General features: G+C 37.5%; 3 protein-coding genes and 2 pseudogenes across 6 annotated transcripts; 1 reads left to right on the forward strand and 4 right to left on the reverse strand.

Annotated features, from left to right (window-relative positions):
* The first annotated feature begins 16,507 nt into the window (after nucleotides 1-16,507).
* On the forward strand, nucleotides 16,508-16,956 carry LOC110744678 (PHD finger-like domain-containing protein 5A pseudogene; annotated as a pseudogene).
* A 109-nt stretch (nucleotides 16,957-17,065) lies between these two features.
* On the reverse strand, nucleotides 17,066-18,635 carry LOC110747540 (endochitinase EP3-like). The gene is made up of 2 exons (XM_088248987.1): nucleotides 18,177-18,635; nucleotides 17,066-17,596 (listed from the first exon to the last, which is right to left on the reverse strand). Exons 1-2 carry the CDS (start codon nucleotides 18,595-18,597, stop codon nucleotides 17,190-17,192), a joined length of 828 nt encoding a protein of 275 aa, XP_088105113.1. The 5' UTR covers nucleotides 18,598-18,635; the 3' UTR covers nucleotides 17,066-17,189.
* A 15,866-nt stretch (nucleotides 18,636-34,501) lies between these two features.
* Nucleotides 34,502-36,142, reverse strand: LOC110744677 (endochitinase EP3-like). Its single transcript, XM_021944662.2, has 2 exons — nucleotides 35,793-36,142; nucleotides 34,502-35,039 (listed from the first exon to the last, which is right to left on the reverse strand). The coding sequence occupies exons 1-2, from the start codon at nucleotides 36,100-36,102 to the stop codon at nucleotides 34,633-34,635; spliced, it is 717 nt and encodes a 238-aa protein (XP_021800354.2). The 5' UTR covers nucleotides 36,103-36,142; the 3' UTR covers nucleotides 34,502-34,632.
* Nucleotides 36,143-48,333: 12,191 nt separating this feature from the next.
* Nucleotides 48,334-49,577, reverse strand: LOC110744679 (protein DMP10 pseudogene; annotated as a pseudogene).
* Nucleotides 49,578-58,204: 8,627 nt separating this feature from the next.
* Nucleotides 58,205-63,774, reverse strand: LOC110744674 (cyclic nucleotide-gated ion channel 1-like). Of its 4 annotated transcripts, none has more exons than XM_088247693.1 (8): nucleotides 63,423-63,774; nucleotides 62,830-63,316; nucleotides 62,387-62,599; nucleotides 62,006-62,274; nucleotides 61,000-61,111; nucleotides 60,200-60,478; nucleotides 58,665-60,096; nucleotides 58,205-58,407 (listed from the first exon to the last, which is right to left on the reverse strand). In XM_088247693.1, exons 1-8 carry the CDS (start codon nucleotides 63,476-63,478, stop codon nucleotides 58,328-58,330), a joined length of 2,928 nt encoding a protein of 975 aa, XP_088103819.1. In that variant the 5' UTR covers nucleotides 63,479-63,774; the 3' UTR covers nucleotides 58,205-58,327. The 4 variants fall into 4 exon arrangements, with proteins under 4 accessions (XP_088103819.1, XP_021800350.2, XP_021800349.2 ...); XM_021944658.2 differs by having other exon boundaries at nucleotides 58,555-60,096; nucleotides 63,423-63,772; XM_021944657.2 differs by having other exon boundaries at nucleotides 58,205-60,096; nucleotides 63,423-63,772.
* Nucleotides 63,775-72,089: the final 8,315 nt, after the last annotated feature.

The following is a 72,089-nucleotide window of genomic DNA, read 5'->3' on the forward strand; positions in this document are numbered from 1 at the left end:
GGGCTGTAGCCAAAATGAGTTTGTCTTTAAGCTCTTCATCCATTCATCCAAATCAGGCCTAAACATGCTTGAATTGCATGAATTATGCTCTCTTGCTCTTTTAGCCTACAAAACACACAAAGGGAGGCAAATAACTTAGAAATCTAGGAAACTAAGCAAAAGTAGTAAGTAAATAGGGCATGTATATGTATGAAATTATGAGCTTAACACCGGGCCAGTGCAAATCACCAAAATAGCTGCTGGGCCAGTGTAAATCACCAATATAGCTGTCGGGCCAGTACAAATAACCAAAATAGCTGCCGGGCCAGTACAAATCTCCCAAATAGCCGCAGGCCAGTGCAAATCTCCCAAATAGTCGCAGGCAATAGCCGCAGGCCAGTGCAAATCTCCCAAATAGCCGCAGGCCAGTGCAAATCTTCCAAATAGCTGCAGGACTGGGGCACGGTGCCTAAATTGCTTCTTGGTGCCGTATGCAACACCTCAGCACCTCATCCGAGTACAAAGCACTTCCAAAACATGCAAGATACATGCAGGCCTACCAAACCAATTTAATCAAAGCTTCAAAGCAGATCACTTCCAAGCCATGCTAAGCCGAAGCTAGCATCAAGTGAACATGCCCATTCACTACGGCGTTGTAAACCAAGCAAAGAAATTGGAGTTGGACAAGCTAATTAGACAAGCCAAGCGTCATGTAAATTACAAGAAACCTCAAAAATTTCTCATGCCAGACCAAGCTATACCTTGATTCCAAGGAATTATGTGACTCAACTTCATGCCAGACCAAGCTATGTTCAACTTAGCCATTTTACATCCTCAGAGAAAGTCCAGGCTATATTCAAACAAAGCTACAATCTTCCACTACCTCTTCACGCACCTGCCTACTTTAAACATCCTTATGTACTTCATAACCTCCACAGCCTCCACAGTTTCTTATCACAGAGTGTTCTAGTGATGCAAACTCAAGCAAAGCTCAATCCATCCTTACAACAGCCCAACAAGCTCATTGCATCTCTAAAAACATTCAAAGCAACCTCAACAAACCATCTTGTTCTCTGTCTCAAACACCAGAATAGTTACAACATGCCTTGCCCGCATTGAAATTCAAGGCTTTTTGTTATCAGGAAACTAAAAAGTTGTCTCACCCCAAAGTCTCCCCTGGACAAGCAATTCAAATCCTTCATAAGCCTTCATAATTTTCCTACACAAGTTGCAACCAACACTCACCTTCATGCTATCAAATTCACATGGCATAATACCAATCCGCATGCCAAGCAATTATATTTCATTAAGGTATTCCAAGCAATTTATGTCTTTCAAGTGAATTGAAGAATTCATGCTCTTGCAACAATACCATTCAACTTCACGTTGTCACAACAATATTGCTCAAAATCATACTTCAGAAATATCCAGATCAGCACTCAATGCCAGGATAAAGGAAGTGCTCAATTCTCATAATTCAAAGCAACATACCAAGCAAAAACAAGCACAAGCTTTCCAACCATTCTAGCTGGAACATCCAAACTTTGGAAAATCACTAGAAATCAAGCTTACAACCAAAAAATCCCAAACTTTCCAAATCAAGACTAGACACATCAAGCTTCATTTCCCCCAAATTTCTTTGCATCTGGAGCTAGGGAAGCATGCCAAACAGATTCCCAAAACAGGCCATGCAGCAGAAACTGCACCAATTCAGCAGCTTAGTCCTTGCTTTGAAATTGCACCAAATATTCATTTTTGCTTCAAATGACACAAGGCCAATTCCAGCACTACCATCAAGAAGCCTATTTTCAGATGTCAAAAGCTTCAGTTCAGATTCAAATTTCGAGATTTCGAAAGTACAGAGAATAACCCGCAGACTATTTTCAGACATTTTCTAAAACACTTGGCATGCATTACCCAAATGAGCTTGTATGAGCTTTATTTATCACCAAGCTAAAACCTTAAATCAGAAGCTCAAACTCAGAGTTAATTGCCTAAGCTACAAGTTTTGAGAATACAAAGGAACTCAAGCATTCAAGCATGGAAAATAAGCATGCAACAGAGGAAGCAACATCAATTCATGAACATACTTCAAAAACAATGAAGGCAGAGGACACTACAATGGTTGGATGATCTTCAATTTCGGATATGTTATGAACAACACAATTTCGAGCAAATTTCCTGAAGCAAGCACCATCATCCGAGCATCAGATATTAAAATCAAGTGCAGAAACCGAATCTGCAGAAACTCACCAGCCATGGATGAACACAGAAGCTGCAGACCCGTTTTGAGGCATCAGGAAAATTCAGAAAATTCTCAAAATTTCACAGGCTTTAGTTCCCAAGCGGATGAACAACTTTCATGAAGGAAGTTTTCTGATCGGAGCTTCCTAAATGCGACTTCTGGATTGCTGAACAGTACCCACGAGTTTGGCTCTTGAAGAAAAAGAAGCAAAAGGAGAAGGAGAGAAAATCAGAAAATAAAAGCATGTGCCAAATGAAAGGAAAAGAAAGCGTCCACTTGCAAATAGTAAAAGAACTTCAGGCTGAAGGGGTAACGCAATTTTGCCCACTTGAGGGCCAAGCCGGTCAAGGAGACAATGCGCAACTCTCTTATGCTATCTCAAGCCCGTATCTCTCCTTCAACCCACCATGCATCAATACAAGCATTTGTGGATCAATCTGCATATCAACTCAAGCAAAATCACGCCGTGCACAAGAAAAGAAATTATTTTCTTTGCCAAGCTTCCAAGCCAACAACAAGCAACATGCCAAGCAAGCGCTACACAACATGCCAAACAAAGCTCTTGCTGATGAAACAGGCCCTTGCCAACTCTCACATTCTGTTCTCTTGGTTGTGATAAAAAGCAAGAATAAGAGAAAATAAACACTGAGGGCTAGCCATGAGTGACACCTTAGTCTCATGCTACCTGGATCCGCCGCAAGCACTGCTGACGATTCTTTGGACCTTGCTACACTACTCCGGGGAAAATCCAAGGAGAGTTTACAAACTCCCGAAATAGATAAGCCTCTGACCCATCTTTCCTAAGCCTTTCTATTATTATATACTCATAGCAGCATAAGGGCAGAGCTATGTTCTAACTTTTAAATAAACAAATGAAAAGGCACTCCACTTATGAGAAAGTTGTTCATTCTCCACCAACATGCTCACCTTCTTTTAAGTGAATTGTTGTCTTTGGAGATGAATAATTTCTAAGTGGGCATTTCCTTGCAGAAACATTGAGTCCGTATTTCCTCAAAGACCTTTTCTACTCCACTCTCCTACTTATTCGCACCAACCTGCTACATCATTGCACCACAATTATTCTAATCACTCTTGGTGTGTGAATCATCTAACAATCCCATGCTGCCACACCAGCCATCTTCATTAATGTCTTTGGGATGGGAAGCCATGCACTTAGAGCTATAACAACATGTTGTTAGTCACTCCTAGAGCCGTTACAATTCAGTTCCCCTTTTTCCCAAACTAATTCCTAACCCCTGAAATAACTCACAACCTTCCAAGCAAACTCAGTGGCATAATCATAAATTCAGACAAGATGGGGAAGCAATTCTTGGCGATCCGAAGCAATTTCTGCAAAACACCAAAAACAATCCAGATTGTGAAACTCAGAAAATCAAAAAAAAAATTATCAACAAAATGCAGAAGTAAAGAATCAGTGGCATGATCGTGAAGAAAAATCATGTTACCATCGCAACAAAGGTATAGCCCAAGCCACATCATGCAGTGATCAAAGCGAAAGTTTATATCATTTTCACAAAAATCACAAGCACAACATACCAGGCATACAAGCAAAAGCCAAGCGTACACACCAATGCCAAGCATACATTTCAATTCTAAACATGCAAGCCAATATCAAGCATACGAGTCATAGTCAAGAATGCAAGGCAATACAAAAGCCATAGCCATGCTAAATCAAGCATCCCTAGTCCCTCAAGCAAATGAATCATGCAAGCTAAGCTCATCAGAGAAAATTCAACCAAGCACTATCCTCTATGTCAGGCCAACTCTTGGTAACTCCAGTCAGTGATCTCCAAAATTACAGTGCCTAGGAAAGTTCTTCAAGGCGACACTTTCAGTGTCTAAGAAGATTGGGTTTTAAGCGGGACCATTGTGACCCCTCCAACCTTCTCGGAAAAGACCTGGCTGTGATTTCAGAAACTATTAACTGGAAAGAACCAACCATGCCATGCCACTGCCATTCATTTTGGGCTAGAAATTGATTATTCGGCCCATCTCGCTGCCACTTCATGGCCCCAATAATCAAGGGGGCTAATGTTAAGGCCTGAAAAAATCTCAAGAAAAGCCCATGCATATTTTAAAGCCCAATGCATTATCAGGTTATAAAAGCAGCATGCCATGCCATGCCAAGCAAGGCTACAATTTGACACGTGGGGGTGGTGGTACGAGTTTACCACTTTTTACATGCAAACTTGTAAGAATTACAAGGTTTCACAAGCCCAAGCCACTGCAATACGGCAAAGCCCAAAGCCACTGCAATACAACATAGCCCAAGCATAAGCATGCAATAACACGCGATGCCAAGCAACCCGTGTCAAATTACACAACAAGCTTAAGTGGGCCCAAGCCACATACATGCTTTGGGGCTTGCTGAGCGGGTTGTGGTGTGGATGGTTACAAGGATCCATGAGGCCCATTAAAGGTTCAAGAGAATGCAGGTTTTGGGCTGCTTGGGAGCCCCAAAATCCAAGCCCATTTTCTTGAGCCCACTAAATGGGTAAGCAGAGAGAAAGAAAAGCCCAGCACCAGCACGTTCTGTGCGACCGGTCGCCAGAACTGGGCGACCGGTCGCTTTTGCACAGAATCGAAAATCCAAAACAACACAGCTGCGGCGACCGGTCGCTTGCACCTTACGACCGGTCGCTGGTCTCGATTTCCAGCTTCTTCTAATCTGCTTCAAAACGACCGGTCGCTCATCCCTTGTGACCGGTCGCTTCCCCCAACACCTACCCATATGTGCAGCACCTCTCCCATACGACACTAAACTAACCATACGACACCTAAACCTTATCTTTTCTCCCAATAACCAACCACCCGGCACCTACATAGAATAAAGAAGCCTTGTCATCTCAACTGGGAGACAAGGGTGCATAGCCGGAGTAGCATGCGCGACCACCTCGATGCCGGAGTAGCATGCGCGACCACCTCGATGTCGGAGTAGCATGCGTGCATAGAGAAGTGAACTCCCAAGGCCTATAAGAGGGAGAGGAGACACAGCCGGAAGGGGCATCCATGGCGGGGGGCCAGGAGGAGACAACCGGGGGAACACTCAAAACGCCCAAGCTCTAGCCATTCTAAACCCAGAAACAACAACCATTCTTGCTGCCATACTCTTGCTACGGGCTCACTCCAAAATACTCCAAGGTTTAACCCAGAAACAACCTTCATTTTGCTGCCGTAACCTTTCTTTTGCTGCCGTACTCTAGCAAACCATGCTTCCATTTTGCTGCCGTATTCTAGCAAACTTCCATTTTGCTGCCGTACTCTAGCAAACAATGTTTGCTGCCGTAACCTCCATTTTGCTGCCGTACTCTAGCAAACCATGTTTGCTGCCGTAACCTTCATTTTGCTGCCGTAACCTTTCTTTTGCTGCCGTGCTCTAGCCATAGTAAACAACCCAGCAGACCATGCACTGTCGTGCTCTAGATAAACACACAAAACCCAGGCATTAACCTCCCCATTCTCATTTTCTTCCATAATATCACCTTAAGCATTGAACACCATCCAATCATTCCACAATACACTGCCATAATCATTCGTTCCTCAAGCAAAATACTCTCTCCTGCTAAACTTATGGATTCTTAGCTCCCACACCACAAGCCTCTCATGCCAAGCTCATTATCTTAACTCATCATAGGAAACTCCCATGCCAAACCTATCTCTGTGCAACACTAGCGCATCATCCTCAACTCTTTCCAGAGAATCCGTACACCATCCAGCAGCAGTGTACACCGTCTAGAGCTGCCGTCCATCTATTCCACGTATTAGCATCAAAAGCCAGTCAAATATGGAGCTGCTGTAAGAATAACAGAGTACCCCCTAGGGCTTGCCTTCCCTTCGGGATGCTTTGGGCCTAGTTCTCGCTAACTCAGAAACGGGGACTTGAAGGCTTCACTCAAGACTAGCGACCATCCGGCCCAGCTAAGCCTTCCAGCAGAAAAAGACCCCCACACTATGATATGCATCACCATGAATTGAGACCACATATCGTAGTTCTTCTCGGTGAGGGTAATTTCGGCATGGAACACTGCGTTATCAAATTGAACAACGATGGAAGCAGTATTAGGAGTGGCAACAAATTCGTCGTCCTTGGTCATCGCAAGAAACTAAGGGTTTCAAGAAGAATGAAGATGGGAGGTGATGTGGAGCGGCTATGTTCGGAGCCAAGGAGGCGAGTCGGCTGGGCAATACGGTGGTGCTACATGATTTGGTAGCGGCGGTGGCTTCCACTAGTAAAAAAAAACCTTTGTGTGACCAACTTTTGCGCGACGAAAAGAAATTCGTCGCGCAAGGTCACTTTGCGCGACGATAGATAAAAATTCGTCGCTAAAAGTATTGCACGACTAGATTTTGGGCAACGAAACACAATCGTCGCGCAAAAACCAAAAGTGGTTCATCGCGCAAAGTCTTTACAAAAATAAAAACAATAAAAAAAATATTTTTAAAAATCTTTGCATGGCTTTGCGCGACCAATTACTAACCTTCGTTGCACAAAGTATTGCGCTACCAAGTATTGTTCGTCGCGCAAAGTCTTTACAAAAATAAATAAAATATTTTTTAAAATCTTTGCATGACGTAATCCAAATATTTTGTCGCCTAAACCAATTTATTTTTGTTTTTTCATTTTGTATGCATAACACTTAAGAAATTAAACGGTATATATATTTATTAAGTAGCTTTAAATTTATTATTTTAGTTCGGATCGGATTTTTGTTAGAAAATTATATTATTGTAATTTGGATATTGAAGATCGAATTAGTTCATTGCATTCATATAGGGTCAAGGAGTGTAGCTGTAAAAAATCATCAAAATCGAAATTGAAATAACCGTTAAATCGTGATTTTTCGTTTATAACCGTCAAAATGTTTTGCCCTGTTACTTGATCTCTGAATGTTTATTTTTTCCGATTTAAGGCGTATATGATCTCGAAGTATAAACAAACCAGTTTGACGGTTGGATCGTTGAAACTAGTTTCGTAGAATGCGTATGCCATCAAAAAAATATATTCACTAACAATTAAGAGTTTATTTATACTTTTATTAAATATAACATAAGATTTTGTGGTATCCACTAGTGTAAATATTTTAAATTCACGATCGAATGCAGTCATTGTATTCATATAGGGTCAAGGAGTGTAGCTGTAAAAAATCATCAAAATCAGAGTTGAAATAACCGTTACATCTTGATTTTTTGTTTATAACCGTTGAAATGTTTTGACCTGTTACTTGATCTCTGAATGTTTATTTTTTCCGATTTTTGGCGTATATGATCTCGAAGTATAAACAAACAAGTTTGACGGTTGGATCGTTGAGTAGCTCTAAATTTGTTTTATTTTGTACGTATAACACTTAAGAAATTGAATAGTATATATATTTATTAGTAGTGGGGCATAGCGACGAATATATAGTGTTTCGTCGCGCAAAGTATACTCTAAAAATTTGGCGAGTACTAAAAATGGGAATTTAAAAAAAAAAAAAAAAATTATGACTTTGCGGGCCCAATATATAGTATTTCGTCGCACAAAGTAGACTCTAAAGTTTGGCGGGTACCAAAAATGGGAATTTTATATAATAAAAAAAATTACGACTTTGCAGGACCAATATATAGTATTTTCTCACGCAAAGTATACCCTAAAAATTTGGGCGGGTACCAAAAATGGGAATTTGATTATAAAAAAAAAAAAATATTAACGACTTTGCGGGACCAATATATAGTATTTCGTCGCGCAAAGCATACTCTAAAAATTTGGTGGGTATCAAAAATGGGAATTTAAAAAAAAAAAATTTACGACTTTGCGGGACCAATATCTAGTATTTCGTTGTGCAAAGTGTACCCTAAAAATTTGGGCGGGTACCAAAAATGGGAATTTTATAAAAAAAAAAAATTAATTACGACTTTGCGGGACCAATATATAGTATTTCGTCACGCAAAGTATACCCTAAAAATTTGGGCGGGTACCAAAATGGGAATTTTTTTATAATTTTTTTTAAGACTTTGCGCGACCAATATAATTTTTCGTCGCGCAAAGGATACTCTAAAAATTTTGGGTGGGTACCAAAAATGGGAATTCTTTTTAAAATAAATTTTTACGACTTTGCGGGACCAATATATAGTATTCGTCGCGCAAAGTATAGTCTAAAAATTTGGGTGGGTACCAAAAATGATACGCGGGAATATTTTGGTAGCGCAAAAGTTTGAGCGACCAAAAATTTGTCGCGCAAAACCCAAAAAATTTGGCGGGCACCAAAAATTGGAATTTTTTTTAATTTTTTTTTTTTTAACACTTTGCACAACCGATATATCTTTTCGTCGCGCAAAGTGATACGGTCTTTAAAAGCAAAAAACTCCTCCACCATTTTCTCAATGTCTTCTAAATCCTACCAAATCCCACCATTTCTCTCACACTCACTCCTCTCACTTAATCTCTCATCTCTCTCTTCACTATCTCTCTCTCTCTCTCTCTCTCTCTCTCTCACTCACTCTCTCATCTCTCTCTCACTATCTTCTCTAATTCTCTCACACTCACTTCTCCCTCTCATTCTCACTCACTCAAAATCTTGCCAAAAGGTATATTCTCTGTCAATTGTAAATTTTTTTCATTAATATGTGTTTTTGGAGTTAGTTTTGAGTTTATGCCAATTTTTTGTCATTATTTTATGTTATTGTTTTGTTATTTGACAATATTTTTTTTTTTTGTAGGGAATTGTCGAGGCTTTGACGGCTAAAGTTGAGGATTTGATATAAGAGGCTTGTAGATTTTATTATTGTACTTAGTTAATTTATGTTTACATTTTGAATATTATGTATATTGGATTATTTGACCACTATTTTTCATATGTAATTTTATTTTGAATATGTCAATTTAAATTAAAGTAATTAAGAAAAATAAAATCATACAATAAAATTAAATTTTAAAAAATTAATATAATGAAATTGATATAAGAGAAATAATAAAAAAAAATGTCAAAAACCTTGCGCGACAAAATATTTCGTCATGCAAACTATTAAACTAGTTTATTTTAGTTTAAAATTTTCAAAAAACAAAATTTTAAAAAATTGAATATTTCGTCGCCCAAAGTAGATAATATTTGTCGCGCAAAGGAGATATTATTCGTCGCGCAGAGTAGATAATATTCGTCGCGCAAAGTTGTTATTGTACGTCGCGCAAAGTTGTCAGGATTCGTCGTGCGAAGTAATTAATATTCGTCGCGCAAAGTTGTTATTGTCCGTCGCGCAAAGTCATTAGGATTCATCGTGCAAAGTCGCTTTGAGCGGCGAAGAATGTTTTTCGTCGTGCAAACCCTTTCTCCACGAGCTTTGCACGACAGAACTTGCACGACCAAAATTTCGTCGTACAAAGTTTGCGCGACGAAATTGTCCTTTGAGCGACCAAAAAAAATTCATCGTGCAAAGTGTTTTTTGTAGTAGTGTTCTTCGGGTTGACACTGCAAGATTCGGCAAGGGCGGGTTCGTGCGGCTGAGGCACTGTTGTGTAGATACAGCTGCACCAAAATGGATTCAGTTGCATCCTCAACTTGTGATACTCGCAAGTGCACGAGCCGTTTGGTAGTATAGCGTATGTAAGTGCGAGGTCGATCCCACGAGGATTGGTGATTGAATGATCCAATTCATTTCTCCTACACAAAACAGAAATGAAAAAGAAAGGAAATAAATAAAACAAGGAAGAAAGAAAATAACTAACTCAAGTAGATAAGTTCCCAAGTTCAATTAGATTAACGGATTGATTCTAGCTAATGTATGATTAAGCCATGGTGTTTGGTCATAACCTTGTGTTCCTAATTCCCTAATTTGATCATTTGTTGTCTAACCTAAAATTAAGCATTAGGAACCCATTAAGCATAGAAGAACAATTTAAACAACCAAGCATGTATCTAATCCCTGTTGTCGAATGTCCATACATACTCTTCCTATTCATAGTTCAATTCGAATTAAAGCATTGTGTCTACTCTTAATTCAAACCAAGATAGCTAACATGCAAGCCTAAATGGTGATCAATCATTCAAACTAGCACATTAACTTATAAGCATAATGAATAAGAACAAAAATCATAATTGAAACTTGGAAACTAATCAAACTTGAAACTAAAGAAAAGAATTTACATAACAATGAAAATTAAGTAGAACTTGGAAAAACTTAAGGAGAATTTCAGCACAAAGATCTCATTATAACAATTGAAAACTAGAAAATGAAACTAAGAGAATTTGAGGGAGAGAAGGGAAGGGAGCTCTAGAGAAGTGTTTGAGAGCTCCCCCCCTTGGGGTGTGTTTACAAGCTTGGGAAACCTCACTATATATAGGCCTAAGGAAGCTGAAAATCTGAATTAAGTATGGCTAATGCATACAACACTTGTTTTATAAAATCTGAAATGGTTGATGCGCTTCACTAATGCATACAACACTTCCATTATAAAATCTGAAATGGTTGATACACTTCACTAATAAATCCCACCAGCAGCCCTAGCTCATCTTCATGTCACCATGACCAAGCTTCCAACCAGAAATAATAGCTCATCCTGAGGTCAGCATGACCAGCAACTTCAAGGGCTTACGAATTGGGCTTCCCTTAAGCAAATTAAGACTTTAAGCACTCAAACTTGAAGTTCAGAATGTCTTCTTTCCAGCCATATATCATTTGGGCCAATCTAAGGTCTGAGGAGGAAGTTAAGGCCAAAACAAATTGCTAACTCATTTTGCGCGCTGATAAAATCCATCCTGAGCATGGCTTTGTGTTTGCTAGGTAACAGACTCCATATTTATCCAATGGGGCTGAATTTTGGATATGTTATATTACACACCCATTGGAACAACTTTCATGAAGAATGTGGCCTCATCTGAGCTATGTAGGTTGCTGAAACAAAGCTTGCAATATGACCTACGAAACTGGGCTGGCAGGGGACTGTAGCCAAAATTGAGTTTGTCTTTAAGCTCTTCATCCATTCATCCAAATTAGGCCCTAACATGCATGGATTGCATCATTTACTATCCAAAGCCCTCATTATTACCTAAAGCTCAATGAACTGAAAGATAAACACAAAAACGATTAAAAGCACAAGTTTAACTCAAAAACATAACCAAATCATAAGCTAGAAGGGTACAAAATGATATGTAAATATGCACCGATCAAATACCCCCAAACCTAGATTTTGCTAGTCCTCGAGCAAAACAAAAGGAAAACAAAGATAAAAACAAACAAGAAGTTAACTAGACCACTTTCGTAGGTAACTCGATTGCATTGAGCATATGCAACAAGCCTTTAAACCTCTAGGCATCCCTAGTAGGAGGAGTTGTGTCTCCTGAGGGTTTAACAGATACGATACCCACAAACGTTTTTCGAACTCTACAAAACAAAATGGTTAGAAAACTTAATAGATTTGTTAGTCCTTAAGCAAAACAAAACAAAACAAAATACAAAAACGTTAACCTTCCAACCAAACAGAAATTTTAACTTCGTAGACATGGCTCAACAAGGAACAAAACAAGCACTAAGGAAGTTCTAAACATTATTAAAGTGCTACCACAATCTCACAAAAAATCATGCTCAAGGTGTGTGTGTGAAATAGCCATGAAGATACAACTCATGCTTCTCAAACAACGATATGAATTCCTGCAAGAATGAACACAAGTTTGCCAAGCTAAACCAAAATCAATAGGACTTTACTCATGGATGTAATGTAATGGTTAGAAAAGGAATGGATATTGAAACACAAAGTCTAAGGAACAAAGTAGAGCATGTCATATAAACAAGATCATTGACATTTGAAATGTAAGGCACATAAATTGAAAAGCTCACAACACCAGATTTTGCAATTGAATCACTTCAAAATTTGATTTTGACATTTACACACTTTGTATAAAATTTGGCCCAATTTTGCGGCTCTTTACCCTAGATCACCTTGATTTCTCCTTATATCACCCTAGGGTCGTGACTACATTGGCCACACTTCTTTTCTCTTTTTCTTTTGATTTTTATAGCTCATTTATTGCCTTGAATACATTACAATCTCAAATACAATCATACTCTACATGTTCCCTAGATGGTAGGATATTTAATAGATGATAAGGTGATAGAAACAAATGGCTAAGTGTTTGGGCACAAAAGGGTTTACAATGGAATATGTATTGTATGGGTTGATGGAGGAAAAAGAAAGAGGCTTAACAAAGATGGCCTAAATCATATCTTAGTTATAAACTTGACATTCCAGTGAATCACACAAGCAAAAATGCATACAATTGGGTAAGACATGCAAGAGTTGTATAATCATGGCTAAAGTGCATAGAAAGCTCAAGCATAATTATGTGAGACTTAGCTAGCAAAAGAATAAGATTCAGACCTAACACAATGCTTATCAAATTCCTAAGAGCCATATTAGAAGTTAGACTCAAGATTTATCATTGGTGTGGGAAGGAAAACTGAAAATGACGAAAAGAAAAGAAACATAAAAGAAAAACGTGAGGTTTCAAATTGCTATTCTGCTCAATTTCAACATATAATCTGTTTTGACATGTAACTTTCAAACCACTTGGTCAAATTTAACGTTCTTTATGTCGTTGGATTCAGCATGAAAAAATGAAGAACACAGCGTGGACCAAACCTTCAAAACAGTAGCAGAAAAAAAAAATTGTAGCAATGAAGAAGCCTACGTTTTCAGACACAAACATAAAAACTAAAAAAAAACTTTCCAGCAACTAAAAAAAAAACTTTCCAGCACCCCCAAACTTAAATGATGCATTGTCCTCAATGTTAAAGCAAAGTAAAGATGATTGAGAACATGTAAATGATAAGGGGAAAAGTTAAGAAGAAGGTTTAGAAAGAAAAAAAAATAAAAATGAATATATAAGCAACTCACGGATGACCAGTTAAGGGCCTCAGAAAACACAGCCAGGGGATCCGGGAAGATTGGAGGGGTCACAATGGTCCCGCTTAAAACCCAAACTTCTTTGACACCGAAGGTGTCGCCTAAAGAACTCCTAGACACTGTATTGACGGAAGTGCTCACTGGAGTTACCATAAGTCAGCTTATATGAAAAATCTTTTTAAATTTTTAAATTTTTTAAAAAAATTTATTTATAAAAAAAAAAAAAAAAAAGAAACAGAAATTTAAAATAATAACAAGTAAAGAGAAATGATTGAAATGCTCCCCCTTGAAGCGATTAGGTCGAGCGTGATGCATTTGGAGGTCGCGACTTCTCCCACTACTCCACACTTCCTATCTTTGAAGTTGCCATCTCTCTCCATTTTTATTGAGCTATTTACATTGCTAAAACAAACACACACAAAAACTTGAAACGGAATTAAAGGATTACGAAATATAAAAAAAAACTAAAAATGAAAGGGAAAAATCAACACAAGTCCAATTCCATGCTTCAAAGCAACAAGCACCAATGGGTTGTGTAAGCTGGGACTTAAACCCAGTTCTCCTGCTTGTTGGGCAATTGTCCTTTTCTGTTGGACTACAAACACAACTTGTCCATTAACGTCATTAACTTTAAAACTTGAAATTGTCTAGTTAAGAAAAAAAAATAAAGTAGGAAAGCCAAATAGAATCAAACAATGTTACCGATCCCCGGCAACGGCGCCAAAAACTTGTTGTGTAGATACAGCTGCACCAAAATGGATTCAGTTGCATCCTCAACTTGTGATACTCGCAAGTGCACGAGCCGTTTGGTAGTATAGCGTATGTAAGTGCGAGGTCGATCCCACGAGGATTGGTGATTGAATGATCCAATTCATTTCTCCTACACAAAACAGAAATGAAAAAGAAAGGAAATAAATAAAACAAGGAAGAAAGAAAATAACTAACTCAAGTAGATAAGTTCCCAAGTTCAATTAGATTAACGGATTGATTCTAGCTAATGTATGATTAAGCCATGGTGTTTGGTCATAACCTTGTGTTCCTAATTCCCTAATTTGATCATTTGTTGTCTAACCTAAAATTAAGCATTAGGAACCCATTAAGCATAGAAGAACAATTTAAACAACCAAGCATGTATCTAATCCCTGTTGTCGAATGTCCATACATACTCTTCCTATTCATAGTTCAATTCGAATTAAAGCATTGTGTCTACTCTTAATTCAAACCAAGATAGCTAACATGCAAGCCTAAATGGTGATCAATCATTCAAACTAGCACATTAACTTATAAGCATAATGAATAAGAACAAAAATCATAATTGAAACTTGGAAACTAATCAAACTTGAAACTAAAGAAAAGAATTTACATAACAATGAAAATTAAGTAGAACTTGGAAAAACTTAAGGAGAATTTCAGCACAAAGATCTCATTATAACAATTGAAAACTAGAAAATGAAACTAAGAGAATTTGAGGGAGAGAAGGGAAGGGAGCTCTAGAGAAGTGTTTGAGAGCTCCCCCCCTTGGGGTGTGTTTACAAGCTTGGGAAACCTCACTATATATAGGCCTAAGGAAGCTGAAAATCTGAATTAAGTATGGCTAATGCATACAACACTTGTTTTATAAAATCTGAAATGGTTGATGCACTTCACTAATGCATACAACACTTCCATTATAAAATCTGAAATGGTTGATACACTTCACTAATAAATCCCACCAGCAGCCCTAGCTCATCTTCATGTCACCATGACCAAGCTTCCAACCAGAAATAATAGCTCATCATGAGGTCAGCATGACCAGCAACTTCAAGGGCTTACGAATTGGGCTTCCCTTAAGCAAATTAAGACTTTAAGCACTCAAACTTGAAGTTCAGAATGTCTTCTTTCCAGCCATATATCATTTGGGCCAATCCAAGGTCTGAGGAGGAAGTTAAGGCCAAAACAAATTGCTAACTCATTTTGCGCGCTGATAAAATCCATTCTGAGCATGGCTTTGTGTTTGCTAGGTAACAGACTCCATATTAATCCAATGGGGCTGAATTTTGGATATGTTATATTACACACCCATTGGAACAACTTTCATGAAGAATGTGGCCTCATCCGAGCTATGTAGGTTGCTGAAACAAAGCTTGCAATATGACCTACGAAACTGGGCTGGCAGGGGACTGTAGCCAAAATTGAGTTTGTCTTTAAGCTCTTCATCCATTCATCCAAATTAGGCCCTAACATGCATGGATTGCATCATTTACTATCCAAAGCCCTCATTATTACCTAAAGCTCAATGAACTGAAAGATAAACACAAAAACGATTAAAAGCACAAGTTTAACTCAAAAACATAACCAAATCATAAGCTAGAAGGGTACAAAATGATATGTAAATATGCACCGATCAGGCACAGAGAATTTTCTTGACAGTTTTTTCTTTTTTTCGAACCTGGGCCTGGTAAATTTAATATTGTTGTGTGTTATTCATCTCACAAAGAGGGATATATATACACGTAGGGTTACAATCCTAATCCCACTATCACAGGGAGTAATTACATGACTATAATAGGAAATCTAATATTACAAAGACTTACCTAAAATATAATACAAAAGTCAACAATCCTTAGGAAAGTCGCAAAACATTGCCTTATTGTATTCTTATACTGACCCAAATAAAAACTGTATTCTTACATGTAGTCAAGTTGAAAAGCTTAGTTGTCCTAGATGTTTTTTCCGACCAACCACGGTCGATTCGGCCACTTTAACTGCTACCAAATCCTTCTTTAATGGAGGGATCTTCATCCCGACCACCAGACCCTTGATATCTAAATCACCAACGACGGTTTACTCCTCCATTCCTATTCCAATAAAATATTTTTATTTCTATTTTAAGAATAATTCCATTCTATTACTCCATGTCCTATAGACCAAGAACTAATACATCCTAGTCCATTCACACCTAGCAATTACAAAGATTTAAATTTAGTTAGGTATAGTTTTCAATAGTAACTCATCATTTTAGTTTATAAAATATTTAATTTATATATTTATTGTTCTAAATAAGACAAAAATTAAACTCATGGAGAAGCAATTTGTGTGGATCCACTGTGACATATCAAGCCATAAGCCAACTGGCTAGTCATCACCTTTCCCCTTCCTTTTTTGACTTAATCTCATGAGCATATGGACAGTGCTACTTTATTCAATTCTGAAAATGAACTCCATGTCCTTGTCCCTTGTCTCGCAAGAAAACCAATAAGTATCTCACATTTTTCAGCTTAAATAATGTTGACTTTTGAAAATGGTTGTCCTTGGTCAGCAAGTAAGCCCCAAAAGCCCCTTCTCATTTGTCACACTAGTCTTCACTTTACCAATATATAAGACATATTGGCGTATGTAATAATGCGGTGACATAACTAGAAAGATGGCCAAGCATAATCCTGACCTAATTATGTGCCGGAAGCAACCCGGAATAGCCATTGGAAGGTTGTGTGAAAAGTGTGATGGCAAGTGCGTAATCTGCGATTCTTTGGTGCGCGCTTGCACGCTTGTTCGGGTGTGCGATGAGTGCAACTATGGATCATTCCAGGGCCGGTGTGTTGTGTGTGGAGGGGTTGGAATTTCTGACGCTTACTACTGCAAAGAGTGTACTCAGCTGGAAAAAGACAGAGACGGGTGTCCCAAAATTGTGAATTTGGGAAGTGCCAAAACCGATCTGTTCTATGAACGTAAAAAGTATGGTTTCAAGAAAAGATGATCACTTGACGAATAATTGGCAATTTCACCGATGAAGTTTGGCTTAGCTCCCCTCAAATCATGTTGTCGTTTTTAGTTTTTTTGGGTTTGTAATACCTCTACGATGTTTTTTTTTTTTCTGGATGAATAAGCTCCTGATATTTCATTAATGTTTTACGGGGATACATTTATCATTAAAAAGATTACGTACTAAACCAAGAGGACATTGATCATATTTAATGGAATTCGTTGTATTTATTTTATTTTATATGTCGGATACATAATTTTTATTAAACAATATAACAACAATCGAAGAAGATGAATGTTTCTAGCTCAGCGAGTAAACTGAGATGTCTCCTAGCAAGTGAGATTGTCCCCGGGAGCAACACCAAGTTGGATACAATATTCAGTGAAATACTCAACGCGTTTCTGAACAGTGGCAGGGTTTCCACCATCACATTCAAGGGCACCATTAATGGCTCGTATTGTTGCGCCGAAACCTTCTCCGATGACAGGTCGGACGCTGTTCATCCAATACCACAACGCCGTCTTGAAGGAGATGATGGGGTCATTGGCAACGGTTTCAGGAGAGTTTAATCCATCAAAGCCAATGCTCTCTCCGGCTGGGCCGTAGTTGAAGTTCCATGATAGTTGGATTGGTCCACGCCCGTAGTAGCCCTTGTTTGGCTTGCATGGATATTGTGTGTTGCTCTCATCACAGTAGTCCTTTGAGGGTCCATCTATCTCTTCTATGTAGCAGAAATCTGCACAATCAAACATCATTTTTACTTCAGTTTTTGGGATCCTTTGCTAATTGCGTTTTTGGGTTATATGTAAAATAGCACAATTTAATCAACCTCATATTAATGGCTTAAATATCTATTTATAGAATAAACCTATTTGTATTATCTTAAGTTTTTAATTGGCCACGTAGTGTACAATCTCTCTAATAGAACTAAGACTCATCTACAAAGTGATGTAACTTTGTAGTTTCTACTAGGGGTAACAATTAATGGAGCGAATCAGGCCAGGGTACACCATTACTATCTCTTTTCCCCCATTACCGCCTCCATACTCATAATATTCAAATTGTGGATTCCCCATCCTCGTCGCCCCATTAAAAAAAACAGATAAAAAAATTGAAAATTTTGAACAAGAAAAGAAAAGAAAATATCTATTTTCTACTTCTATTATTGGAGAGATAGTACCGTCAGTTAACTTGATACTACGTGTTTGACCGTAGGCACTACTACAACAATCATAAAATGAATTACATTCTGGACCAACATATGCCAAAAATGAATAAAGTGGAAGAAATAATTGATGAGAGAATAAAGAACTTACGTCCAGTCTCATGGGTGACATGGGCAAAGAAGGCAGCAATCTCACGCTTAGAGTCGTCAATGGAGCCAATCTTACCGAACTGATCATAAGACTTGAGAGCCTCAAGAAAGGTAGCTCGGGAATAAAAGTTCTTGCCGGCACAGCTTGCCTCGGCTTGGCCAATTATGCTGTTGAAGAATTCGGGCGTGACGATGTCAGCCACCGACACATCGCTAGTGCTCGGGGTTAGAGGTGCCGTCTTGCACGGCCCTGCTTGGCACCCGGTGCCGCAGTAGTCATCACTTGTGCCACAATACCCATATTTGCTACAACACAAGTCTGAAGCACACCCACAATTTTGTGCCTCCACATACCCAGCTACAGCTGCAGCTACAATAAGAAGGGTTAGAAATATGTTGCTGGGTACAATGATTTGAGCCATTTTGGTTTCTAAGGCAGGGAATGAGTGATGGAGAATGAAGGTAGAGTTGATTATTATTTATAGTGGAGAATATGAATAATAATGTGGGTAGGCCACATGTGTAGTTGTGGGTTTGAATTTTGTGAGTTGGGTTTCAAAGTGGATTTAATTTTCTAGAAGGAGAGGGTTGACTGACTGATCTCAGGGTTGACTTTTGACTTTGGCCATGGATGTAGGACAATTGATCCTCTGTTAAGACTTCTCAGGCTCAAACAGGAAGAATAACGTGTGAACTATTAACTCAGAAACATGAAGGGAAAAAAAAAGTCAAACATTCTAGGCTCCTTCGCAAATTGGTAGAGCAACCTCCATATATTTAATTGACCCCTAAAATAAATAAAAAACACTATGTTGGCAGTGGCATAACCGAAACATCAAATCGGCTGATAATAAAACATTATTCTCTTTTTATATATAAAAATATCAATTGGCTAAAGTGGTGGCAATGAAGTTTATTAATTTCTTGGGAAAGTAACGAGTGATGAGTGTATCATGTGTCACATAGCATAATCGTAGTGGAGCCAAAAAACTTGGACTTATCTCGGGTGAGCTGAGTGATTAAGTTTTTTAAATTTTATTTATCAGAGTCAGAGCGTTACAAGAAAAATCAATAATGGACACAAATATTTATGGTATTGGATGGGGTGGTTGTAAGGACTATCTGCAACCAATGAGTAATAGATACGATATACAATCCTTTTCATTTTTAAGATTCGAGAATACAATGGGTTGGTGGGCTACTGGAAGGGAATTAAAGAGAAAGAGGAGAGAGGCATGGGAGTAAGTAGAGATGGATTTTGATTTGTTTTCAGGAAATGATGAGAACAGTAATTTGGCATTTTCAAAGTTTGTACTTATGCCACTGTCTTCTTCCAAAAAAATAAGGAAGAATTAATCATATAATATCACTGCGTTGAATTTCATGCTTATAAGTTATATATATGTATCAAAGTTATTGTTTGTAACCAGTCCGTCAAGGCAGTTTTGGGTGCATGAAAAAGAGTTCATGTTCTTGGCGGCTATCTAACGAAGCCGCATGGTTGACCCAAAACAAAAAACAAAAGATCAAGTCGCATGTCGGCATGTGAAAAGAGAATATAAAAACCAAAAGTTAGAGGTAAAATTGTGCCTGTTGACTTTTGCTATATTGCGTCTTGGTGTATTGCCCTGGGCCACCTGTAATTGTCCACGTTTAGCAGGTCAACCATTCACGCTTACTTGACTAGCTCAAAGCCCGAGAGCACCTTTTGAAGCTTTGGCACTTTATTCAGCTGGTCCTTGCATTAATTTGATGTGCAAAATGTGTTTTTTTCATGGTGGTTTTTATGACGAGGTGTATATGATAGTTGAGAAGGGAAGAAATTGAGAGACTGAGTTCTATGTTGTGTGAAAAGTATGACGGCAAGTGTGTAATCTGCGATTCTTTGGTGCGCCCTTGCACGTTTGTTCGTGTGTGTGATGAGTGCAACTACGGATTGTTCCAGGGCCGGTGTGTAGTGTGTGGGGGGGTTGGAATTTCTGACGCTTACTACTGCAAAGAGTGTACTCAGCTGGAGAAAGATATAGATGGGTGTCCCAAAATTGTGAATTTGGGAAGTGCCAAAACCGATCTATTCTATGAACGCAAAAAGTATGGTTTAAAGAAAAGATGATCACTTGACGATTAATTGGCAATTTGACCGATGAAGTTCGGCTTAGCTCCCCTAAAATCATGTTGTTGTTTTCAATTTTTTTGGGTTTGTAATACCTCTACGATGTTTTTTTTTGGGATGAATAAGCTCATTTACGGGCATATAATTATCATTACACTACCACGAAAATCGCAATAGACAACGGGAATCCACTGTCTTGTAGACAGTTTTTAAACCCTCATGAAATCGACCGTCATCTTTTGCTGCATAAAACCATGACGGTAAATTAACGACGTTGTTACAACATACTAAATCATCTCTAAATAAGAACAGACGTTTAATTAATATAAAAACATCAAAAAAGGCCAACTTCGACAAGCTTAGAAGACGGCTTTAGAAACCTTGCGTCGTCTAAAGGAGATAACATGTCACAACTTACCCACGTCTCGACGTAACACAGAGTAACCACAACCCAAAAGATTAACTTACCGTTGTTCAGAATACCTTCCATGACGGTACATTAAAATAAACAGTCGTGATTAATAAATATTCCACGATGCTTCTAGTCCATACCGACGTGCAAATGAAGTAGTAACGGTTGTAAATATGGAAAGAACGTAGTTATTACTATATACGACGATGCTATTGTTTCACAACCGACATCTAATTAATATAAAAAACAGCAAAAAAGGCAACTTGGATAAGCTTAGACGACACTTTTTGGAACGTTGTGTCGTCTAAAGGAGATAACATGTACAATTTATCCATGTCCTACCATAACATAGAGTAACGACGACCTTAAATATTACGTAATGGTCATTCAAAACGACGTCGACAGTATAAATATAGACGTGGTTACTATGCTACACTGCGCTTGTAACACCAATATCATTGTGTGTATTTTGTGAGACGACGGTAGGTGTCATTTTAATAACGTTCAGAAGAACTTTCATTGTAACAACCCGGTCCTAAAATTTTAGTTAAATATTAAATTGTTCAAGAAAATGACAATTTTACCCTGGGAATATTTAAATGATTTAAGAGTTGACTTTTGTTTGGGGAAAATTTTGACGAAATTGTAACATCCCGGTCTGAAGGAGTAATAAAATATTTAAAATAAGAGGAAATAAATTTAAATGAGAAAGTAAATTGAAATAAACAATAAAATAAAATGATTTGAATTAATTAAAGTTTTGGAAGATTAAAATATTATTTAATATAAAAGGGGCAAAAATTTAATTTTAAGTTTGGGAAAGAATTTGGAAACTTAAATTGGACCGTTGCATAGAGCACGTTGAGATGAGTCCGTAGACATGTAGTGGGCTCAAATCAGAGTTGTAACGAAAAAGTGATGATCTACGGAAGCTCAGTGGCATAACCGTAAATATTTCGAAGTTCAGTTTTTTTTTTTAAACCCAAATTTTCTTCTCTTGGAGGACACCACCAGCCAACTTCAGACCTTGATTTCTCCCAACTCCGGTCACCATTTCAAGCAAGACCGGTCCCAAACGAACCACCTCACTTCCCTCTTCCAGTCTCAGCCCATCCTAGCCTCGATCCGCTGTCTTGGTCACCGGAAACTGCCACGAAACAGGGTTGTTTTGACAGTTTTTGACGGAATTTCACAGAGCTCGTTCAGACACCTCCAGCCACCATTTTCGTTGAATTTCGTATGATTTTCTATCCTTTCAATGTGTTCTAGCTGCTGGTTGTGTAATTTAGGAGACATTTCTGAGCTTGTGTGGGTAATTAAGCGATAGAAGTTTCGGCCGATTTCAACCTCCGATTCCGGCCACTTCCGTCGACTTTTTGGGGTAGATCCAAGAACAAAAGTTGCTTCACTCTATGTGGTGATCATGTAGGTATAATTCTTGACCCGCGGTTTGGAGATTTTCCTGATCGCCGGAATCGCTTTGGACAACCACGCGTTGCCGGCGTGTGGGGGCGCGTGGGCCACTTTTTGGCCTGTCCTTGAGTCCTAAAATCATCCTCATGTCGTCCTGAGCACAACGGTATACTTGGATATGAATTTGGTTATCATTTGATCGTCAATTGGATATCGCATATTAGACGTTATCCGAGTTTGACAGGTTCGGACCGTTGGATCGACTCTAATTCAATATATGTTGATCTAGGCATTCTTAGAATCGTGCAAGAATTCGCGGATCGTGAATCGGAACCCCGGATGTTCCGATTCAGTAAAACTGGATTGGAAGATAGAGGAAGAAAAAGGGAAAAGAATATAATCACTTCACTTTTGTACAATATTTTTTTGTATGAAAGTGGGTTTGCAAATGCGTCTCGTGATCTGTTAATATATGTATATTTTTATTTTTATTTTATTTTAATGTTATTGTTATTTTTACTTTTGTTTCTATTTCTATTATTATTATAAATGAATTAGAGGAAGTCCAGTGAGTGGACTTTTGTTTTATAAATGATTTTATGCAATTAAGTTTTGTTATTTGATCTTGAATGAGTCGTTAGGAATTTTACTTTCCAAGCATGATTGTTGGATTTCAAATATTTTTACTATATTCTGCTTATATATATAAGTTCAGCATGGCTTAAAAGTAGAAAGGATAGTGGCAACAAAATTGAAGGATGGATGAGAAATAGTATTTATGATTTTCCAAGAAATGTTTTTTTTTTCTAAACCACCATAGGTACTCATGTTGCCTTCGTAATAAATTTTGCTTTGGAATACATGGTTGCCTTCGGTTATGTCAGCACGTTTGATAGTTGCCCCACAAGTCTTAGGGATATCCGGACCGTACGGAGCAAGGAATGCGGATTAGGTTGACTAAATGTCCCCTGAATCCTGCGAGGATTGCGGCTCGAGTCGACTTTGTGTTACCGAGACCTGCGAGGACGTGTCAATGCTTTAAACCGAGTTAATGATTTATGTAAATGTGTGAATTGTTATATAAATATAAATATGCATGTTCGGTTTCTGTACGAGTATGGCATGTGAATGTCATTGAGCATATCACTGACTTGAGAACTTGGATGGATTTGTAATCACAATGGACAATAAGTTACTAGGTGCAGCTACGAGGCTAAGTGATTGAAAAGCTGTCAGCTGATTTATTTTGAAATCTGATATCGTATTTATGTTGTTCTAAAAGTTGGGATTAATTTCAGTTGATAGAATGAGCTAATTGATTCAAAGAGGCCTGAGGCCATAAGGTTTTGATGTTTGAATGTATGTATTATGTCATTGTGCACGCTAAACGATTGAGGACATTAAATTGCATGTTTTATACTGGTAAAATTTTTGGGAAACGAGCAAATTACAGGGGAGACTCTGCCGAATTTTCGGCAGAAGTCAAACTTGAAGTTAAATTTTGATTCTAGTTAGAAGGGTATTTTGGTCAAGTGTGCTCGACACTTGCCAGGTGTCAGACATGCACAGGGTTTGGCTCAAATTCCAAAGTGGAATTTGGGTCGGGTCCTATCAACTTGGTATCAAAACATTAGGTTGAATTCCTGTAGACATAAGGCATAAGGCATAAGGTTGAATTCCTGTCAACTTGGTATCAGAACATTAGGTTTAAGACATAAGGCAGAAGTTGAAAATCAACTTAATAGAAAAATAAAAATATTAAGGTCAGATAGAGGAGGGAAATATGAATCCACTGCCTTTGCTGAATTCTGTGCATTACATGGAATTGTTCATCAAACAACAGCACCATACACACCACAACATAATGGTGTTGCTGAAAGAAAAAATATAACATTTAAAGATATGATAAATTCCATGTTAAACAGTTCAGGGGCTCCACACAACCTATGGGGTGAAACCCTACTTACTGCAAATGTATATTGAATCGAATCCCACAAAAGAAGACTAATAAGTGTCCACATGAAATTTGGAAAGGGAGATTGCCCACTTATAAAATTCTGAAAGTGTGGGGTTGCCTAGCAAAAGTACTCCCTTTGCAAAAACGAACTAAACTTGGACCAAAAACAATTGACTGTGTTTTTATTGGTTTAGAATCTAATAGTGTTGCATATAGATTTTTAGTTTTTAAATATGAGATTTCAGACCTACATGCAAACACTATCTCAGAATCTGTTGATGCTGTATTTTATGAAGACATATATGTAACAACCCAATCCTTAATTATTATTTAACAAATTTTTTAATGAGGAAAAAGACTAAACTACCCTTAGAATATTTTATTAGGTTTTAAGTTGACTTGTTGACTGGGGAAGAATTTGGGAAAACTACTTGTACCTTTGCGTAGAGCACGACGAAACGAGTCCGTAGACACGTAGTGGACTCGAATCGAAACAGTAACGAAGAAATTACGAGCAAATTACGAAAAAGGGCAAAACAGTAATTTGCTGAAATCAGATTTTAAAAACATCTGGTTCTCCTTTCTCTCTCCCCACTCTTCTTCCTTCTCACGATCAAACCCTCCTCCCCGTTACTGTTCACCCGAAACCACCCAAGCCACCTAGCCACCGCCACGCCGCCCAGACCGGCCAAGAACGAACCGGCGTCACACCGCCACCGCAGCTCGCCCTTCTCCCCGCTGTCCGCCGCCTGGAGCTCGTCGGAAAACCACGAAAAACTGCTGTTTTTCAGTCAAAACTTCCGACGTTCGTACGCCGTCGTCCGGCCACCAAATCAAGTGATTGAGGTATGGTTTTTCGACTGATTTTCATGCTCTAGCTGTTGGTTGGGTAGGTTTTTAGAGATTTTGAAGTTTGACAGGTTGTTTTACGAGTTTAGTTACTGCCGATTTTGTGTCGCCATTTTCAGTCACTTCCGGCCACTTTTTGGCCATAGTCGAAGAACAAAAGTGGTTCCAAATAGGGTATATTACCTAGGATAGGAGTTTGGGCCGACGTTGTGGGGAAAATCCGGTCACCGGAAATTGTTAGGCACACCCACACGCTGCCGGCGCGTGGGCGGCGTGTGGGCCAGGTAACAGGAGCCACTCTTGGTCCTAGAATAATCCTCGTGTCCTCACGAGCGCGTAGGATTTCGCGGATCTCAATTTGGATAACGTTTAAACCCCGAACGGATCTCGCATAGTACGTGATTTCCGGGTTCATTACGGTTGGATCGTAGTTAAACTGGAATAGATCGATCTAGGTAATTTAAGGATCGTGTAGGATTCGACGGATCGTAAATCGGAGTCCCGGATGCTCCAAAAAAGCCAACCCTAGGGCTAGGTTTACGGAAAATTGTTCGTCAGTCCGATCATGCGATCGTGAGCAATCCTACCGTCCGATCGAGACGAAACTTTCAGGACATGTGTCCTAGGCTTGTTGGAACCTCTAGGAACATTTGGATTGGAATTTTGAGGTCGTGGACCCCACGGGTTCCCGAGTTGACTTTTTGGGACTTTATCGTTTTTGAGTCCCTAAGTACTTTTAAATGGTGCCCACTGAGAGAAAAGCTAATGTGGGCATAAGAATGACCTTTAAAGTGATGCATGCACTTTTAGGAGCCGGGGGTCAGGGTTTTTAATTTAATACTATATTACTGAGCAGAGTTTTTAATAAAATATTATGATGATTATACAGGCACCCGGGCACCAGGTGACCTGCAGGAGGGACCTTCGAAAGGTCCAACTAGCTCAGATCACCAGTGAGTTGACCTTTTTGTTTTCATAAATGAATTTATGCAATTTAATATCATTATTTGATCTTGAATGTGTTTATTCATTGATCAGAGTTTTAATAGCTTGGTTTATCGCTTTTATATGATTATTATTATATTTTATATGCTGCCGAGTTGAGAGTGCCTAGAGATTTTGGCATACTTGAATTTTAGATAATTATTAAATAAAATGGCAGCAGAGTTAACGGATAAATAAGAATTTATTTTATTTCTCGTTAAATTATTTCTGAAACTATATTTTCTTAGAAACCACCATAGGTACCCAAGATTAATTAAGGTTGCCTTCGGTTACATTGATGTCGACGGACATCCAGTTGCCTTCAGATTTGTCAGCATGCTAGACATTGCCCCACGAGTTCCGGGGACGCCCGAACCGTGAGGTGCGAGATTGCGGATCAGGTGGACCAAGTGTCTCCTGAACCCTGCGAGACTACGGTTCGGTTGACCTTGCATCACCGAGACCTGCGAGACATGTCACTCCGGTGGCACGAGAATGGAATTGACGGATACTAAATGGAATTGACGGAATGATAAAGGAGTACACCTAGGTGGTAGATTAAAGTGATTTCAATGCTTTTAAGAATTTAATGTTTGATTAAGTGTGTGATTGAAGTGATAGATATAAATATGTATGCTTTGATTTCAGTACAAGTATGATAAGAAATGGTTTAGTTTTATAACTGATTTTACAGTGGGGGTTAGTATGTTTTTATACTATGTTACTAAAGCTTTGTTTTTGGTCCACTCACCCTTTTCGTGTTTTGCGCACCCCAGGCAGTAAGTGTGCATAGTGAGCCACCACCGGGCCGAGTCCAGCTTCTGACACACCCCTTGACGACGTAGGGTCTTGTGTAATTATTTTATACTTGTAGTCTTCTGTATAGAGCTCTGATATTGCCCTTGAAGTATATTTAACTGTTGGAATGTATTTATTTGCATACTGGCAGTTGGTGTACATATTTCTATGTTTTTCTGACAGGTGTAACTTTGGGTTTGGTCTAATTACAGGGAAGACTCTGCTGAAATATCGGCAGAAGTCAAACTCCAGTTTTAACAACACTTTTGAGTAGAAGGGCAATAAGGTCACTTGTGTCTAGCACCTGCCAGGTGTTGGACACGCACAGGGTCCGGCTCGGATTCCAAAGTGGAATTTGGGTCGGGTCCTGTCATATATCCATATAAACAAGATAGGTCCTTTACAAGAAAAAAGAGACCAAGTGATTACCATTCGAAAGAGAATGATGATGTTGTTAATTCAACTTCATCTAGTGTGTCTGCAAATGAGGCAGAGCCTAGAAGAAGTAAAAGACCTAAGGTTCCAAAGGATTATGGACCAGATTGCTTGACATTTATGACTGAAACTGAGCCACTAACTTATAAAGAGGCCCTGTCTAGTCCATAAGCTCCTTTTTGGAAGAAAGCAATCAACAGTGAAGTTGAATCCATTTTACAAAATAATACATGGGAATTGGTGAAATTGCCACCTAGTAACAAACCAATTGGGTATAAGTGGATTTTCAAGAAGAAATTGAAACCTAATGGTATGATCGATAAATATAAAGCTCGTTTAGAAGCAAAAGGTTACCTTCAAAAAGAAGGGTTGGATTTCTTTCACACCTATTCTCCTATAACGAGAATAACATCCATACGAATGTTGATTGCCATAGCTACAGTTTATAACATGGAAATACATCAAATGGATGTAAAAACTGCATTTCTAAATGGCGACTTAGAAGAAGAAATATATATGGAGCAACCAGAAGGTTTCATGGTTGAAGGTCAAGAAAATAAAGTTATGTAGGCATGTCAAATCCTTGTATGGATTAAAACAAGCACCCAAACAATGGCATCAAAAATTTAATCATACTATGCTGAAACATGGTTTCAAAATAAATGAATGTAACAAATGTGTTTACATTAAAACACATAATAATGCATGTGCCATAGTATGTCTATATGTGGATGATAGAAGGATATAATTAATTCAAAAAAGAAAATGTTGAATTCAAGCTTTGATATGAAAGACTTGGATCTTGCTGATGTGATTCTTGATATAAAAGTCAAGAGAAATTTAGATGGTTATATCCTTTCACAGTCTCATTTTATAGAAACTACACTATGAAGGTTTGGTCAATATGATTGCAAACATGTTGTTACGCCATTTGATGCCAACTGCAAACTAAAAAAAACATGTTGGAGATGCTATATCACAACATACGAATATTCCCAAGTTATTGGGATTTTAATGTACATTATGAACTGTACAAGACCTTATATAGCATAGTCAGTGAGTCCGCTGAGTAGATATACTAACAATCCTGGACGTGATCATTGGGATGCACGGTATTTAAAATACACTTTGAATCATGGATTGCTTTATACTAAATATCCTCCAGTATTGGAAGGATATAGTGATGCTAACTGGATTTCCGACAATACTGACACTAAATCCACAAGTGGATATGTGTTTACATTAGGAGGAGCAGTAGTTTCTTGGAAATCTTCTAAGCAAACTTGCATAGCCCGATCAACAATGGAATAGGAATTTATTGCCTTAGACAAGGCAGGAGAAGAAGCAGAATGGCTGAGGAATTTTTTAGAAGATATTCCAATATGGCCTAAGCATGTAACAGCAATCTGTATACATTATGATAGTACAACAGCTCAATCAAGAGCTAAAAATAGTGTATACAATGGAAAGTCTATGCATATTAGATGAAGGCATAATACAATAAAGCAATTGCTCTCTGGTGGAATAATTTGCATTGACTATTGTAGGGGTCTTTTTGTTCCAGCAGCCTGACGAATGGGCTTGGGCTGCTGTAAGAGGAAGACAAATAAAATTCCCCAATGCCTGAGTTCAAGAACCGGGCTCCCAAAAGAGTTTTGAAAGATTTGCTGAAACCTTAGAAAACACTTTTAGTTTCTTTTCACCAATAACCAGATGAACGTAACAAATTGATAAGTGACTTGGCTTGAGGAGCTTGTGGCATGGGAGCTAAGCCTTCACAAGTTTAGCAATTTGAGAGAGAGAGAGAGAGAGAGAGAGGAGCGTGAACTTCTTACAGAGAGAAAAAGGGTCAGAGTGGGGAAAGAGGAAAATTAGGAGGATTTCTATCTCAGAAAGGGAGAAAACAATGGAGGTAGAAGATAGGGTGTCTAGAGCAAATTTCTAGTTGCTTGATAAAGCTTGGTCACGCTCTGGATGATGATTTTCTGGGTAGAGGAAGCTCCTTTTTATAGGTGCCAGAATTCCTAATTTTATCGAACTTCCTTCTTCCTTTTCCTTCACTTTCTCCTATCCTCTCTTGTTTGGTGAAATTTTCTTTATTAGAGCGCATGGGTAACAAATCCTTTAGGGTTCCAAGATTTCTACTCAGCTGGACCTCTTCATGTGGGTGAGGCGCCACCCACTTTTCTCATTGGTTTCCCCATTAGAGCTGGCAAAGGAAAAGGAGAGTGGAAAGAGTGTTTGCCCAACGGGTATTTCTCATACATATTTGAATTCCCTTTGGTTTTTGCAGTGGCTCTTCGTTGACTCTGTTATGAAACTTTGACAAGGACTGAGCAGATGCTAGATAACTTGTAAGATGTTGGGCTGGGTCTTTTCAAAGGCATGGGGTCATCGGCACTCTATTTCCAGTGGCCTTTTGGGTTTCGTCAGGCTGCTGGAAGTAGTTTACTTGTTTTGTTTTTCTTAACAAGGTGTTGGGTGCTTTAACGAATGTGGGTTTTTCCTAAGTGTTGTAGCAGACCATTAGATATTTTCCTAAGGCATTGGATCACTTTTCTCTCTCTCATTCTTACCCATGTGCTTGGGCCCAAGAGATGGGCTTTCGTTTTAGGGCTCCCAAGCAGCCCCAAAACTTTCCATCCCTTGAACCCTCAATGGGCCTTGTGAGTGCTCGTACCCATCCAAACCATAACCTTCTTAGCAAGCCCCGGACATTTGCGTGGCTTGGGCCCACTTAAGCTTGTAGCGTGGCTAGATGTAAAATAATGATTTTACACTTGGCATGGCATGTTGATTGGCGCGCTCGAATTTTATCGCCTTTGGAAAGGGATATGATGCTTGATGGGATAATTAGCACGGGCTCGTAGAGTCAGTGCATTTTATAGACTCATTTCGATTCTTAGCGTGACGGATTGTGTGTTTATTTGGCATGACATGTGGATTGTGATTCGTGCGAGTGTGCATGACAGACTTTTGCGTGCCCAAAGTCGGATATTTTCTTAATAAGGTGTCGCATTGGGCCAGGAATTTATTTGGGCCCAACCCTGGATTTTTTGGGCATCAACAACTATATAAAGTCAAAAGAGAATTTTGCAGATCCGCTTACTAAAGGTTTATCAAGAGAGCAAATCAACTTTACATCAAGGGGAATGGGGCTAAAGCCAATAGAATAAATGATTTAGCCTGATGGAAACCTAACCTAACCGATTGGAGATCCCATGGTCTAGGTTCAATAGGCAAACTGGTTAGGAATAAATCAAGTTGTTAACACATTATATGTCTCATTCCTATGGTGGAAGAGTGTGTTGTTTGCTAAAGTTTTTTAGGGTACTTATGTTTAATGACACTAATAACTTATATTTAAAGGGAATATGGCAGACTATTCCTAAGTTGGTGTCACCTATATGAGAGTAAATGTGGGGTTGCATTTATGAGAATTATATGGCTACATTTTCTAAAGCTCTTATGAATCCAGGATTTGTTCAGGACCAAAATGAACACAAACGTATGAACACACAGTGTGTTTCGATGTGACATGTGTGATACTTGTTGTCTTGGTATACTGGGTTAGTGAACAGTTCAATATTGGATATCAACTGCGTCACCTTGTATATCCGATAAGTATTCACTAATAGGTTCAAGTCCAAAAGACACCTCTCCTAATATATGTTACATCTAACGCATATTCTCAGTGGTTACACATAGACTTACTTTTCCCACTCAAATGTGGGGTATTGTTAGAGTTTGAGTGGGAAAAGAGTCCCAGATTGGAAAGTTACAACTTTCCTACATTCTTTATAAGAGTAGGGATCTTTCACTATAATAAACACAATTGGGTTTTTCTGAAGTGGGCTTTGGACTTCTTGGCCTTATTTAAATTAAATATATATATATTTTTATATATTTAAGTTTTTGAATTTCGGATAATTTCAGTTATTTTGAAATTCAAAGTTCAGACATATTTGTTCAAACAGATATGTCCAAGGAGTGTCTTAGGCTTATTTAAATAGCCAAACGTACAGAGCAAATAACCAACTTTTGAAACCCAATACTTCTCACACAACACTAAAATCCATTAAGAATACCCATACTATAGTTCATCAAATACCAAAATTGAAGTGCTAGAGTTTTGGTTTTGATAGTTGTATCCTGGTGAACAGTCGTCTGCAGAACCACAAGCATAGGAGTGGGGGCGAAATACTGTCTAAGGACATAGCAAATCTGCTAGCCTCTATCATCTCTGCAAGTTAGTATTTATGGTTAATACAATCTCTTGCATATGTATTTTTCTGTTGTTATATATTCACTACTACAAAAATTGAAATAGACGACGGGAAAACACCGTCGTCTTTTTCTTTTTCAAACCGTCATTAAATCGAGCATCATCTTTTTGAATGTCAAACTACGACGGTTAATTACCGTCGTCTTTACATATAATAGACGACGGTTCTTTCATAAAACCGTCGTCTATTATATGTAAAGAAGTTGTTTATTATATCCAAAATGTCGGGTTTGTTTTAAAAACCGTCATCTATTAAATGTAAAGACGACGGTTTCTTGAAATATTGTTGTTTATTAACTCTAAGACGACGGTTATTAACTATAAAACTGATGTAATTTTACATTTTAGTTTTTTTTTCTTGTTTCAAATGGTATCAGAAATATATACTCAAATATGCTATTAACCACGCCATACATATATATACTCAAAAATTGTTTCTTTCATAAACAGAATATCAAGAGTACAATAGAACAAAATAAAATCTAAAAAATGAAAGAACTCTAAGGCCGCTAGCTGCAAGCTGCAAGCCTAATTACAATAATACACCAAAATTCCTATACCTAATTATCCTTCAAGTCAAGTTCTCCATATGTATACAGAGCTATACATTCATCATCATCAATTTTCCTCTGCATTTCTTCAACTTTTACCACTAGGAGTAGCTTCTTTAGAACCACTTCCATGGCCTAGGAAACTGCTTAACAAGCCAAAATAATGTAATAGTGAGATATACAAAATAAAAAAACATATGAACTAGAATTTCTGAACAAAATAAAAGCAAAAAGGTTAAAAAAAATGCAACCACTGAACTATATACAGCTTAAATCAAGTCAGATCCAACCACAAAAAATACATCAATACGCACTGAAATTAAATAACAAACAAATCGTAGCCCTATATCTCAGACAAACAACCATCATAAACAAGAAAAATAAAAATTGAAATCGAATCAGAAGAATCCTAAGCTAACCCTAGAAAAGTAGCTTCGTACCTTTCTGGTCAATGAGGAAGAAAATCTAATCTAAATAAAGCTCATAAAATGGAAGATGAGAATCCATTTGGGGGCTTAAAAATGGTCGCGATGAGGAAGGGAGATGGCGAACGAGGCGAGCTTGATGGACTGAATGGTGCGATGGAGATGGCAATCTTGGCGAACTCGGTGTCCTAAACATCGTGACGGAGATGGCGATCTCGGCTAGTTCGGTGGACAGCGAGAGGGAGATGTGCTTCATCGATGTGTGAGAGAGGGTTTTCTGAAAGGTTCATGAGAGAATTTGAGATAATAGTGTTTGAACAAGCGAGGGTGTTTTAGAGAGCTCGGGAGGGTTTCAAGGAGGAAGAGATAAGGTTTTCAGAGACGGAGGAAAATCTGAAAATTTGTCGAGCGCGAATTCACTTAAGCGGCCTTTTTTTAGCGTGTTTTAAAAGACGACGCTTGTTAATGAGAGATAAGGTTTTCAAAGACGGGGGAAAATTTGAAAATTTGTCGAGCGCGAATTCACTTAAGCGGCCTTTTTTTAGCGTGTTTTAAAAGACGACGCTTTTTTTAAAAAAACCGTCATCTTTACATATAATAGACGATCCTTTTTTAAAAAAAACCGTCATCTTTATATATAATAGACTACCTTTTTATAAAAAAAACCGTCATCTTTACATATAATAGACGACCCTTTTTAAAAAAAAACCGTCATCTTTACTTCACAATAGACGACCCTTTTAAAAAAAAAAACCGTCATCTTTACATATAATAGACGACCCTTTTTAAAAAAAAACTGTTATCTTTACTTAACAATAGACGACCCTTTTTAAAAAAAAACCGTCATCTTTACATATAATAGATGATCCTTTTTAAAAAAAAAAACTGTTGTCTTTACTTCACAATAGACGACCTTTTTAAAAAAAAACCGTCATCTTTACATATAATAGACGACCCTTTTTAAAAAAAAACCGTCGTCTTTACTTCACAATAAACGACCTTTTTTAAAAAAAAAACCGTAATCTTTACATATAATAGACGACCCTTTTTTAAAAAAACCATCGTCTTTACTTCACAATAGACGACCCTTTTTAAAAAAAAACCGTAATCTTTACATATAATAGACGACCCTTTTTAAAAAAAACCGTCATCTATTACATATAATAGATGACCATTTTTAAAAAAAACCGTCATCTTTACATATAATAGACGACAGTTCTTTAAAAAAAACTGTCATCTTTACATATAATAGACGACAGTTCTTTTAAAACAACCATGTCTTTACCAAAAAAAGGACACTTGATTTTTAAAAGACGACACTTGTCATACCTACTGTCGTTGTTTTTTGGTCAGATTTTAACTCTGAATAAAACCTTTTTAATAAGACGACGCTTTTTTATTTGTGTGCGTCGTTATAAAAAATATACAACAGTACCTCCGTTTTTTAGTTGTTTAAGTCACTTATCCACGACTGTTTTTTGTTCTACCGTCGTCTTTTTCTGGTCGTCTTTTTCACTTTTTGTAGTAGTGATTGATTCATTTAAAAGTCTTATATACATATATATATATATTCTCTTATCCGGATGTCCGCATGTTATTATCGTGCGGATCCTATTGTAAACAAGCAGGAAAACAGAGAGGGGTAGTACAAAATACACGGTGTACGCACGATAGTACCGTCCGGATGTCCGCATAAGAGAATTTCTGTATATATATATATATTCTATTATATTATACAAGTTTCTGATTGTTTCCAACATTAACTACCAGTTAACACGGCGACAATCTAGGTAAAATGTCGTCTTTAATTTCTACGTCGATAGCTTCATACCTACTGTTGTTGTTTTTGGAGTTAAGAGTTTACATCTAGAGAAAACATGTTTAATAAGACGACGCTTTGTAAGTTTGAGGCATGGTATTTCAAAAATACCCTAGCGGACCTCGATTTTTAAGGTGTTTAAGTTACTTATCCACTGCAGTTTTCTATTACCGTCGTCTCTCTAAACACGACGGTGGTATTTATTTATTCCATCATTGTTTTACAATCGTCTTTTTCCATTTTTGTAATAGTGTTAAAAAGATTACGTACAAAACCAAGAGGACATTGATCATATTTAATGGAATTCGTAGTATTTATTTTATTTTATATGTCTGATACATAATTTTAATTAAACAATATAACAACAATTGAAGGAGATGAATGTTTCTAGCTCAGCGAGTAAACTGAGATGTCTCCTAGCAAGTGAGATTGTCCCCGGGAGCAATACCTAGTTGGTTACAATATTCAATGAAATACTCAACACGTTTCTGAACAGTGGCAGGGTTTCCACCATCACATTCAAGGGCACCATTAATAGCTCGTATTGTTGCACCGAAACCTTCTCCGATGACCGGTCGGACGCTGTTCATCCAATACCACAATGCCGTCTTGAAGGCGATGATGGGGTCATTGGCAACGGTTTCAGGAGAGTTTAATCCGTCAAAGCCAATGCTCTCTCCTGCTGGGCCATAGTTGAAGTTCCATGATAGTTGGATTGGTCCACGCCCATAGTAGCCCTTGTTTGACTTGCATGGATATTGTGTGTTGCTCTCATCACAGTAGTCCTTTGAGGGTCCATCTATCTCTTCTATGTAGCAGAAATCTGCACAATCACACATCATTTTGTCTTCAATTTTTGGGATCCTTTGGTAATTGCGTTTTTGGGTTATATGTAAAACAGCACAATTTAATCAACCTCATATTAATGGCTTAAATATCTATTTATAGAAAAAGGGATGTAACTTTGTAGTTTCTAATAGAAGTAACACTCATCTACAAGGGATGTAACTTTGTAGAGTTTCTACTAGGGGTGACAATTAATGGAGCAAATCGGGGCAGGGTACACCATCACTATCTCCATTTCCCATTAAGTTTTTCCCCATTTTCGGATCCATATTCATAATATTCAAATTGCGGATTCCCCATCCTCGTCACACCACATTAAAAAAAAAAAAAAACCAATAAAAAAATGAAAATTTTGAACAAGAAAAGAAAAGAAAAACATCTATTTTCTACTTCTATTATTGGAAAGATAGTACCGTCAATTAACTTGATACAAATAAATTAAACCCGTGTCTACACTAAATATACAACGGCTTTAAAAGTGGCATGTGTAAAGCAATGACCAAGAAAAGTTTGTCATTGATGGAAGTATAAAAATGATGGCGCTATTTTATCATACGACATTGACATATTGTGTTAGGAAATTATCAATCGGGACCACACACTTCTCTTACGGTGGTGAGATCAACTTGTATAAACATATGTATGGTACACATAGTTTTTTTATTTTACGAATACATGTAAAAAATGAATAAAGTGGAAGAAATAATTGATGAGAGAATAAAGAACTTACGAAAAGTCTCGTGGGTGACATGGGCAAAGAAGGCAGCAATCTCACGCTTAGAGTCATCAATGGAACCGATCTTACCGAACTGATCATAAGACTTGAGAGCCTCAAGAAAGGTAGCTCGGGAATAAAAGTTCTTGCCGGCACAGCTTGCCTCGGCCTGGCCAATTATGCCGTTGAAGAATTCGGGCGTGACGATATCAGCCACCGACACGTCGCTAGTGCTCGGGCTTTGTGCCTCCACATACCCAGCTACAGCTGCAGCTACAATAATAAGGGTTAGAAATATGTTGCTGGGTACAATGATTTGAGCCATTTTGGTTTCTAAGGCAGGGAATGAGTGATGGAGAATGAAGGTAGAGTTGATTATTATATATAGTGTAGAGTATGAATAATAATGTGGGTAGGCCGCATATGTAGTTGTGGGTTTGAATTTTCTAAGTGGATTTAATTTTCTAGAAGGAGAGGGTTGACTTTTGACTTTGGCCATGGATGTAGGAAAATTGATCCTCTGTTAAGACTTTTCAGGCTCAAATAGAAAGAATAACGTGTGAACTATTAACTCAAAAACATGAAGGGAAAAAAAAAGTCACATTCTAGGCTCCTTCGCAAATTGGTAGATCAACCTCCATATATTTAACTGTAAGAATCCTATGTTGGCAGTGGCATAACCGAAACATCAAATCGGCTGATAATAAAACATATTCTCTTTTTATATATAAAAATATCAATTGGCTAAAGTGGTGGCGAAAAAGTTTATTAATTTCTTGATAAAGTAATGAGTGATGAGTGTATCATGTGTCACACAGCATAATCGTAGTGGAGTCAAAAAACGTACACTTATCTCCAATGACGGAGGGAGCTAAGGCCCACAAGGGTCAGCTGAACCTCTTCCAAATTATGCAACAAATGCATTTGTTATGTGTTATATTTGATTTTCTTCTCTTTGTTTATTTTTTTTATTTTTTATAGCTGACCCTTCTAACTTTCTAGATCAATTACCCTTATAACTTTCTAACTCTAGTTAATTGATCTTTCCCCTGTGATTATGCCTTTCATTATTACTCCATTTTTCCTTTCTAACTCCAATCTTTCTATTCTTTCATTTATTGAGTTCTCTTCTATTTTTTGTTATTGAATCGGCCATCAGTCCAGTAAATCTCCCAATACTAGCTATTCAGTTCTCTTTTGAGCAATGCATTATGATTTGATTCATGTCAAATTATTTCTTTTGAGTAATACATTATGATTTGATTCATGTCAAATTATTTCTGAGTAATTCATTGTGCGATGCGGTTATGATTTTAGAAGATGGTATTAAATTATAACATTTAAACAAAATATTATCTTAATATCCACCAAGTCTTTCTTAGTCTAATAATATTGATTCTCCTTGAGAGAATTCCTGGTTACGCCACTATTTATCTCGGGTGACCTAAGTGATAATAACCCCTAGAGTGATTAAGTTTTTTTATTTTTTTTATCGCTACAAGAAAAATCAATAGTGGGCACAAATATTTGTGGTACTGGATTGGGGATGGCTGTAAGGGCTATCTATAACCAATGAGTAATAGACATGGTATACAGTCCCTTTCATTTTTAAGATTCAAGAATACGATGGGGTGGTGGGCTACTGGAAGAGAATTGAAGAGAAAGAGAAAGAGGCATGGGAGTAAGTAGAGATGGATTTTGATTTGTTTTCAGGAAATGATGAGAACAGTAATTTGACTTTTTCAAATTTTGTATTTAGATTTCAGAAAACAAAACTAGGTTTTTTTCAAAACAAGAAGCCAAAGAGAACCGAAAACGAAAAAGGCTCTTGGAAACGTAAACGAACGGGCACTTTGTTTTTTTTTTTTTTTTTTCTAAATTGGTGTTAGTTTGGCATTTTCTAAAGTTTCACTCCCCTCATTGCTCTCTTCCTCTCCGTGATTCTCTTTAGTCTCTATCAATTATTGTTTCCAATAATTCTACTACTCAACACTCCAACTCGAATTCTCTATTTGACATACATTTTCAATCGATTCTCCATAAACATTTGTTGAAGCTTATCTCTTCATCATGCCTCCCGGACTGAGTTCACAACTAGAGCTCTAACTTGGAACTCTGGCTTGGGCCCTCAGAACTCTCCTTGCCATGACTCCGAGTTCTTGGCTTGCTACTCGACCTAATTACGCACAGCGACGGGTCTGATTAGGTGGTAGAACTTGAGTTAAATAAAGCAGCCATGGAGGGCAAGGCCGAGTCGAAGTGTTCATCAGTCATAGTGGCCACGAATTCAATTATGAAATTGTGCAAATTTTTTTTTGTTCTTGGTAGAGTATGTACTTAGCTTATTGAAGATAGGGTAGGACCGGACGCCTAATCCCTTTTAGGGCCAAGCTTGCCTGGCCTGACCCATTTTATAGGCCTAGAATGATTGATATTATAATCTATTAAATTAGGAACTATCTAATTTGGTTAGAGAAACAAAAATAAGAAGAAAAAGAATTAAGTACGTAAGAGCATCTACAATGGGCTCCCTAAATCACCTCCTTAGACAAATTTTAGGAAGGCATTGTAAAAATGCAACTCCAACCATGCTTCCTATCCACCTCCTAAAATAGGGAGTCCTCTAGGAGCTCCTAAATCTGAGAAGAGAGAAAGAACTCCTAGTGGCTCCCTATAATTTAATGCTGCCTTATTTAATGAGTATTTCAAACCTTTATTTAATGCTAACTATTTTTTATTTTATTTTTTCATAGAGATGGACCAATCAAAAAAGAGTTATAGCATTTATGACTCTCCAAATTAGGGAGTATGGTTGGAGTTGAAATTTTTTAGAGAGCTTCTAAAATAGCTTTTTTATAGTTTTAGCTAAATTTTAGCTATGAAATAGAGAGCATAATTGCGGATGCTCTAAAAAGCCTCATATTGAACCGAGGTGGGATAAGTATGGGTTTAGATTGCTGAATATTCTTGTTTGATTGATAAGAGAGGCTGATTGATTTACAACGCTTTTTTAGGCTGTAGCTTTGTTTTGTTTTTTTGTACTTAAAGTTAGATACAAAGGCTCATATTTAAACAATATATAGAACTTCCTAGAACAAGAATTAAATGTCGACCACCAGCTGCTATCGAACTCTTAAACACACATTAACATAGAAGACTTTTCTAGATATTATAAAACTAGTAATGAAATTTTCAAAATTAATCTCAACAGGAATATTGTGAGTATTGACTAATACACGAAGAAAAGTTGCAGAAACTTGAAGTTCAAATTACTCCACTCTTGCACACAAAAAAGGGTAAAGAAAGAAGAGAAAGGCTAATTGGTCAACCATTCTTTTACATCCACTTATTTTATAGAGTGCCTCTATTTCCATCCCATGTCTTATTTTCCCACTCACCTAATCTTCAAAATTTTAAAAACAAATTTACCCTTTATGAAATGACTGCTAAGAACTTAGGGAAAAAAACTTGTTATAATTTGCGAATGACAAGATTCACCTGTTAAAAATTTATAAAAAAACTGAAAAAAATAAAAAAACAGAAAGAGACTTTTTAATCTGGAAAAAAAAAAATTACCTCTAAAGATTGTCCAAAGATGAAGAAACTAGCTTGCTTCATGGTGTAAGATTGAATGAACAAAGAAGAGTCAGGGAGGGGAGGGAAGAAGGAAGAGAAGAAAGAAGGATAAAAAAGAAAAAATAGAATTTGCTTTAATAATTAAAGTGTATTTTATTAATAACGACGGTTGGAAAGATAGAATTGAGTTTTTTTAAAAAATTTATATGGTAAGTGAGAAGATAACATAAGTGGAAAAATAGAAAATAAGTGAAAATAACAGCACTGATTTTATATACATACAGAAATATATATGCTAGAATATTTATGGCCACTGTCTTCTTCCAAAATAATTAGGAAAAATTAATCACATAATATCACTGCGTTGAATTTCATGCTTATATGTATGTATCAAAGTTATTGTTTGTAGCCAGTCCATCAAGGCACTATTGCATGCATGAAAAAGAGTTCATGATCTTGGCGGCTATCTAACCAAGTCGCATGGTTGACCCCAAAAATCCCAAGTCGCATGTTTTTTTTTTGTCAGAAACAGAGCTTTCATTCCAGAAGTCGCATGTAAGAACCAAAAGTGGGAAGTAAAATTGTCCGTTGACTTTGCTATATTGCGTCTTGGTGTATTGTCCTGGGCCACCTGTAATTGTCCTGGGCCACCTGTAATTGTCCACGTTCACCTGGTCAACCATTCACGCTTACTTGACTAACTCGCAGCCCGAGAGCACCTTTTGAAGCTTTGGCACTTTATTCAGCTGGTCGTTGCATTAATTTGATGTGCAAAATGTGTATTTTCATGGTAGTTTTTTATGAAGAGGTGTATATGATAGTTGAGAAGGGAAGAAATTGGGAAATTGAGTTCTATATATTTCTTGCTAGGGAAAGGAGAGGAAATTGAGGACATATTGATTGATTGTCCATTGCATGTATGTGTAAGAGGGTGTTAAATTTCAGAGAGACAAACTATTATTAGCAAGACCGATATTATCCCTAATTTAACTACATACAAAGCCTAGTAGGTGTATTTTATCACAAAATGCACCACTTATTATATATTGTATTTATTTTGTCAAGTTTTCGATATGGGACTTATATTCTTCAACATAAGGAAATGAAGAAAGTGTTCTTTTTAATTATTGATATATTGATTATTGAAGAGAAAGGATTGATATAAGAAATAAAAAAAAGGGTGTTAGTAAACGAACCCTAAAATAAAATGAGTACACCATGTGGGAGCATATATTTCACCGGCCAATAAGAAGACGACACGTGTAAAAGGAATATTCCTTATGTCAAACTAATTATCATAATTAATTCATATTTTATTAGGAAAATTATCTTTGATTTAAGATAGGAATATCTCCTTAAATCAAGGAATCAATCTCCACCAAATCTCTTGAAGAAATTCCTATCATCTTTTGGGAAGAATAATACTAACCAAATAAGGATTATTCTCCCAAAATCCTAGCACACAAAGAGGCTATAAATACATCGCCACACAAGACATTTGAGGTAACGCATTCTCACTCGAAAAATCCCTCTCTATATCCTTGCAGTCGCCACTCTCTCTCTCCACTCTCCCACACGGCTAAGTCCAGCTAGCTCTCCCTATGAGAGAAAACTCTATCCATTTTAGCTATTACCATATTTTTTCTCAAAGATCCAATTGAACTAACTTAGGCATCGAAGGACCTTTAGCCAACACCCCTCGGGTGTGGTCTACTTACTCCTATTTATTTCGAACGAATCGAGGAAGAGAGAGAAGGAAGCTCGAAGGGTGAAGAATCTACACGCGAATATTCTCCCCTAAGAAATTTACATAAACAAATTGGTGCTTTCATTGAGAGCACGATTTATAATCAACATGTGTTCTTGATCAAAATAATCTGTTTCCTCCTTTTCATTGCTCAACCGAAGCCTTCTAAACAATCACGGTTGGAAGCAAGTGCACGAGAAGCAAGGCGGCCGTTACAGGCCCAAGCTATCCATCCTACAAACCCACGACTGAGATTGATGCTCCACCTCTTGGCACCATGGGTGAGAGTACTGAGCCAATTGCTCTACTGCCAGTCCCCATGCTCACAGATGCCGCTACAGCCAGTGCCACAGTACCACCGCAAGCTGCTATCACCATAGGCCTTGCGCCGGTGCAAGGCTTCATAGACGAAACCATGACTCAAGCTTATGGCCCTGTGGCCACGATAACCTTGGAACCTCACGGCCAAATTCGACTCCTCTCATCGCCAGATTCGACGCCTCTCACCGCAGCGCTACCACGATCCACAGTGGAACCTCCCACCACAGCTATTTCATCGCGGCCATGAGTCATGGCCTAATTTTGGAGCAAGTGCTTTTATTTCCCCCTTTTCCTCAACACTTGACGTATGCTCTCGCACACACCTCCAACTAAACCCTAGCCTGTGTGCAATTGGGCTCCACAAAATTCTCTCCTCCTGATCCATGAAGTCAAGCAGACCTCTGTCTTAGAGTTGACTAGTTGACTCAAAGAGTAGACAAGCAAAACAACTTGGTTGGACAACTCTTGAACTAGATTGACTTGGTCTGAGACCTTGGCCTTGGACCACAAGGCGAAGAAAAAAGGATGGATGAACCCAACTAGGCAGTTTGAGAGTTCCCATGCAGGTCGAGCAAGAGCACGTAGATAAGGAGAACGATAAGAGCATGCTACTCAGCACGTCGGCATGTCCCAAACTTCCGCGAGCCTCGCTCAAAGTAGATCGAGTCTCCGGTCGAGATTAAGTCCAAGGATTAACATGCACAAGAGGTTGGGCCCATGATTCGATGTTCATGCCAACTTGGGCCTGTAGAGAAGCATTCACGCGAGACTAGGCCCCCAAGGAGATCAGTCTCACGATCATCGCCATGAAGTACGAGAAGAAAGATGCTCACCAGCTTGGTCCGAAGGAGCCAACTTACGACAACAGGCTACAGAGGTTCCCTCGCAAACTCACTCCACTAACATTCCACGCAGGTAATACAATAGAGGAGATTTGCTCTATAGAGACAATGAGGAGGTAAACCAACGGCACTCGAATCATGGAGGACACCAATGTGAACTGCAAGCCATATGCGCAGAAGATGTCGAGAAGCTCATGAATGACTGACTTCAAGACTTGAAGATTGGAGGAGATTTTAAAGATGCTTTGCGCAAGAAGTAGACTAAGTGAAATCCTTACCATTCATCGCTGAGATCGAGTAGGCAGCTCCACCGAAGCGATTCTTAACGCCTCCTTTCATACACTTCATAGAAGATTCCGATCCTGAAAGCCATCTGCAACACTTCAAAAGTGTTATTGACAGGACCTGACCCAAATTCCACTTTGAAATACGAGCCGAACCCTGTGCGTGTCCGACACCTGGCAAGTGCCGAGCACAAAAGACCTAATTGCCCTTCTAGTCAAATTTCAACTAAAACTGGGGTTTGACTTTTGCCGAAAAACTCAGCATAGTCTCCCCTACGATTAGACCAATCCCAAGATTACACCTGTCAAACATGTATAAGAATATACACCAACTGCCAGCATACAAAAAATTTACATACTAACAGTTAGACAAGTATACTAGGGCAATATCAGAGCTCTACACAGATTAGATTACAAGTATAAAATAACTATACAAGACCCTACGTTGTCAAGGAATGTAGCGGAAGATGGACTCGGCCCGGTGGTGGCGCACTGACGCACGACTACTGCCTGGGGGCGTAAAACATTGAAAAGGTGAGTGGACTAAAAACAAAGCTTGAGAAAAATAGTATAAAAGAACATACTAACCCCACTGTAAAATCAGTTATATAAATTAAATCGTTTCTTATATATATACTTGTACTGGAATCACTGCATTCATATCTATATTTATATATATGTATATAGCGTCAATCACACAATTGATTAAAACATTAAGTCCTCAAAAACATTGAAGACAACTTTAAATCTACCACCTAGGTGTACCCATTTATTGTTCAGTCAATTCCATATAATCCGTCAATTCCTTTCTCGTGCCACCGGAGTGACACATTCTCGCAGGTCTCGGTGACGCAAGGTCCACCCAAACCGCAATCTCGCAGGATTCAGGGGACACTAGGTCAACCTAATCCGTAATCTCGCACCTCACGGTCCGGGCCTCCCCGAAACCCGTGGGGTAGTGTCAAGCATGCTGACCTAACCGAAGGCAACAGGATGTCCGTCGACACCATTATAACCGAAGGCAACTGGATGTCCGTAGACATCATTATAACCGAAGGCAACATTTAAATCCGAAGGCAACCATAATTAATCTTGGGTACCTATGGTGGTTTCTAAGAAAATATAGTTTCAGAAATAATTTAACGAGAATAAAATAAATTCTTATTTATCCGTTAACTCTGCTGCTATTTTATCTGATAAATATCTAAACCTCTAATATGCCATAATCTCTAGGCACTCTCAACTCGGCAGCATATAAAATATAAAAAATAAAACATATAAAAGCGATAAATCAACCTATTAAAACTCTGATCAATGAATAAACTCATTCAAGATCAAATAATGAGATAAAATTGCATAAATTCATTTATGAAAACAAAAAGTCCACTCACAGGTGCTCTGAGCTAGCTGGACCTTTTGAAGGTCCCTCCTGCGGGTCAACTGGTGCCCGGGTGCCTAACTCGTCCGATTTGGTGGCCGGAGGAGAGAGAACGAGCGGTGAGAAGTTTGAGCGAAAATCGACTCGTTTTCTGTAGTTTTCCGGTGAACCTCGCGGCGGCTGAAGGCGGGAATGGCTGGGCTGCGACGGCGGGAGCTGGCCGGTCCAATCTTGGGCGGTCCGGTGCAGTGTGGTGGCGGCTAGAGGTGGCTAGGTGATCGGCTGGAGAAGAAGAAAGCAGGGGTGGGGCTTTGGTGTCGCGTGAGGAAGAAGAGAGTGAGGAGAGAGAAGGGAGAATCAGTTTTAAAAATCTGATTTCTCAAATTTACCATTTTGCCCTTCTCAGTATTTTGATCGTAATTCCTTCGTTACAAGTCCGATTCGAGTCCACTACGTGCCTACGGACTCGTTTCGTCGCGCTCTACGCAATGGTACAAGTGGATTTCCAAAATTCATTCCCGGTTAAAAAGCCAACTTAAAACCTAATAAAATATTCTAGGGGTAGTTTAGTCTTTTCCTCTATTAAATTATTAACTAAATAATAATTAAGGTCTGGGTTGTTACAGTTATGATTCTCTACAAGGCCGAAGATGCGCTGATGTGCAAGGTGTTTGAAATGACCTTATGAGAAGCAGCCTAGGATCGGTTCTATACCCTGCCGTCCGGGTCGATCAACAGCTTCAAGGAGCTAGCTGTTGTCTTCACTAAGGAGTACACCTCATATCGAATGATGAAAAAGAACCCTGACCACTTGTTCAACCTATGCAAGAAGCATGATGAGTCCCTCTGAGACTACATCAAAAGATTCAAGGTGGAAAAAGCCAACATTGTGGGATGCGATGACCGAATCGCATCCTCTGCCTTCAAGAAGGATTTACTAGTTGAGCACGACTTGTATTGCGAGTTGACTATCGCTCCCAGCCAGACTCTAGTAGAGGTCTCTGCGACCTCGGAACGCTATGTGTTCTTGGACGACGATCGAATCACGACAAAGAAGTCTGCTAAGCAAGCAGACCCGTTGCCCAAAGAGGTAGGTCAGAGAGGTGGTAAGCCCAACAGTATGAACTATGGAGGAAAGCGCAAAGCACCATCCCAAGATGGCGCATCAACAAATGAAGGCTATATGAAGTTCACTATCCCATGATGATTATTAGTATGGTGAGAGGGGAAGAAACAGTGGACATAGAAGTAGAGAGTATTATCCTTGACATCAGGCAATTAACGCAAAGGTTGGAGCAAGTTTGTTTCTCGTTTACAACATAGGCAGCCTTGAGCAGTGGCGGAGCCAGAAATTCTATCAAGGATGGTCAACTTTAAATAGCTTTAGAATTACAATGAACTTAGTTTTTATAGGAAAATATATATAAGAATTCATTATAATGATTAAATTTCAATATCACAAATTTAATATCTTAGTAAGTATAACCCAAATTCTAGCAACCTAAAAATAATGAAAGAGTATTAAACGTTGATTTTAGATAGAATGAGAAAATCAAATAACATCCATGATACACACATATAAATGACATGAAAACAAATAAAGATCATATTCATGTTCATTATAGATAATTTACATTTGTGAGAAGGGTCAATATAGTAAATATAACCAACATGAGTTGGTCCAAGTGGAAGGGGCTTGAATCCCTTAAACAAGAGGTCCTGGATTCGATCCCAAGCACTTGCGAATAGAGCATACTCTGTTGGAAGAGGTCCCCGCTTTGCGCTTGACCGTACCTTGAGGGATTTAGTCTCCGCAATCGCGCGGGGGATACCCTGGGAAACCAAAAAATATATAGTAAATATAAAACAACTTGGATAACATAGATAAATATAATATTTTCAAAATGTTCAGAAGAGCCAAGTGACCCTTATGGGCCTTAATTGGCTCAACCAATGGCCCTGAGGGTGTGCAAGTGGTGTCACCGCACAGGGCCTCTAATTTTTGAGGGCCCCTAATTTATTTTAACGTATATATTTTATATATAAATATTTTAAATATTGTATATATAAAACTCGCGTAGGACAATTATGTAAAAACGGGTTTGACAGCGTTGTTTTGCTGCACTCTAACTTCTACTTCTGGCGTGAGTTCCAGGCCCGCATGTGTACATCAATGATTACAATTTTTACCTTGGTTTTGTTTTTTATGTTTTTCTATTGTAACAGCAACAATAAAAAATAAAAAAACGGGGGGGAAACACATGTATATCAATAGTTGTATTTTCACCTTTACTTGGTTTTTTTCGGTAACAACAAAAAAAAAGAATTGAAAGAAAAGGAAACACATGTATGTTAGTAGTTTTATTTTTACCTAGTTGCAGTATACACTTTCTCTCAACTCAAAACAAAAGAAATAAAAATTCATGTCTTCTCCTTCTTAAACTCTTATTTTCTACTAAGTAATAATCATTACCAATCTATCGCTTTGGCTCTTTTTTTTAAAAATCCTTTAATTTTATTTTTTCCAATATCAAGGATTTCAACATCAAAAATCAAAAACACTAATTTCTAAATTCATAAAAGGCTAAGGAAATTTTTTTATCATAAAGGGCACCAAAAATCAAAGAGTCAAATTGAAATCTCAATTTAAATTCAAGTATATATCTAATTTTCAATCTACATGACTTGTCTCTTCATGCTGATTCTACATGTCAAAATTTTTATAAATTTGATTTGTGATTTGCATGCTAATTGATGATTATTTTTTACTTGAAAAATAAAATTGTTATATGCTATGCTGGAAGTTTGTGTTAGATTATGTGAGAGCCTTAGTTTAAGTATGGCACAGAGACCCTAAAATCTCAAGCCCGGCCCTGGTTTACAAAACGGTGTGGTAATCGCGCAGCCCATAAGGTAGCAGCTTTTGTTACTAGAGAAGGGGGTACTCATAGTTAGGGCATCATTAGTCCAGTGTGGCTGTTTAATTTGTTAGCTATTGATGCAAACGTTACTTTTCGTATTTTAATAAAATCTTCCACATTTGGCCAAAAAAAAAGTAATAAAATTATTTGCACACTTTTCTCTCTTTTTTTTTTTTCTAAAGAACAACACACAGTTAAAACACCAGGCATTTGAGTTCTATGTAGGTACATAGCATCTGATTCACTAATCCATTAGAAAAATAAAATAAAAAAATATTATTATTCTTCCCCTTGTCTTGGAATGAGAATAATTAGTTCTCAATCGGTAAGAGAAAATTAGGAACAGTTGGAGACGTGATGTGCATGTGTGTGTACTCCATCAGCCAGCACACGGAGTCGAGAGTATTAATAAATCTTGTTCTTGTTCAAAGAAAAAAAGTAGACGTATTGAACCCTAAATATTATCTTATGCGCATTTGATAACCATTTCGTTTTCAACTGAAAACATGTTTGATAACAATATTTTCATTTTCTGTATTTGAAATTTTCAAAATCACAATTTTTTTATAATAAAAAACAACTTTAAAGTGTTTTTAGATTTCATTTTCTTACACTAATTTTTCATTCATCAATTTTACATAACCACATATGCATTAATTGCACTCTAGTTTCAAAACTCAGTATTTGGGACCTCCCTACTTGGAGAAATTATAGAATGGTACGGTATCACCATGTCAGCGGGTGATACTTCCATTTAGAATTTGCCACGTGTATTTTTTGAAAGAAAATTTATACTTTGTTTTCAGCTAGACATTGGGTTCCAATTTTACCCTTCATAAAAATTAAAAGAGAAAAAAAACTGTGTCACAGCCTCCCACCTCCGTCCAGTTCACAGTCCCCCTCTGCAGCGCCCTCCCTCCCTGTTTGTATTCCTTTCCCCAATCCTTCAATCTCCTCATCTAGGTTGCCTACATCTCCCTCAAAAACTCCAGATCCAAGTTCTCTTTATCCAACTTTGCTCTCAATCCGCATGGCCTTGACAAGGAATGATCCAATAAACGCCAACTATTAAATAAAGTGATTCAGAGATAGAGAGAGAGAGAGAGATGAAGGAAAAGAAGGGGAGGGGGTGGCAGCAAGGGGGTATAGGACTGCACTGCAGTCGTCTTCTTTCTCTTTTTGTTTTACTTTTATTCAAAAGGGTAAAATTGAAACCTAATGTCTAGCTGGAAAATAATTTAATTAGTGGAGGGTTAAAAAGACACATGTTAATATATGAGTGGAAGTATCACCTGATGATGTGGTGATACCGTACCATTCTATAATTTCTCCCCTACTTGGACCCGGCCACTCCACTATTGTGTTTGGCAATGGACCAATTCCTCTCGGGACCTCCAAATTCAAAATTCATCCTAAATTCAAATAATTCAACGAAAAATGATACAAAATCTTTGTAACATGAACTTTCATTCTATAACCTCAAATGCACAATTTGACCCCAAGAAAAGTTTCACTTCCAAGTTCCACATAAAATTGAAAACTTAAAAAACAATGAATTTGGTTACTTGAGGTGCAAGTTCCATTTTTATTTATCTCTTTCGAGTGCTAGCAGATTTCGGGTAAATAGATAGGGATCAAATTCTTACATCCCTAAAATAAAAGGTAGAATATATATCCTATGCGGGACGTGCGCACTTTATATATATATATAATATATATTGGTGTACATAATGATTGTTCATGCACATCCAATCCCTCTGCGTTTAGTCGGAAAAACGGAGAACAAGAAACTTGAGAAAAGGCCAACCACTAAAGGCAAATATATGACGAGTGAATACTCCAATTCTCTTGATTTAGGAAAGTAGCAGCCTTGCACTTCTGAGCTGCTAAAAGCAAAGATCAAGAACACAAACACCGACAGAAACGCATGAATAAAGTCTCTAGTTTGGACTTTCAACTTCTTCAACTCCTGCTGAATGTCATTGTTTGTACGAGTCTCGTTATCGTCATCGTTCAAAACATGAAGATGCGTGGATGTGGCGACGCCGTAGTATACTTTGCCTTCCCATGGCAGGCTATCAGTGAAGGATGACACAAAACATATGACAGAACAAACTAGTATGACAAATGCCACAAGGTACTTGTTGAACGTGTGGCATCGGCCGTTGTAGGAAATAGAAGGTGTGAGGGCTTGGAAGGCAAGAACTGTGCCAGTGGGTAAAAGGTTTGCAAGGCTTCCTGCAGTGCTTAGTTTTTGGTTCTTATTAATCTTCATTTTATCAGCAGCTGGGGTTGACTGTGTAACAATGGCATTCAGTTGGTGTTTCTGATCATCAGATGGTGCAGGGAGATCATGGTTTTGGTTTTCTGGCTTTGGTGGTGGTGGTGGTGGTGGGTTTGGTGGCGGTGTTAAGGAGTTTATGTGTAGCAAAATTGGCTTACCTACCTTGAGGTTTAAAATACCTTCATGCTGTGGTGGCGCTGTTGATGTTTGTCCAATTTGCAACACAAACTGTTCAGGATTTGTTGCCATGGGGTTTGCTGATGGCGGTGTTGATGATGAATTTGCTAGTTCTGAACCCAGCTCCGTGCTCGAGGAGCGCTGAAGGTGCGGTTGTGGTGGATGTATCTGCAGAACAAGAGGATGATCAGCCATGGGTTGGTTTAATGGGTTTAAATGCTACTTGGAGGTATTTGTATAAATTAATTGATGGATTTGGAGAATTGCATGGGAATGAATTGTGTGGGATATGATTTTAAGTTACACGTTGTATATAAGTATATATAGAGGCTACATAAAGCAAATTGAGAGAGAGAGAGAGAGAGAGAGAGAGAGAGAGAGAGATGGGAGGGAATATTGTATGAGAACTTTTTTTTTTTTTTAAATTTCCATAATTCGTTTTGTTAAAAAAGAAAAAAAATCTGCCACAAAAGACTATTTATTTGGTTCATGTGATATATAATGATACAAAAAGCTTGAAAAATTCGAATGCATATCTCTTAGCTAGTGGCAACGTTATTCTCAGTGTTCACTGTAATTTATTCCCACTTCAGAAGTATCAACAACACAACTTCACTATAATTTATTCCCACTTCACTGTAATTTATTCCCACCTCAGTGAAAATTATATAGTATAGGCCACTCAATATGGCGATGCCATAATAGAATTTTCAATCAATTTCATTCAATGTAGTGTATGATTGGATTAGTTTAATCGAATCATATTGCTTGGTAATCAAATGTGAACAAGGATTGGACAAGAATTTATCCCACCATAATCCTATCAAGTGCATTTTTTTTTAGCTAAACTAATCCTTACAAAACTATGGGATAATTCAACTATTTTGACCTTATATATGATGGCAAACCAAAGAGTCGGCGCTAAGGTTGTGGTTTGGGGAACCCAACGCCACAGCCATAGCTAGTGTAGAGACTCAAGGGCCGGCGCTAGGAACCAACCCCGTACTTCGGAACCCAAACGATGGAGATGGACTCTGACAAGCCCATCCTCGATAACCTAATCACGAAATTCGACTCACAACACCTAGGACCTCGGCATCTGGGACCGGGATTCGAAATTACCACCATATGCACCTACAAAATATCTTCCACATCATACCAAATTACCACCATATGCACCTACAAAATAACAAAATATCATTTAAAATGTCTTCTTATTGCAGTTTTAGAAGCAAAATCATCAATTATATTATTATATTTAATATTTTCTAACATATCCCTTTCAATGCACAATATTGATAGTCCATTCAACCTATCTTGAGCCATGGTGGTTCGCAAGTAAGATTTTAATAATTTTAATTTGGAAAAACTTCTTTCAGCAGATGCCACTGTGATAGGTAGAGTCAATAATATCCTATAAGCAACCATTGCATTTGGAAACATATCCACACTCTTTACAAATTCTAGAATTTTAATAGAGGTCCATGGTTTATCCGTTTCATATGCTTCTCTTGGTAACATCACTTGCAACACTTGTAATTCTGACAGTAAATTACATGCATCAACATCTGAAACATCACCATTTTTCAAAGCACTTTCAAGATTCACACAAGAAACTTTCAATTGATTAGCATCCAATGAAGTCAACTTTGCAGCATCAAATAAGAACCCAAAAATAGATTCAAAGCAATGCAATTGTTCAAACCTACTCTTCAATTCACCAAGAGCAATGTCTACTATGACAAGAAAATAATTAACTCTAAAAGATTCTTCAGCTGATTGTTCTTCCCTTTCATTATTGAAAATCTCATCAAAATGCCTCTTTCTACACATTTGACGTTTTTTAGGAAATACAGGCTCAATTCCCATATCTCCAATGTAGTGTATCTTTCTTGATTATCTCTTGCATTTCTTTATCAATTGTTTGACTTGTTTTCAATCTGATTTGCAATTCAACACAAGACCTTAAGTTAGTGAGGTGTTCAATACTGTTTTCATGTTGTTTAAGCTTGTCACCAAGATGTTTCCAATCTCTGGATCCTTCACTTGCTAATTGACTTCTAGCTTGCATTGTTTTAAACAACTTACAACTAAAACAGAACACCTTATCCAACTCTTTTGAGTACACTAGCCATCTTCTATCATGAGTCTCCCCATTTGTTAATGTTCTAGTATAAAAATTATAGGAAAAATATCTAGAGTGTTCATCCAAAGGGAATTTCAAATTAGTTTCTCTTATAGGCCCATTTTCTAAAAGCAAATCTCTCATTTTAACATCAAGAGTATCCCAAACTCTTGGATCATAAATGTTTAAATCATTAGCATTTGCATTTTCATTTTCTGCTATTTCATTCTCATTTTCATCTATGTCATCACTTTGATTTTCATTTACATCAATTTGATTTTCATTTGGTGGTGGTAAATCTTCAGCTAAATTTTCAAGTGAACTAGTATCAGTTTGTTTAAGAAAATATTTGTTCAAAGTTCCTCTTAGGCTTTGAGCAATCTTTAATTCTTTTTTCTTTCTTTGTCTCTTGAGGTTTCCAGAAAGTTGTTTCTTAAACATGTTTAAATTTGTAGCATAAACAGACAGCAATAGCAAATTAAAATAGCAAGGAAAGAACAATAAAACCTGATTGCTGGCTGCCAATGCTTTCTATTGCAGTTTTTACCAAGACGGAAGAACCAGCCAGTAGAACTAATTAAATTGCTTTCAAGATCAATTGCTTTCTCAATATCGTTCTTCTCTCTCTCTGTCTCTGGGAAAAGAGAATGTTCAGACTTCTTATTACAGAAAATATACCACAACACAAATACCCATATAAAACAAAAATAAAATAAACCACACATACCCATCATCACGCAGCACGCCTGGTTCTTGAGCCTGTTGAGAATTAATTGAAATGACATAAAGCACTGCTTTTGCTTGTTTAGCTCGAAAGCTGACAGCCCATACCCATATAGCATTAGTATATTATATATACCCATAACCCATTACTTTTAGTTTTCTATAAGAAGTTTGAGTTTTTATTTATTTATGAGGAATTAATTTTTTTTTTTACATATACATATATATGAGCTATATATAAATTTTTTTTTGGGCCCCTTTAATCTTGGGCCCCGGGCAATGGCCCTAGTTGCCCTGGCCAAGGGCCGGCTCTGAACCCGGGTGCTCAGTATCTAGACTTGTGGCCTAGAACGCCTATGGCGCTTGAGAGCAAGGCTCAGCAGTATCAACATGGAGGAGGCTAGGGTCAATTAATTGTATAAAGGAGACCCAAAAATTATAAGCTCTCCAACTGGATGCTCTGCCGCTTGGATGTTATGTAATGGGTTTCAGTGGAGATCGATGGAAGGTTATGTTTTATATATATTTTAAGTTTTAACTTCACAAAATTTGAATGAAGTCCTAAATTGCCACATACAGTGGCGAATCCAGGAATTTTCATTCCAGGAGTCAATGTGTAAAAGGTTAAAAAAAAATTATAAATCCATCGAAATGAAACGATAATATTCTAATTCATAGTTAATAGATAAAACCATACAAAATACTCTTGTTCATTATCAAAGAGAACTGCATCAACTTCAAAAAATAGATACACACTACAATAAACCAAAAATATCTCTAGTAAACTAAAAAATTTACCCAAGTCTCTTCGCCTCCCAAGGCATCTCGTCCTATTTGACGTAAGAGCTGGCATTTATTAGCGCAATCCTGCTAATTTTAGGGCATTTACGTCATTTTTGAGGTCCGTTGTCATTTTGATTTTGGGCTTTATATGCATTTCTTTTGGGCTCTAGCTCTCAAACTTTGGACTCCTACGAGTACTGTCTTAGGGGGAGCTTTTTCAAGAAAATATTTCTTCAATACGTAAGAGTTAGGTTATTCTTGTAAAACTCTTTGTGGATTGAACATCTAAGGCTTTTACCTAGATTGACTTTGCGCAACAACGTATTAAGCTTCGTTGCACAAATTATTGTGCTACCAAGTGTGGTTCGTTGCGCAAAGTCGATACAAAAATAAATAAAATAAAAAAATTATTTTTTAAAATCCTTGCATGACTTTGCGCAACCAATTACTAAACTTCTTTGCTCAAAGTATTGCGCTACCAAGTATGATTCGTTGCGCAAAGTCTTTACAAAAATAAATAAATTTTTTTTTAAAATCTTTGCATGGCTTTGCGCGACCAATTACTATCCTTCGTTGCACAAAGTGTTGCGCTACCAAGTGTGGTTCGTCGCGCAAAGTCTTTACAAAAATAAATAAAATAAAATAAATATTTTTTAAAATCTTTGCATGACGTAATCCAAATATTTCGTCGCCTAAACCAATTTATTTTTGTTTTTTTTTATTTTGTATGCATAACACTTAAGAAATTAAATGGTATATATATTTATTACGTAACTTTAAATTTATTATTTTAGTTCGGATCGGATTTTTGTTAGAAAAATATATTATTGTAGTTCGAATTGGGTTTTTGTTAGAAAATATATATCTTAAATTGACGATCGAATTAGTTCATTGTATTCATATACGGTCAAGGAGTGTAGCTGTAAAATATCATCAAAATCGAAATTGAAATAACCGTTAAATCGTGATTTTTTATTTATAACCGTCGAAATGTTTTGTCCCATCACTTGATCTCTGAATGTTTATTTTTTTCGATTTTTGGCGTATATGATCTCGAAGTATAAACAAACAAGTTTGACGGTTGGATCGTTGAAACTAGTTTTGTAGAATGTGTATGCCATCAAAATAATATATTCACTAACAATTAAGAGTTTATTTATACTTTTGTTAAATATAACATAAGATTTTGTGGTATCCACTAGTTTAAATATTTTAAATTAACGATCGAATTAGTTGATTGTATTCATATAGGGTCAAGGAGTGTAGCTGTAAAAAAATCATCAAAATCAGAGTTGAAATAACCGTTAAATCGTGAATTTTCTTTTATAACCGTCGAAATGTTTTGCCCCGTTACTTGATCTCTGAATGTTTATTTTATCCGATTTTTGACGTATATGATCTCGAAGTATAAAAAAACAAGTTTGACGGTTGGATCGTTGAAACTAGTATCGTAGAATGCATATGCCATCAAAACAATATATTCACTAATAATTAAGAGTTTATTTATACTTTTGTTAAATATAACATAAGATTTTGTGGTATCCACTAGTGTAAATATTTTAAATTGAAGATCGAATTAGTTGATTGTATTCATATAGGGTCAAGGAGTGTAGCTATAAAAAATCATCAAAATCAGAGTTGAAATAACCGTTAAATCATGATTTTTCGTTTATAACCGTCGAAATGTTTTGCCTCGTTACTTGATCTCTGAATGTTTATTTTTTCCGATTTTTGGCGTATATGATCTCGAAGTATAAACAAACAAGTTTGACGGTTGGATCGTTGAAACTAGTTTCGTAGAATGCGTATGCCATCAGAACAATATATTCACTAACAATTAAGAGTTTATTAATACTTTTGTTAAATATAACATAAGATTTGTGGTATCCACTAGTGTAAATATTTTAAATTGACGATAAAATTAAGTCATTGTATTCATATAGGGTCAAGGAGTGTAGCTGTAAAAAAAATCATCAAAATCAAAGTTGAAATAACCGTTAAATCGTGAGTTTTTGTTTATAACCGTCGAAATGTTTTGCCCTGTTACTTGATCTCTGAATGTTTATTTTTTTTTGAATTTTGGCGTATATGATCTCGAAGTATAAACAAACAGGTTTGACGGTTGGATCGTTGAAACTAGTTTCGTAGAATGCGTATGCCATCAAAACAATATATTCACTAACAATTAAGAGTTTATTTATACTTTTGTTAAATGTAACATAAGATTTTGTGGTATCCACTAGTGTAAATATTTTAAATTGACGATCGAATGCAGTCATTGTATTCATATAGGGTCAAGGAGTGTAGTTGTAAAAAATTATCAAAATCAAAGTTGAAATAACCGTTAAATTGTGATTTTTTGTTTATAACCGTCGAAATGTTTGCCCTGTTACTTGATCTCTGAATGTTTATTTTTTCCAATTTTTGGCATATATGATCTCGAAGTATAAACAAACAAGTTTGACGGTTGGATCGTTGAAACTAGTTTCGTAGAATGCGTATGCCATCAAAACAATATATTCAATAATAATTAAGAGTTTATTTATACTTTTATTAAATATAACATAAGATTTTGTGGTATCCACTAGTGTAAATATTTTAAATTGACGATCGAATGTAGTCATTGTATTCGTATAGGGTCAAGGAGTGTAGCTGTAAAAAATCATCAAAATCAGACTTGAAATAACCGTTTAATCTTGATTTTTCGTTTATAACCGTCGAAATGTTTTGTCCCATTACATGATCTATGAATGTTTTGTTTTTCCGATTTTTGGCGTATATGATCTCAAAGTATAAACAAACAAGTTTGACGGTTGGATCATTGAGTAGCTTTAAATTTATTTATTTTGTACGTATAACACTTAAGAAATTGAATAGTATATATATTTATTAGTAGCTTTAAATTTTGTTACGACTTTGCGCGACCAAGATATAGTCGTTCGTCGCTCAAAGTATACTGTAAACATTTGGGCGGGTACCAAAATTGGGATTAATTTTTTTTTTTTAAGACTTTGCGGACCAATATATAGTCTTTCATCGCGCAAAGTATACCCTAAAAATTTGGGCAGGTACCGAAAATGGAATTTAAAAAAAATTTTTTTTTACAACTTTGCGCGACCAATATATTGGAGTTCGTTATGCAAAGTATATCTAAAAATTTGGGCGGGTACCAAGAATGGGAATTTTTTTAAATTTTTTTTTACGACTTTGTGCAACCAATAGATTGTAGTTCATCGCGCAAAGTATACTCTAAAAATTTGGGCGGGTACCAAAAATGGGACGCGGGAATATTTTGGTCGCGCAAAACTTTGAGCGACCAAAAATTTATCGCGCAAAACCATAAAAATTTGGCGGGTACCAAAAATAGGAATTTTTAGTAAATTTTTTTTTAAGACTTTGCACGATCAATATATTATTTCGTCGCGCAAAGTGATGCAGTCTTTAAAACCAAAATAACTCCTCCACCATTTTTTCAATGTCTTCTACTCTTACCTCTCCTCTCTCTTTCCCTCTCCCCAAATCCTACCCCTTCTCTCACACTCCCTCCTCTCACTTAATCTCTCATCTCTCTCTTTCTATCTCTCACTCTCACTCACTCTCTTATCTCTCTTTTCATCATCTCTCACTCTCACTCACTCTTTCATCTCTCTCTCACTATCTTCTCTAATTCTCCCACACTCACTTCTCCCTCTCATTCTCACTCACTCAAAATCTTGGCAAAAGGTATATTCTCTCCAAATTTTAATTTTTTTTCATTAATATGTGTTTTTGGAGTTAGTTTTGAGTTTATGCCAATTTTTTGTTATTATTATATGTTATTTTTTTGTTATTTGACAATATTTGTTTTTTTTTTGTAGGGAATTGTTGAGACTTTGATGGCTAAAGTTGAGGATTTGGACGCTAATAGGCTTGTAGATTTTATTATTGTACTTTGTTAATTTATATGTACATTTTGAATATTATATATATTGGATAACTTGACCACTATTTTTCATATGTAATTTTATTTTGAATATGTCAATTTAAATTAAAGTAATTAAAAAAAATAAAATCATACAATCAAATTAAATTTAAAAAGTAAAAATTTGAAAAAATTAATATAATGAAATTGATATAAGAGAAATAATAAAACAAAATGTCAAAAACCTTGCGCGACAAAATATTTCGTCGCGCAAACTATTAAACTAGTTTATTTTAATTTAAAAAATTTTAAAACAAAAATTTTTAAAAATTGAATATTTCGTGGCTCAAAGATTTGCGCGACATTAGGATTCGTCGCGCAAAGTATATGTGTGCGACGTTAACTTCCGTCGCGCAAAGTAGATATTATTCATCGCGCAAAGTAGATAGTATTTGTCGCGCAAAATAGTTAATATTCGTCGTGTAAAGTTATTAGTATTCGTCGTGCAAAGTTATTAGAATTCCTTGCTCAAATTGGTTAAGATTCGTCATGCAAAGTAACTTTGAGCGACCTTAGTATTCGTCCGCGCAAAGTAGCTCTGCGCGACAAAAAATATGTTTTTTTGCGCGACCAAAATTTTATCGCGCAAACTTTGCGAGACGAAATTGTACTTTGCGCAACAAAATTATTTCGTCACGCAAAGTGTTTTTTTGTAGTAGTGCATACATATTGAAAAATTGTGTAAAAATATTGGCTAAGCATGAAAAATGATTTTTCAGAATAATCATTTTCTCAAGATAATTTTTGGCGGCTTTTATTCCTTACATATGAAATAAGAAAACTTGATTTTATGGGATTTTAATATGAAGTATATATTGACTTAATGAGCCATCATTTTTAGCCTAAATCGTATTTTGCACTAAAACCAATTTTTCATATTTTGATTTGGTGAGAATTTGATTTTCTAGTATTTTTATTTGAATCCAAATGGAGGGTACTTCCTTATTTACATTGTAAACTTAAGTAAATAGAGTAAAATAAAAATAAATGAAAGTAAAAGGACAAAGACATTTACTTAAATGTTGAAAATGGAAATAAGGCAATCTGTACGTCGTCTCATGCGTTCTGTGCTCCGCCCTCTGGAGCATTTCATCAAATGGAAATAAGGCAATTTGTACGTCATCTCTTGCCTGCTGTGCTCTGCCCTCTGAAGCATTTCATCAAGCAGTTTGTGGGCAATTTGCAGGGGTCAACATCTTCGCCTCCAATAATGGATTCTAGGCTTGCGGGGGTCAATTGACCCCTCTTGCCCCTATGTGGATCCGCCACTGGCCACATACAAAAGTTTGGGCACAAGGGTTAAAGTTCAGCATCAAAATAAAAACCAATATTTTTTTAATGAAAAGAAAATAAAACAAAAGGTAAATCCTTTTTTTGGCTTTTGATCACAAATCACAAATCCCCTCCAGCACACCCATTCTTTATGCGCTAGGAATGATCAGCACACCCATGAATCTTCCACAACCTCTCAAGGCACCCATGCATGGACCTCAGCATCAGCACTGCAGCTGTTACAACACATTCTTTCAAGGTCTGCAACTTTATTCTTTTACAAAATTTATCATAATAGGGAATTTTACTTTCAATGTTTCTCCTATTGATAATTAAAAAATCATAAAAATTGTAATGTAAAAACAAGTTGAACAGAAAAAGACCAATTATCGTCCACCATCATAAGGCTCAATCATTTGGATTTGATTTTGCATGCTCTTGTCATCCTCTGCACTGACAATAATACCACTAGAACCAGCATCATCACCCTCACCTCTAACATCCACAACATAAGCGTTTGAAGGTGAACCAAGCAAGCAGTCAGTTTCTTTGGGAGATCGAGAAAAATTAGCCTTTCCTCCTGGATGCTTTTCCATGCTTCGCATTATCCCCTCGAGCTCGGCGGCTACTTCTTTCATACAAGGCCTTTCCTCCCCTCTAACCTTCAAACATCTTTTCGCTAGATAGCTTACTTTTTCGGCTGTCTCAAAATTTCCCACGTTGATTATTTCACCATCAAGAATTTGAACTAAGTGACCTCCTTCCATTGAGCGAAGAAAGAAGTTTGCTAGGTTTCTGTCTACGGCAGACCTTTCAAAAGACACTGCCTTTTGACTTGTTAGTAGCTCCAATAGGACAACTCCAAAGCTGTAGATATCGCTCTTTTCTGTTAGCGTGGCTGATTGAAAGTATTCAGGATCTAAGTATCCGAGTGTCCCTTGCACTAAAGTTGATATTTGATCCTGATCTTCGTCAACCAATCGTGAACCTCTGAAGCCTGAAACTTTTGCTGTGTAACTTTTATCCAATAATATATTTAGTGTCTTCAAATCTCGGTGTATGATTGACATGGAGTGCAAGTGTGCTAATGCTCCTGCAGTTTCTGCTGCTATCTTCATTCTTAATTCAAATGAGAGTCCGGATCCTATGCCTTCTTTGTGAATTTGCTGATAGAGAGTCCCTTTGTCCGTGAACTCATAAACCATGAAACTCGTTTTTGCCTCAAAACAACCACCTAAAAGCTTGACGATGTTTCTGTGGTTGATCTGAGAAAGAATAAAAGCCTCATTAACGGAGTTAATGCTCGTGGATGGCGCATGAATAATCCTGGACTTTTTTATGGCAACAACTTTTTTATCTGGTAGTAACCCTTTGTAAACTATTCCACAGGCTCCTTCACCAAGCCTTGTACTTTCATGGTAATTTTTCGTGGCCTTCTTAAGTTCTCGTGCAGTAAAGATTGTGGGCGATCCCTCAACATATATTGGTGTTGTCTCAATCAATGTTGGTGTTGTATCAACAGGTCCTAGATGAAGATTGACCAATTTTTCTTTGAGTTTTCCGTACTTTTTGATGAAATGCACCCCGAATTTAAAGACGACACTCTTCATATCACTGGCCATTAGAATAAGGGCTTCAACATCACCAATTGCCCTAGCGGACTCTGTTGCTGTGGGTAACGTCTGAGGAAAAGAGGTCGAGAACGGCCAAGCTAGAAGGTTTTCTCCACATAACTCTCTTGCACCTTGCAGCGAAATGGAACCGCCTTTCTTTTCAATGGCTACATGTCCTTCTACAATGAAGATCATCATTTTAAGCGGTTCGCCCTCTCGAAGAATGAGATTGTTTTTAGAATGCTTCATGGGCTTGAGATGCTGACAAATTGCTTTTAACACTTGTTCATCCATGTTTTGAAGTACTCGCACCTACGATTAATGAATGTGATTAATTAATTGCTTTGAAGAATTGAAGTGCTCTTGTTATATATGATCATGCTACAACTATAGACAAGGGTTTGGACAAACTTACCTTCTTCAACCTAGTCAACGGCATACAACTTTTGATCTGGTTTTCAAGATCCATGGGAAGAGTAGGGAGGAAATTATCCAAGTCAACATTCCTGTTTTCTTCAAATTCTTGTTCTACCTTTTCCATGATCTGCAACTTTATATCCTTCTGCGACCTCTGAGGGATGCCATTTTTAGGCAACCATAATTCTAGCTCTTGACCTTTCGCTTCCATTTTCCGTTTTATTTTCATCTTGTGTCTATGCACTTGTATTCTTGTAGTGTCCAAGGACAAATATGTCTATTCCACAACAAGCAAGTGAAAGAGTTATATTATAATTAAAGTATATTACAATGATCAATGCATATGATTGAAATCAATCATATGCATTGCATTGATATGTAGGAAACAATTTCGGCACTTTTGTGGCTTTATACTTGTTCTGTTTCATTAATAAATACTATCGCTTTTTTTCAAAAATAAAAAATCGTTACATAAGCAATTTGACCCAAAAAAAAAAGAAAAAAAAGAAGAAGAAGAAACAATTGGGGCTGTATAGTTTAGGTGCTTTTTCAATATTAGCTGTAAAGGTTTGCTAAAGAGGAAAGTTTTTAACATGATGACGTAAAAGGCACTGTTATGACCACCATTGTTACAAGAAAAACACACTCTTGCACGAATACACAATTGTAAAAGAATGGTTTTATACTCTGGCAAAAAAAAAAAAGGTTTTATACCTAGGTCATTACTCTGTGGTTTTCGAAAAGAATAGAAGAATACACATCTAGAAATCTATATATATAATAAAATGGGGCACCAACCTGCAGATTTCCAATGAGATATATAAATAGCAGCAAGCCAGTTATAGAAATAAAAACCACAAAGAGGTTTTCCCAAGTGCTAGTACTGGGTCGGAGGTTAGATCCAAGAGAACTGCAAAAATAAATGGAGCAATATAAGATGCAAGTACGAAGTTACAAATTCAATTTGCTTAAGCAAAAAAAAACCGCCAACATGGTCTGGTCCAACGGAAAAGTGTCTTGACTTGCTGACTAGTGGTCTCAGGTTCGAAGCCCTATGGCACCTTGTTATTGTGTGTGTGTGTGTGTGTGTGTGTGTGAAACCCTAGTTTAGACTATCGCTTGTACTAAAGAAAATGTAATAAAATACAATACACACTTTCTTATATTTAAAGTAGGGGTGGGCACGGTCCGGTTCTCACCCCAAATCGGAATCGAAACTGATGTTATTCATCTGGTTCGGTATTGTTTGGTTGACGAAAAAATTATCTGTATTACTATTCGTGTATGAATATAATTTATGATTTTTGCACTTAATTTATGAATATAATTATCAATTTTCTCTTAAAACAAGATATTTTAATTGTTGTTTTACTATTCGTGTTTATTAATTTATATCTCACTTTATCCTTGTATTTTATGTTGCGCTTCTAAACTCTATGTTTTTACTCCGTCTCATTTGCCCCATGCTTTTACTCTATATGTCTAATTTAAAGTCTTACTAAAAGTTATAGTGAAATACGTCAACGACTAAATTATTGTAATATCCTTAACCTCTTTATATTATGAAACTTGTTCTACTTTAGAAGGGCAAATAACATTTCATCCTTTTTAGTTGACAAAGAAAGTTATGTTAAAAAATAGTATGGATGATGTCTTCATATGCACTGTTATTAATGTTCTAAGGGCATACAATCTACATCTATTTATTATTAAACCTTGTCCATCCTGAATTTTGAATATGTTTTTGTTCATATATTGTAAGTAATATTTGATATGTAAGATAAAAGGTCCTAAATGTACAAACCTCAAATTTTGTAGGCCCCAACAAAAGCAGTTTGAGAACTTTTGTAGAAAATTTGTTGACGACGGCACACCAGACTGAAGGACACCAAGAAATATCCCAAAATCGAAGATCGTTGCATTTGGTGAACTTATAGGACACAAATCATCTTTGAATGTTTGGTAATGACAGCCAAAAGTATTAGGGTCACACCCATTTTCATTTTGACATGCATATTGCCAACAAGCTGTCATTCGTTGAATAGCAAAGAAGTACCATATGGCTCCGAGTATCTGAAAAATAATCAACAATTTAGTTAACTAGATCGAACTTGCTTGTAATACTTAATTTGTTTAATGCTAACTTTTTGGTGTTAAAATAAATCATAATAAGATTGAAACTTACATGACTAGCAAGGATGTACATAAAAAAATTAAGTACACCTTTAATCCATACTGGAGTCTCCCTTCTTGGAGACTTTTTTGGTGCCTCACATGATAGGTAGATGCGAATAACCCGCGGTATATATTGCATAAGAACAAAAAAGTTCATAATAAACTTGCTTGTCTCCGAGGATCTCGAAGCCCCCATTCTTGAAAAGAAAGTGAGGATTAGAACCTGAATACAATTTTATGCCAATAATTAAGTTGAATTATATATGGTGAAAGAAAATATTGAAACAAGACTTGATGCTTTTTATTATCATACTCCGCATTAGTGACTCTAATAAAGACATAATAAGGACATACATAATATATAACTTAATTAGTCAATAAATATGGTAGGAATAATATCATTAATAAAGACATAAGAAAGCAATAATTACCTCCAAGAAGGACTTGTCTTACCTGTGGAAGGGGAAGAATAGCTAAAATGTCAATTAAGATGTATGACTGCCAAATCTTCTTAGCTAGCGTCGGCAAAAAAGTGTTCCCTAAGAATTCTGAATTGGAGATGTGATGAAGTTCAATGGTTAAACTTGACCAGATCTTAGATGTATAAATCTCAATAATGATGTCCATAATATAAAAGAGATCTGTTACAGATCTTAATGTAAGAGCTGCTATCTTCAAGTTCTGGTCCAACCTCAGACAATTCATGTCCTGATTCATAATAGGAATGTAGAGGAACAAAGGATCCAGTGAAACAGCAAACACACACGATGTTGCAAAAATCTGCTTCCACTTTGCAAACATCTTCTTCTTGCCCTCAAGAATTTTCACCATCATATTTGACTTTTCTCTTGATATCTGCCATTCTTCGACGGAAGATTCTCGAGTACTTGTAGTATCTGAATATGAGCATGATTTTGAATCTGAGTCTGAATCTGAATCACTGGACAATACACAAGAAACATGAGTATAAAATTTCACCCTATCAGATATAGAAAGAATCAAAGAAGAGTTACTATGTATTGACTTCAAAGTTAAAGAAACCAAACCGTTCATCTTTCTCTTCCGACTTCTCCACAACCACAGTTACATCGGGGTTGGCCATAACTCCAACTTCTGTGGATACAATTTATATTAATAACAGAAATTATAGGTATGGGATCAACTGATAACAGAAATTGGGAGGCTTTCTATACAAGGTGAAGCAAGAAAGAGAGGGGTTTTTGGACAAGGCGGAGAGTGGCAAAAATTGATCTGGCCAGCTATAGCACTCAGTTGGTGGGTGGAAAATTGACGTACGTAGTAAAAGGAAATTTTTAATTGGAAAAAAAAAAATGTTTGGGTTTTCTTGACAGACACATATATATCCGACAAAAAAGGAAAAGAAAATAAATGAAGTTAGTCTATGTAGAGTTGTCCCCAAGGCTTTTTCTAATATGTTTGTTCTTTTCACCAAGCAGATCGAATTTAGAAAAGCTAATTTTGTTCTATCAGATATTATTTTTTTGAGAGGCCATCATCATTCAATATGAAAGCGTGTGGAATTAAAATTCATATCGGGTCAACATATAGTGACTTGACATAAAGCTTGAATATAATAGAGGCTTAAATTATGTATAGAAAAAAGCTAAAAACAAATCATGCTTTCACATTCGATGTACACATAGAAAAGCTACTTAGATCTCTATCCAATAATTTTTTTTTTATCAAAATGTAGAAAGTATTTTGGTCAACAATGGTGTTGAAGTTTTTGATTGTGTGTGTGTGTGTTAGCTTGAAGAGGAAAGAAAGAAAATGGCACACAGAATTGAAGAAGATTTCTGTATTGCTTTATGCTCTGCAAATAGCAGAGAGAAAGTTCTCTTTCTTACACAGCACACACACTGTGCATAACAATTAGTTATGCATAGTAATGCTCAGTGCTTCCAGCGTGTGAAACAATCCCAGCCACACATCTCTCTAGCTAATGGATCACTCTCCACATGTCACTTGGATAAATTACAATAAAGGCCCTACACTTGGTTTAATTACCAAAGTGGATACACACATAATTACAAGGCATTTCTTAAGCTAAGCTTTAATTAGCTCATAGCTTATACACTAACAAACGGAACTAAAAAAATCGTAAAATGTAGAATATATTTCTATTGAGCCTATTGAGCAGGTAAGCACAGAGCGCGTCTTCCTCCAGCATTTCTTCTATCACTAAGTCATAGACTTGCTAAGTTGCAGTCTTCTTCCACCACTTAAAACCAACTACCAACCTGCCAGTATTCCAATCACTAGTCCAACCTTCAACCGTGCCCCTTAAAAGCTTTAGACCAACCACTGCTCCTCCAGTGTCTATAAAAAAAGGCTTTAGCCAGGAACCGGGAGAACAAGGAAGACATAGGCAAGCTCACCCTCCACTGGAAATCACTCAGAAACAAGCTTTAGACTTCTCAACCCAAACACATCCTTCGCTTTCCAGAAACCCACTGCCGCAAACACATAAAGTTGGGAGTTTCGTATAAATAATATTATGGTGAAGATTGATTATGGGTATTTTATCAAGTGATTTTGGATTGAGACTATTGGATTAAGTGTGTTTAATTTCAAGTTGGACAAAAATGCCCTTACGTAACATTTAGTGAATTTTTCAATGGACATTTAAGAAATTGAAGTGAGACCAGTATGATTCTTAGGTAGGAATATAGTAGTCGACTCAACGAATACGTAGGAAATCGTTTCTAAATTTTGAGCCAAAATGACTAAAATACCCCTATGTGTGAAAATTACCAAAATACACTTGTAGGCAAAAAAAAGAAAAAAAAGAATCTAAAACGTGGAGGGCATCAACCCACTCTCCTCCCATTATTTCCCCCTCGCCTCAAGTTTTTAAATTCACAATCATTTTGGAGATGAGTTGGTATAGGTGAGTCATTAGCCAAAGTTGAGAGTTGGAAGCCTACTAGGAGGTGAGTCACCTAGGCTAAGATTCCTCAATGATGAATTAGATTTCTTTTAGAGCTAAGAGATGTGAGCTGCTGGAGAGAGGGAGAAGATAATGAGAGAGAGAGAGAGAGAAGAAGAAGCAGCTTGGAGGCAAATGTTCTTGAGTTGGTATTGAAAAGTGAGGATATTTATTATTTCAAGCAATTTGTTAATTCATGGATTTAATTCAATTTTATAGTTGTTTCAAATCTTTTAAGAAGTAGGTGTGAATTTTGGAGTGAAGCTATAGGAACGATTAGGTGGGTTAGAATGGATGAAATCAACTTATAACCAAATATGAAAATTTGCTATTTCTAGAAATTTGCAGTCCGCGAGCCTCACTTTGGCTCTCTTTTTCTCCTAATCCTTTGAGTGTTTGAGGAATCCATTTACTGGGTTTCAAACTAGACTTGTCAAGGAACAAAACGCAATTGGTTTCGTCAAATTTAGTTAAGTTTTGTATGTCAAACACGGCTGCAAATGTTTGGAGAAAAATATATTTTCTGCAGAATCTGCAGAAAACCAGCCACGAGCCCAACTTTGGAGCTTGATTTCTCTTTCTTTTTAGCTTCGTTTTGAGTTTAGTTTATTGGGTTACAAACTAGAATTAATAGGCTTTCCAATTGTTATAATTTGGTTAATTTCTACTTATGTTTGGTTAGTCAAAATGAAGTACAGAACTCTATGGGAAAAAAAACATAATTTTTCAGAAGATTATGAACAATAACCACAGCCAAGCCCACTCGCATCTCCGGCGAGTGGCAACGCGTGGCGACTATTCCGACAACCTCTGATGCCATATTTTTAGTCCATTCGATTGGATTTCTCGAGCTGAATCCGATGATACATGTCTTGAGTCAATCTGAGATTGTGGGTCGAGGCGGATTTTGTTTGAAGTGTCGGTTGATGTGGGGCCCATAGGACCCAAATGGTGACTTTTGGACAACGGGTGTCGTTGGCCTTGTTTCAATGTTGACAGGGAGTAGGACATAGTTTTAGATTATTTTAGATGAGATTTGACCGCTTTAGACCCCGGGTTGGTCCCAGGGGCATTTTCGTTATTTTCACTCAAAATCTTTGAAATGCGTAGGGTTGAGGTGTTAAGTTGAGGTTTACTGGTCTTAAGTGAAATAGAGCAAAAACTGTGCAATAATAATTTGAATTTGAATTTGTTCAGGAATTGGATCAAAAATGTAGATTCAACAAATCCGCGGAGAACTTCAGAAGGGTAAATTGGTACTTTAGCTAGCTGGACATGAGGTAGGGAATTTCGTAATTTCCCGATAATTGGGCTATGTCACTTTTAATCTTGGTGCTTATATATAGTACTATAAATATGAATATTATTGTTGTTTTTTTTTTCGATGAATATTATTTGATGTTCGATGAAATAATATTTGGTGTCATGTGAATATTATTATTGATGTTGCTCCGTGAATATTCTTTGATGTTGGGTGAATATTATTATTCATGTGATTATACTTGAAGTAATATTATTATTCCGTAGAAATAAATGATGTTTGAGTTGCATTACATATGTGTGGGAGCGATTTTCTTCTCACGAGAATATTCGATTGAAAGATCCCCATTTCTTCTTTGCCGCCTCCTTCTCCTTGCAAAATAGATCGGAGTAAAAGGACCACACCTGGGGGGTGTTGGCCAAAGGCCCTCCGATGCCTAAGTTAGGTTGGGTGTTTCAAGGAAAACCGGGTGGCCGGAGCCTTGTGTGAGGGAGAGAAAGAATATGGTGGCTAGGTTTTGTGAGGGATAATTTTTGCAGAGTTTCAATAGGAATTTAGACGTACCTCAACCCTTGTGTGTAGCCAAGTATTTATAGGAGCCTCGGAGGCTAGGGTTTCAGACGAATAATTCCACAGATGGGAAGGAATTATTCCCTGATTTGGCGGGATTTGATTAAATCAAATCCCTAATTAAGGTAAGAATCAGATACATCCCATTTAAATCAAATAACCTCCCAATTAACTTAGGTTACTCTCAATTAGGTTAGGTAACTCCTAATTAGGTCAAATAACTCCCAAATCGATTGGCCTAATTATTTGACCTAGGGTGAGATATTTTTCTTCCACAAATGCCCCCCAACTTCTACATAGCACGTGGCGCCATGGAGGATGTGTGAATTAGATGTTGGGCCGTCCAGCTATAATTGGGCTTCCTTCTGTGACTTGGGCTTCTGAGTGGAGAAGGTCTTTGACTTGCCAATTGGACTTTGACTTGGGCAGTCTAGCTGTAACTGGGCTAGAGGCGCACTGGCCTGCTGCTAGAGCGGGTGGCAGTTCGGGCCGGCTTAGTTACTGGGGTTGGTCCAAACTGCTTCAATTTATTTTTTTGTGCCACGAACTAAGGACAGTTTGACTCAAGGTGATCATGCGTGGCATACGGACGTGCTAGAAGTCATCGACGGATGGGAAGGAGAGGTCGGCGACGGTTCGCTCGTTCCTCACATCTACTGTGATGGTAAGTTGTACTTCTTTGATCTACTATAGCCTTTCTGAAACTTTGCTGTGTCTCTGACTGACTTCCATCTTCTGCTTGCAGAGAATAACATCTGCAAGAAGCTCGATCTCGACCCGAACATGTCCAAGGTTCTATAAGCTCTGAACATCCCTGTCTGGTTTAGTGAATGGCGCTGGTTGCTGAGCGAACATCGGAAGGAGGTCGATGCCTCCTACTGAAGATGTTGAAAGATGGAAGTTGCATGGCTCGGACCTAAGGGATCTGCTAGCTGAGCAGGATGAGTCCTCGACCGAGCTCCCCTAGGAGAGGAAGGCTAGCAGTAGATCTACCCGAGATGAAGCCCCAGTCTCACGATCAAGGGATACGTCTCCACAGCGAAAGCAGCTGAGATCTTCTTCTGCCACGAGCAAGTCTTCCTCAAAGGGGGTTTCGTCTGCTGAGAAGGTCCATATTGGAGTTGCTCCTCGTTCGTTTTCCAGGATCAAGCGGCTCGTCACCGTGAACAGTAAGCATGTCAATAACATACATGAGGTTTGGGATATTCTGCTCAAGTCTTCGGCCGAACTGCCCAAAACTCGTTATATGCCTGATCGGTGCATATTTATATATCATTTTGTACCCTTCTAACTTATGATTTGATTATGTTTTTGAGTTAAACTTTTGCGTTTAACAAATTTTGTGTTTGTTTCAGTGTAATAAGCTTGAGACTCATTAAATGCATTTTGGAGACAAGTTAGCTCAAAACGCTGTCTGCAGATCAGTCAACATCACGAATTGGACTGTACTTGCTCAAGAAGAACCAGATGATGAGCCATATATCATTGGAAAGATGCGGAAGTCTAGTTTCTGGATAATTTTACGGTTCATGATTCAGAGTCTTCTAGAGAAAGTTATGCAAGTTTTGGCAGCTTAAGGTCAAATTCGGCAGCATCTGCGTTACTGGGCCACAAATGACATTTGAAGGTCTTTCCGATTTTTGCTTGAGTTGGGCTGCATATGCTTGGAAAGATAATTCGAAGCGTTTGAAGATTCAGATTTTTCCAGATTTTTTAGGAGGGAAGATCAAGCCCAAAACTAGCCCACAAGCTGACTGCAATGCATTGTCATGCATGACATAGGCATTCCAGCTATGAAAGTCTAAAGGAGCAAAAACAAGGCATTGTGGGAAACATGTTTGGATAAATCAAGAAACACTTTTCAAGCTGCTAGTGGGATTAGTTGGTACATGCTAGAGTGATTAAAGAGAAAGAATGTGCATGCATGTGAAGCAAAAAGAAAGAAAAGAAAAGAAATGAAGTCAATTCCAGTCTATTTTCGGTAGTCAACTTGCAAGGCCCAAAACGTACACTTGTATTGCTCATATGGGAATACATTCTTCATAACAGTTGTTCGAATGGGTGTCTATTATGACATATCCAAATTTGAGCCCCATTGGATACATATTGAAACCTCAGGCCTTCCTACACCAAGCCTGGTTCAGAAGAATTTTTTTTTTCCAGCAACCAAAAGAAAACCCACATGGGTTGGCAGCAAAAGGCAGCCACAATTGAACACCTTTGATAACCCATGTGAAGAAAGCTTGAGGTGCAGGAAAAGAAGTATGGGATGGAATTGATTCCAACTACACTAACATAGACAAGAATGAAGTGGGAGTTATGGATTGTATTAAATGAGGAATGGTGGTGTTGGAATTCATCATGATGTTCCTCCCTCTTAGCCCTATAAATAGAGAAGTCTTCAATCTTCAAAACACACCCCCAAGGGGGGGAGCTCTCAAACACTTCTCTAGAGCTCCCCTCCCTTCTCTCCCTCAAATTCTCTTAGTTTCTCTTTCTAGTTTTCAATTGTTGTAATGAAATCTTTGTGCTGAAATTCTTCTTAAGTTTTTCTTAGTTCCACTTTACTTTTCATTGTTATGTAAATTCTTTTCTTTAGTTTCAAGTTTGATTAGTTCCAAGTTTCAATTATGGTTTTTGTTCTTATTCATTATGCTTATAAGTTAATATGCTAGTTTGAATGATTGATCACCATTTAGGCTTGCATGTTAGCTATCTTGGTTTGAATTAAGAGTAGACACCATGCTTTAATTTGAATTGAACTATGAATAGGAAGAGTATGTATGGACATTCGACAACAGGGATTAGATACATACTGGGTTGTTTAAAATGTTCTTCTATGCTTAATGGATTCCTAATGCTTAGTTTAGGTTAGACAACAGATGATCAAATTAGGGAATTAGGAATACAAGGTTAGGACTAGACACCATGGCTTAATCATACTTTAGCTAGAATCAATCCGTTAATCTAATTGAACTTGGGAACTTATCTGCTTGAGTTATTTTCTTTTATTTCTTTCTTGTTTTATTTATTTTCTTTCTTGTTTTTCTATTTTGTGTAGGAAAACTGAATTGGATTATTCAATCACCAATCCCTGTGGAATCGACCTCGCACTTACATATGCTATACTACCGAACAGCTCGTGCACTTGCATATGCGAGTATCACAAGTTGAGGATGCAGCTGAATCTATTTTGGTGCAGCTGAATCGACGCAACAAGTTTTTGGATGAAGTGGGACGACTTTTTCACTTTGAAGGTGGTGAAAGGTGAAAATGCAGTTAAGAGAGGGGGGGGGGGGGGGGGGGGGTTGGGAATGGGTGCGGCGACAAATAGAGATAAGCTATAAGGGCCACGCAGAACTCAGAATCGCAGTGGCTAGGGTTATCAAAAACTAAGTCTATAAAAGGTAAAAAGAAATGGTGAGAAACACAAACTCAGAAACACACAAAATGGAAAAGAAAGAAAGAAGAAAAGAGAGTGAGAATTCAAATGGCCTCTTCCTACCCATTTTCGTTGGATCTCAACCTAGCTCCACCGACTGAGACATGGGGCCAAGCTGCGGCATGAATATGGGTGCCCTACTTTGCCTCCACACGGGGGCCTATGACAGTAACTAACTCAATACTCCTGGACAACGATGTTGCCATTGGAGTTGGCAGAAATTTAGTGACTCCCAAAGATATACGTGTGTTGGGGACAAGGGATGACAACCAGGTCACGAGTGATGCCCTGGCACTGAGCGTGCAAAGTACAGCATGTGTCGCAAGTTTGGGTCATCGCCTACTTGCGAAGTCCCATGAGGTAGAGGTGCTAAAAGGTCAGTTGGCGGCGGAGCGAAGTATGGTTGAAGAGTGTCAGAGTGCTATAAAAAGTTTGAAAAGAGAGAGGGCAAGGATAGTGGAGGTGAATCGACACCAGCTAGAAGTATTGCGGGACGAGAATAAAAATCTATCAAAGATGGTAGAGTTGTACTCTTGAGACATGCGTAAGCAGCTGGAGGACCTAGACCGACCGGGTAAACGCAAGAAACTAGATCGTGAGAGAAGTTACGCTCAAGCTAAGAGTGCGATCTTTGGGAGCTTGAGTGATGAGCCCCAAGAGGTTGTGCGTGAAAACCCAGAAGAGGATAGCCATAGGGCCAAACTCAAAGCTCCTATGGTCGAGACACCGAGCACTGTGAAAAAGTGATTTCTAATGTATTATTGGTGTGCCTGTTTGTTTTGCCTTTCCCTTGTATTTTTTTTTTCCATAAATAAAAGAGTCAAGTTGCAAAAGAAAAAGACAAAGAAAGCAGTGTTCCCAAACTTAAACAGAACAAAACACACAAAAAGAAAAAAACAACAACTGGAAAGGACATGCTAAACACAATGCACCAAAAAACAGGGAGGAAAAGAAAGTAAAGTGAAAGTAGAAATGCTCCCCCGTAATGGATGCGAACGACAAATTGCTCGTGAAGCGAAGGGATCGAGAGAAAAGGGCAAACAGCTGGACCGTAAATCCCTCATCAGCAGATGTCTATTTAAACCACGCCTTGGTAAGCTGATGATACCCTGCATTTCTTCCTGCAAACTCAAGGAAAACCATAAAAAAAATCAAGAAACAAAACAATGGCATCCTCATCTACGCTCATTGATGACCTCAACCTTGAGTTGTCCCTTGCACCACTGAATGCCCAGATAAGGGCTCCTCCAAACCATGTCTTCCCAAACTCCACATATCATCACGGCACGGCCTCAAACTTTGCTGAGGCAATACCGAATAGAGTAGTGCTGCTGGGAGGCATGACTGTCAGCAAGCTAACACCGACAGATTATCTGCATGTGGCACAGAGGTCTGACAAGGCGCGGTGGAGGAGTCCCACAATTTAACTGTGCTCCATGCGGTCTCGGCTACCAATTTGGGCATGCGATTACTGGCGAGGATGCAGGAGT

This window comes from Prunus avium, chromosome 1, assembly GCF_965620075.1.
Source record: "Prunus avium chromosome 1, drPruAviu1.hap1.1, whole genome shotgun sequence".
NCBI classification, from domain to species: Eukaryota; Viridiplantae; Streptophyta; class Magnoliopsida; order Rosales; family Rosaceae; genus Prunus; species Prunus avium.

Excerpts from the sequence above, each read along its gene's own strand:
- LOC110747540 (XM_088248987.1), bottom strand. The coding sequence starts at position 18,597 with ATGGCTCAAATCATTGTACCCAGCAACATATTTCTAACCCTTCTTATT. Across the intron at positions 17,597-18,176 it reads TGTCACCCATGAGACTGGAC|ATTTCTGCTACATAGAAGAG; the intron begins GTAAGTTCTTTA and ends TTGATTGTGCAG.
- LOC110744674 (XM_021944658.2), bottom strand. The coding sequence starts at position 63,478 with ATGGCCAACCCCGATGTAACTGTGGTTGTGGAGAAGTCGGAAGAGAAA. Across the intron at positions 62,600-62,829 it reads CTATTCTTCCCCTTCCACAG|GTTCTAATCCTCACTTTCTT; the intron begins GTAAGACAAGTC and ends AATTGTATTCAG. Across the intron at positions 60,097-60,199 it reads CGTTGACTAGGTTGAAGAAG|GTGCGAGTACTTCAAAACAT; the intron begins GTAAGTTTGTCC and ends CATTAATCGTAG.
- LOC110744677 (XM_021944662.2), bottom strand. The coding sequence starts at position 36,102 with ATGGCTCAAATCATTGTACCCAGCAACATATTTCTAACCCTTATTATT. Across the intron at positions 35,040-35,792 it reads TGTCACCCACGAGACTTTTC|ATTTCTGCTACATAGAAGAG; the intron begins GTAAGTTCTTTA and ends GTGATTGTGCAG.